The sequence below is a fragment of the Oncorhynchus mykiss genome, chromosome 7 (assembly GCF_013265735.2).
Source record: "Oncorhynchus mykiss isolate Arlee chromosome 7, USDA_OmykA_1.1, whole genome shotgun sequence".
Taxonomy (NCBI): domain Eukaryota; kingdom Metazoa; phylum Chordata; class Actinopteri; order Salmoniformes; family Salmonidae; genus Oncorhynchus; species Oncorhynchus mykiss.
Window position 1 is genome coordinate 25,981,800 of NC_048571.1, and position 55,190 is coordinate 26,036,989.

The following is a 55,190-nucleotide window of genomic DNA, read 5'->3' on the forward strand; positions in this document are numbered from 1 at the left end:
TCAGTTCTGCCCACACATTTTCTATAGGCTTAAGGTCAGGGCTTTGTGATGACCACTCCAATACCTTGACTTTGTTGTCCTTAAGCCATTTTGCCACAACTTTGGAAGTATGCTCGAGGTCATTGTCCATTTGGAAGACCCATTTACGACCAAGCTTTAACTTCCTGATTGATGTCTTGAGATGTTGCTTCAAGATATCCACATAATTCTCCCATCTCATGATGCCGTCTATTTTGTGAAGTGCACCAGTCCCTCCTGCAGCAAAGCACCCCCACAACATGATGCTGCCACCCCCGTGCTTCACAGTTGGGATGGTGTTCTTTGGCTTGCAAGCCTCCCCCTTTTTCCTCCAAACGTAACGATGGTCATTATGGCCAAACAGTTCTTTTTTTTTTTTTCATCAGACCAGAGGACATTTCTCCAAAAAGTACAATCTTTGTCCCCATGTGCAGTTGCAAACCGTAGTCTGGCTTTTTTATGGCGGTTTTGGAGCAGTGGCTTCTTCCTTGCTGAACGGCCTTTCAGGTTATGTCGATATAGGATTAGTTTTACTGTGGATATAAATACTTTTGTACCTGTTTTCTCCAGCATCTTTACAAGGTCTGTTGCTGTTGTTCTGGGATTGATTTGCACTTCTCGCACCAAAGTACATTCATCGCTAGGAGACAGAACACATCTTATTCCTGAGCGGTATGACGGCTGCGTGGTCCCATGATGTTTATACTTCCGTACTATTTTGAACAGATGAATGTGGTACCTTCAGGCATTTGGAAATTGCTCCCAAGGATTAACCAGACTTGTGGTCTATAATTCTTTTTCTGAGGTCTTGGCTGATTTATTTAGATTTTCCCATTATGTGAAGCAAAGAGGCACTGAGTTTGAAGGTAGGCCTTGAAATACGTCCACAGCTACACCTCCAATTGACTCAAATTATGTAAATTAGCCTATCAGAAGCTTCTAAAGCCATGACATCATTTTCTGGAATTTACCAAGCTGTTTAAAGGCAGTCAATTTAGTGTATGTCAACTTCTGACCCATTGGAATTGTGATACAGTGAATTATAATTGAAATAATCTGTTAGTAATTAATTGTTGGAAAAAGTAATTGTGTCATGCACAAAGTAGATGTCCTTACCAAAACTATAGTTTAAGACATTTCTGGAGTGGTTGAAAAACACATTTTAATGACTCCAACCTAAGTGTATGTAAACTTCCAACTTCAACTGTATATCTATCCTACCCTCCCTTTCTAAAGTCTTCGAAAGCCAAGTTAAAAACAGATCACCGACCATTTAGAATCCCACCATGCCTTCTCTGCTATGCAATCTGGTTTCCGAACTGGTCATGGGTGCACCTCAGCCGCGCTCAAGGTCCTAAACGATATCATCCCCATGTTCTTTATTATCTTGCTCCTTTGCACCCCAGTATCTCTACTTGCATATTCATCTTATGTCTATCACTCCAGTGTTTAATTGCTAAATTGTAATTATTTTGCCACTATGGCCTATTTATTGCCTTACCTCCCTACCTTACCTCCCTCGTACTACATCTGCACACACTGTATATAGAATTTTCTATTGTGTTATTGACTGTACGTTTGTTTATCCCATGTGTAGTTTGTGTCACACTGCTTTGCTTTATCTTGGCCAGGTCGCAGTTGTAAATGAGAACTTGTTCCCAACTGGCCTAACTGGTTAAATAAAAAGTGAAATAATATATATTTTTTAATGTATCATTAGAAAACAAAATCTAGATCAGGGAATCATTTGGTTCTGTGCTTAAAAGGAGGTATTGCATAATTCATAAAAACACACTACAGTGGTGAAAATATCCCCATCCCCCAAGACTTAGGAGCCATGACTCAGTGAGAGCTGTATGTACGTTCAAAACTTTATTTATGGAATACAGTGTAGAAAGCGTTTTTCCCAGTCAAAGCAAATGGCTTGCACAATTACACAGTGGAAATAAAGCCAGAGAAATAAAGAAAGAAACCCTGCTCTCTCTAACTCTATACTGCCTTATTCTGACTATGGTGAGGTAATGCATCCTCTGAAAACCCAAGCAAAGGACTGACCCACCTGCAGCAGTGTGTGATGCACACAGCTCTACACTCCACCACAACACTGCCTTAAGTCTAGTACTGTGTCGCAAAATGGCACCCTATCACAGGCCTATATTTTGCACTACTTCTCACCGAAACTGTAGTCCATCCAATTACCGGATGGCCCTGCTAACCCGCTGAAAGTTGTCTTCTAGGCCATGGTAGAGGTTGTCGTATGGCTGGCTCTAGACAAGTGCTTGAGAGAGGTGAGTCGCATGCCTGAAGCAGGGGGAAAGAGGGGAGGAGGGTGGTTGGAGATTCATTTTACAGACTGCCTGTCTGACTATCCATCTGGAACAGCTAGTAATTCCCTCTACCTCAATCCTTCCTTCCTTCTCTCAATCTTTCACATGCACCCTCCCCAGGCACCGACCCTGCTCTGTTTCTAGTCTCAGCAGAGAGAGAGAGAGAAAGAGAGAAGGATGAGCCGAAGCAAGAAAGGAACAGATTGGGAAGAATAAGTAAGCCCAAAATGGTATTGGATTGTTCTTATATATCACAAACAAATGTACAGAGGAGGAGAACGTTGTTTATTTCTAGCGGAAACATAGAACCGGAACAAGAATTCTAACTAGACTGGAGAACACAGAGTCATCCACCCCCGTCCCTCCATTCTCCCCCGGCTGGAACCGGCCTTCCCGCCACATCTTAAAAAAATAAAAAAAACACACGACAACATTGAATCAAAGAAAGAAATCAAAAATTAAATAGGGCTGATTCATAACGTCTGCAAAACGCAATAGGATGCCAACGCAATAAACTAAAGATAATCATAATTCATATGATAATATACAAATACGGATCAAGCCAGCCCCCCCGCAGTTTTAGGAACATAGCATGGTTGAAATAAAAAAGGAAGAAACTTAAATCCAAAAAGCACAGATCTCTCTTACAGTGTATTTAACATGATATCCAAGCAGAGAGAGCCCATTCACCGAGATTCATATATATGTTTTTATCCAATGTCATTTAAGTCACGTAATCACGAGAAAGATACTAAATGTACAATCCTGCTAGAATGATCATCTCGATGTGAGAACCTCTCTGGAGACACAGAAAGATATTTTATTATTCTCAATAATAACCCCATCGTAATTTGTCATCATGCACTAAATAGGACCGGCTACTTTGTTACATTACACGCAACTTAAAAAAAAAAGACCTCTTTACATATGATTTTTTTCTAATTTTAATTTCTTTTTTGAAAAACAAAACCGAAAACGATAGAATAACTAAAATAAAGAGCTCATTCAGAGTACATCATCATCATTATCATCATCATTTTAGCCTTGTGTGACCTAACACAGCACAGCTGTCATAAGAATGCACAGAGAAGGAAAGAAGGAGGAAGGAAGGATAGGAGGCTTCATTGACCCATAGACCTCACCTATTCCCCAGTGTATAGAGAATGCAGTAGTGTAGGGTTGGGGACAGTGTGGCTGGCACTACAGCCAGAGAATGCCCCCTTAAATAACACTGGTCTGGAGTCAGATCTCTCTGTCCAAATCCATTCCCCAACTCATTCCAAATCAAACTAAAAACAGACTCTGGACCAGTGTTGAAGGGGACAGTCTCCATCTACACCAGGAGTGATAGTGGTGCCTGGTTCCAACCTGCACTGCTTGAGGGTAGGGTTGGTTTGGAGTGGGGATAGTGTTAAGGGCATAGGGGTGTGGAGGGTTAGAGGGGTTGGGTAGTGGTCATAGGGGTTTGTCATTCCTCAGTTCTGCATCTGCTCGAAAAACTTGTAGGTGGGGTTCTCATAGCCGTTCTGCTGCATTTTGGACAGGTGGCGCTCCTCAGGGGTGACTGCTGCATCCACCTGCAGAAACAGAGAGATGTGTTACACACAAGATATGGTATTGTCCTCGTACACCAGGGGTTCATAGTCATTCCACGGAGGGCCTAGTGTCTGCAGGTTTTTGTTTTTTTCCTTTCAATTAAGACAACCAGGTGAGAAGAGTTCCTTACTAATTAGTGACCTTAATTCATCAATCAAGTACAAGGGTGGAGTGAAAACCCGCAGATAGTCGTCCCTCTGTGGAATGAGTTTGACATGTGTCATAAACAACAAAAAAGAACCAGCAATAGTGTAACGAGTGGGGGCTGTTCCCACTCCTTACATGTTTACTGATGCAGTAGGATAGATTCGTACCCATGCTGACACAGTACATGTGCACTGTTAACCTTCTACACAGACTTTCGATTAAAGTCTCAAACTCATAAACAGAAATAGAGACAAAGGAAATACTGAGCCAAAGTCCAGAACAGTACACGCATAGCATATATTTTACTATCCTTGTGGAGACCTAAAATTGATTTCCATTCAAAATCCTATTGTCCTAACCCCTAACCCTACCTCCTAACCTTCATCCTCGTGGGAGAATTCCCCTCGTTTCACTATCCTTGTGGGGACGTTTTGGGGATTTCCGGTACCCACTAGGATAGTAATACAAGTCCACACACACATCTCCTCTACCCCTCACCTCGATGACTCCGTGGTGGATGGACGTGTACTGCTTCTTCCTCAGCATCACCAGGGTGATGACGATGACGGTCGCTATGACGACGCCTCCCACCATCAGCCCGATGATGGCGCCCTTGTTAGAGCCGACATCCTCGGCGAAGAACACCTCAAGAGAGGAGAGAGAAAGAGAGGGACTGTAAAATCACACTGCACAACCAATCACAAATACTGACTGGATTTATGCAGACTGATCTGGGGTCAGGAGTTCAAGGCATTAAGGTGAAATTAAGGTCGGAGAGAGTAGGAATAATTTGGGGTTTGGATGGAATACAAAAAGACGATTTGTAATCTAACGTTAGGATTGCTGTTTAGGTGTTAAAAGAGGCCGCGGTAAAGTTGAGGGGGTTTGGGATTAAGGTTCAGAGTTACATTAGAGGGATTTTTAGAGGTAAGCTTAAAGTTATGTTATACAATATGACTGTTACATAATCAATTTTCTCCCTTATTTAATGAGGAAAATTACCAAAATGTATAAGAGATTTAAATTGGGCACGAAACGCCGCTTGTTTTTCTAAGTGTGAATGTATGCGTGTCGCTGTTTCAGATCTGCCCACCCTGTCCAACCTTTTAGAGTACCAGACGCACGCGCGACGAGTTGGAGATTCATGTGCTTAGACAAACATGATGGAGCACGCCTGGTTCAGTTTAGTCCTCTGAAAGGTATTTACAAAACATAAAGAAAAGATTCATACTGATAAGTACAGAACATATACAAGAAATATATGTTCTGGGGAATTAGCACAGATTGTCTGTATGTTTATTCCATTACATGTACAGTGTAGAATGGAGATGATGATCTATACATGTTTTTCTTAGCACATGCCCCCAAGTTTAGTCTCTACAAAACAGGGCCATCTCTCAAACAGGGACAATCAATAGGGCCAGCTCACAAGTATTGGCTTTTTTTTAGACATTGTGCCTAATCAACACTAAAAGCAAAATCATTTTGAAAACATAAAAACTAATGATATAAATGGATAAAATGTCAAAGCTAGTGCAAAGGCATTTTAGAAGCATTGCCTCTATAGCTAATACCAGACTCATTCATTCTTCATTGGGCAGTCTTCTAAACTCCCGAATCCATTTCATTCCAAGATGTTTATACTTATTTTTGATTATACTTTTGTAAGGATTTTTTTTGTGACGTGGATCATAATTACAGTCTCAGGTTGCGTGATCCTCGTAATGTTACGTGGAAAATACAACTTATTGTGTGTAGAATTAAATATACATCACACTGGCACAAACGCAACCAGTTGTTTTTCATATTCGCATTTCATTTGTCACTTGTAAATGCGAGAGCTAAATTGAAACAATTAGTGTTTACCTTTCCACAACGCAGTCGAAAAGGCATTTGTCCATGTGTTTACGTACAGCTGACAGTCAGCAAACTCAGCACCACAACAAACAGGAGGGGCAGACACGGGGTAGCTACGTCCAATAATTATGTATTCATCTCCATGTCTGTTGACACATGTCTGTGTGTTGCAGCTCAAGAATCGGGATGTTAGATTTACTTATTATTTTATTAAAATGTTTAAAAAATAAAAATCAGGCCCTATTCATTTCTGTGAACTTTTAACTCGGATCCCATACCTGCGTACATGGACAGAGAATTATGTAGTTGGTACGCAAAATGCGTGCATGTTGGCAGGTCTGCGTTTTCAATTTCAGACAGTGTTCATCTGAGGACATTTATAAATTAGCGCTGGTGTGAAACTAACATCCTGGCAACGCAGACGCCAGTTACTAACCCTGGTCATCTCGGCAGGCCTTGGTTACCATTCCAACGGTTAGCCAATTCATATGGCTAGACATACCCTTATGGGCATGGATATGTCTGGGATAACTCCGTGATGCTTGTATCTGGCCATTTATGAAAAGAGTGTAAATATACTAAATTAAGTGGTGTGTGTGTGTAGATACCAGTTTCTGGTGGTGCACTTCGAATCCGGTGCTGTGCCTCTCCTCTGCCTCCATCCTGAGCTCAGGGATCTCCTCTGGCTTCAGACCAGACACTGGTCGTGTTGGAAAGTCTCTATCAGGAATAGGGCGGGCATCCACAGGCTCAACTAGGGAGAGCGAGAGAAAGTGAAAAGGAAGGATGAGTATCTTGTTAATATAGTTTCACTTTGATCTCATCCCTGTCAAGACCCTGACATCGATCTACAATCAGTTATGGATTCGGTACATTTAATGTGTGGTTGTATGTAGAGTACACCTACCCTGGTTCGGTCTGTTCCCACCCTGACTCTGTGTGTATTGATCATAGCTTTAGGAACACCTACCCTGGTTATCGGTGTTGACCTGGTTGAAGCTCTCGGGGTGGATAAAGCCCAGTCCGTCCAGGCCCATGCCCAGGTCTTCTTCCTGGGGCAGCAGGTCCAGGGAGGCCCTGGTGCTGTCTGGAAGACTGTCAGGCATCAGGGCATCATTGCCGTAGCTCACCCGCACATCACTCTGCAGGTTGGACAGCTGCTGGGCCATATCTGCCTGCTCCTTCTGCAGCAACTCTGGAGAAAGAAGAACAATGGAAAAAGGGGAAGAGGGTGAAAGACAGCAGCAGAGAGGATTAAGAGAGAGAAGAATAGAAAGGAGAGGATGGAAGGTGTAAGAAACAAGGGTAGAGAGAAAAGGAGAGAAACCGTTAATGCTGTTGCAATAGAATGGTAAATGACTGTGTAATTGAACAATTACGATTATTTATTAGTACATACAAAGACAAGAAAATAGGATCACTAGAATATGGATGTCTCAAATGTCCACCATTTCCTATAAACAGTGAATTCGGGAAAGTATTCAGACCCCTTGACCTTTTCCACGTTTTGTTTACATTATAGCCTCATTCTAAAATGTATTAAATAATTGTTTTTCCGTCATCAATATAAAAAAAAAACTTTGACCCTTTGCTATGAGACTCGAAATTGAGCTCAGCTGCATCCTATTACCATTGATCATCCTTGAGATGTTTCTATAACTTGATTGGTAAATTCAATTGATTGGACATGATTTGGAAAGGCACACACCTGTCTATATAAAAGGTCCCACAGTTGACAGTGCAAAAATTAAGCCATGAGGTGGAAGGAATTGTCCGTACAGCTCCGAGACAGGATTGAGTCAAGGCACAGATCTGGGGAAGGTTTGAAGGTCCCCAAGAACACAGCGGACTCCATTCTTAAATGGAAGAAGTTGGGACCCACCAAGACTCTTCCTTGAGCTGACCGCCCGGATAAACGGAGCAATCGGGGGAGAAGGGCCTTGGATAGGGAGGTGACCAAGAACCCGATGGCCACTGACAGAGCTCCAGAGTTCCACTGTGGAGAGGAAAACCTTCCAGAAGGACAACCCTCTCTGCAGCCCTCCACAAATCAGGCCTTCATGATAGGACCTCAGACCCGGGGCGAAGGTTCACCTTCCAACAGGACAACGACCCTATGCACACAGCCAAGACACAAGCCTACCAGACAAGCTAAATACAGTGGGGCAAAAAAGTATTTAGTCAGCCACCAATTGTGCAAGTTCTCCCACTTAAAAAGACAAGAGGCCTGTAATTTTCATCATAGGTACACTTCAACTATGACAGACAAAATTTTAAAAAATTACAAAAAATCCAGAAAAATCACATTGTAGGATTTTTATTGAATTTATTAGCAAATTATGGTGGAAAATAAGAATTTGGTCAATAACAAAAGTTTCTCAATACTTTGTTATATACCCTTTGTTGGCAATGACAGAGGTCAAACGTTTTCTGTCACAAGGTTTTCACACACTTGCTGGTATTTTGGCCCATTCCTCCATGCAGATCTCCTCTAGAGCAGTGATGTTTTGGGGCTGTTGCTGGGCAACACGGACTTTCAACTCCCTCCAAAAATGTTCTATGGGGTTGAGATCTGGAGACTGTCTAGGCCACTCCAGGTCCTTGAAATGCTTCTTACGAAGCCACTTCTTCGTTGCCCGGGCGGTGTGTTTGGGATCATTGTCATGCTGAAAGACCAAGGCACGTTTCATCTTCAATGCCCTTGCTGATGGGAGGTTTCACTCAAAATCTCACGATACATGGCCCCATTCATTCTTTCCTTTACACGGATCAGTCGTCCTCCTGGTCCCTTTGCAGAAAAACAGCCCCAAAAGCATGATGTTTCCACCCCCATGCTTCACAGTAGGTATGGTGTTCTTTGGATGCAACTCAGCATTCTTTGTCCTCCAAACACGACGAGTTGAGTTTTTACCAAAAAGTTATATTTTGGTTTCATCTGACCATATGACATTCTCCCAATCTTCTTCTGGATCATCCAAATGTTCTCTAGCAAACTTCAGACAGGCCTGGACATGTACTGGCTTAAGCAGGGGGACACGTCTGGCACTGCAGGATGAGTCCCTGGCGGCGTAGTGTGTTACTGATGGTAGGCTTTGTTACTTTGGTCCCAGCTCTCTGCAGGTCATTCACTAGGTCCGCCATTGTGGTTCTGGGATTTTTGCTCACAGTTCTTGTGATCATTTTGACCCCACGGGGTGAGATCTTGCGTGGAGCCCCAGATTGAGGGAGATTATCAGTGGTCTTGTAGGTCTTCCATTTCCTAATAATTGCTCCCACAGTTGATTTCTTCAAACCAAGCTGCTTACCTATTGCAGATTCAGTCTTCCCAGCCTGGTGCAGGTCTACAATTTTGTTTGCGTCCTTTGACTGCTCTTTGGTCTTGGCCATAGTGGAGTTTGGAGTGTGACTGTTTGAGGTTGTGGACAGGTGCTTTTTATACTGATAACAAGTTCAAACAGGTGCCATTAATACAGGTAACGAGTGGAGGACAGAGGAGCCTCTTAAAGAAGTTACAGGTCTGAGAGCCAGAAATCTTGCTTGTTTGTAGGTGACCAAATACTTATTTTCCACAATAATTTGCAAATAAATTCATAAAAAATCCTACAATGTGATTCTCATTTTGTCTTTCATAGTTGAAGTGTACCTATGATGAAAATTACAGGCCTCATCTTTTTAAGTGGAAGAACTTGCACAATTGGTGGCTGACTAAATACATTTTTGCCCCACTGTAACTTATATGCTCGCTTCGAGGCAAGCAACACTGAAGCGTGCATGAGAGCATCAGCTGTTCCGGACGACTGTGTTATCACACTCCATAGCCGATGTGAGTAAACAGGTCAACATTCACAAGGCCGCAGGGCCAGACGGATTACCAGGATGTGTACTCCGAGCATACGCTGACCAACTGGCAGGTGTCTTCACTGACATTTTCAACCTGCTCCTGACCGAGTCTGTAATACCAACATGCTTCAAGCTAACCACTCCAGTCTCTGTGCCCAAGAACACCAAGGTAACCTACCTAGGCAGAGTTGAACAAAAAGCCATATCTCAGACTTGCCCATCTTAATCTTTTTATTATTGGCCAAAGAACAGACACTGGACAGAGGAACTCTGCCTAGAAGGTCAGCATCCCAGAGTCACCTCTTCATTGTTGACGTTGAGACTGGTGTTTTGCAGGTACTATGTAATGAAGCTACCAGTTGAGGACTTGTGAGGCATCTATTCCTAAAACTAGACACAAATGTACTTGTCCTCTTGCTCAGTTGTGCACCGGGGCCTCCCACTCCTCTTTCTATTCTGGTTAGAGCCAGTTCGAGCCCTTCTGTGAAGGGAGTAGTACACAGCGTTGTACGAGATCTCCAGTTTCTTGGCAATTTCTAGCATGGAATAGCCTTCATTTCTCAGAACAAGAATAGACTGACGAGTTGCAGATGAAAGTGCTTTGTTTCTGGTCATTTTGAGCCTGTAATCGAACCCACAAATGCTGATACTCCAGATACTCAACTAGTCCAAAGAAGGCCAGTTTAATTGCTTCTTTAAATCAGACCAACAGTTTTCAGCTGTGCTAAAGTAATTGCAAAAGGGTCTTCTAATGATCAATTAGCCTTTTAAAATGATAAACTTGGATTAGCTAACACAATGTGCCATTGGAACAGAGTGATGGTTGCTGATAATGGGCCTCTGTATGCCTATGTAGATTTTCCATTTAAAAATAATCTGCCGTTTCCAGCTACAATAGTCATTTACAATATTAACAATGTCTACACTATTTCTGATCAATTTGATGTTATTTTAATGGACAAAAAAATGTGCTCTTCACCTCTCGCTGTTTTTTTATTTTTGCTCCTTAGTTATTTTTCTATTGGTTTTATATGGATTCTTTTATACTTCAGTTTATTTAGATTGTTTTATGTATTGCATTGTTGGTTCAGGGCTTGTAAGTAACTATTTCACTGTAAGGTCTACACCCTTTGTATTTGTTGCATGTGACAAATTACATTTGATTTGAAGACAACGCAGCAGTGGCTTCGGGACAAGTCTCTGAATGTCCTTGAGTGGCCCAGCCAGAGCTCGGACTTGAACCCGATCGAACAGCTCTGGAGAGAGAACAGAAAAATAGCTGTGCAAAGACGCTCCCCATCCAACCTGACAGAGCTTGAAAAGATATGCAAAGAAGAATGGGAAAAACTCCAAATCCAGGTGTGCAAAGCTTGTAGCGTCATACCCAAGACTCAAGGCTGTTGTTGCTGCCTAAGGTGCTTCAACAAAGTAACGGGTCTGATTACTTGTTTAAATGTAATATAATTGTTTTATACATTTGTAAAAATGTATAAAAACCTGTTTTTGCTCTGTCATTATGGGGTATTGTGTATAGATTTATGATGGGGGAAAAAACTATTTAAATCAATTTTAGAATAAGGTTGTAACCTAACAGAATGTGTAAAAAGGTCAAGGGGTCTGAATACTTTCAGAATGCTCTGTAGGTACCCCATGGGCCCTGGTCAAAATCAGTGCACTATATAGGGAATGGGGTTCCATTTGGGACACACCCTTTAAGTCTTCCTCAGACACTTCACTTGAAACAAGGTCGCTCTCTGTTCTCATTTGTTTTAATGACAGGAGAAAACCAAACCAATGTCTGTGTTGCTGGGAGGCGGTGTGTGTGCGTGCAGAGGGCAGGGGAGCAGCCTGAGAGAAGGGGGAAACTAGACAGTCTGAGACGGACTCAGACGGCTCGGTGACGCACACAACTCAAGACCCAGACAAACACAGAGGGAGGGAGGGGGGGGAGCGGGAAGAAGTAGTTATAGATTTGACGGAGGTGTAGGTGAGAATTGAGAGATGTCATGTTATGATTATCTGTAGCATGAATGAAAAAGTGGATGAGGGTTTTGTGGATATAAACTATGGATAGTGGTTGGTGACAGTGTGGATGAGGGCAGGTTACTGGTTCATATCAGTTAATGCTTACACACAGACCTAGTCAACCTTTACCTGGTTAATGAAGGAGAAATGAGACTGAAAATAACACTCACCAACTTGGTCCTGGATATCGTCGGCCACTCCGGGCACCTTGTAAAGCAGGCCCAGGGACTGGTTCATCCTCTCCTCAATCACACGCAGGTGGGTCAGTACCTACAAGTACATTTGAATGCTATTTAATACAAGCCATCTTCTGTGAGCCATACATTGTACATGTCAGGAGGTTACCAAAATACCCTTCAGTGGTGTATAGGTGTTTGTGTGTGTGAGCACATTTGGCATTGGGGGTGGATGATGTTTCTAGGTTTATTATTTTATCCGGTATAAATGGAAAATATTTTGTTTCTGCACTGGAGAGGACTAGAAAGTGCTCAACCAACATGAGACGAGGTGCATACAAAAGTAATAAGGGCATCAATAAAAATCTTCGATTTGATTCAAGATCAAATCAAAATGTTTCAGCCTTCATGAGAATGACAACAAAATTACTGTCACCATGAAAAACACATTCAAATGTGAATTAAATTATCATTATAATTTTTAAAGGCCTTTAGTGGGCTTATTACCTGGGGTCGGATCTGTGCGGCCTTCTTGGGGTCGACCATGCGGACGTGCTCAAAGTGTTTAAGGGTGTGCTGTCTGTCCTTCTGCTCTGCACGGACATACTTCTTCAATAGGCTGAACACATGACGAGGCTAGAGAGAACGAGAAGGAGGGGAAAAAGGGAGAGAGACAGCGGGAGCGAGAGAGATATGAGTCAGAACGTCAGTCTGTGTGTGGGAGGATTAAGACAATGGGAGGATGATCCATATGTACTGTGTGTGTGTGTGTGTGTGTGTGTGTGTGTGTGTGTGTGTCCCTACCCTGGGTGGCTAGGCAGTTAGGTGGCTCTACAGGGCCAGGCAACACTGTGTGTGTGTTATACTGTTACTATGTACTCTCTACCTACCCTGGGTGGTTGGGCCTGCAGGGAGGTCAGGTAGCTCTCCAGGGCCAGGCGACGGCGGTCATTGAGCAGGGCCTCAACCCGGGCCATGTGGGTCTCAACCAGCTGCTGCCTCTCACTGGCTGCCTCCTGCTCCAGGGCCTCCACCTTCTCCTGGAAACGCTGTGTGATAGACACACACACACACACATTATTATACTGTACAACATGACATTTAATATACACACACATGTTTAACATAGATGATGGGTTCATGATAAGACACACATAGTATATGATACACACACAAATTAAAAAGTCACTACCACCTACCACACTATTATCAAATATTCAGACACGCACACAACAGCTATGACATTGACAGTCACTCAAACATATTCATAAATGCTCAATCAGTATCTTCTGTGTGTGTCTGACCTGGATGACAGCCTTCTTATCAGCACGAGGTAGACTCTTGGCCTCCCTCTCGGCCTCCTCCCACTCCCTCATCACCTACACACATACAGGAAGAAAGACACGTTACTGCTGTATCTAACTCCTTCCTTCCGGGTATAGTCATACATGATCTTTCACCACAACCGTGTCTTTGCTTCCTTCCCTTTCACCTCACCCATTCTCCATCCTCCCTCCCCGTTCCACTCTCAACGCCTCTTTATCGCCCCTTCCCTCCGTCTTTCCCACCCTCCACCCATACCCCTTCTCGCTCCCTCTATCCTACCTGGGACATCCTCTCGCGGTGTTTGGCCTCCAGGCTCTCCTTGGCCTTGGCAAAGTGGGCGTGTTCGTTGTCATCCCCGGGCGTCTCCAGATAACGGTCCACGGCGTCGGGAGGGCTGGGGGTGGCGGTGGGCACTGGGTGGTGGAGGGGTAAATGGACATGGAGGACAGGGGGTGCGGGTGCAATTGAGGAGAGAGAGAAGGGGATGAGATGGAGAGAAATTTAGAAAATGACTCTTACAATCTGGTCTTCAGGTATCCCCCATTCCCCATTGTTCCTTCACCTTCCCCGGGAATCTTTTCTTTCATTGCTTTCCTCTTCAAAATCCAGACCATCTTTTCCAGAGTGACTTACGATAAGTGCCTTCAGAGTATTTGACTCGACCGAAATAAGGATCCGGAGGCAGTAATATAATACCAAGTAAAAACACAGAAGTTCCAAACTACCAACACTATGTAGCAGCTCCATAATAGCAAACACTAAAGCTAGACGATTAATAATACAAGTGTTAGCAACAACAGGTTGGTTAGTGATTAATCGAGCGAGTGAACGAGAGTAAACAATACAGAGTGAAAAAGCAGAGAAGTGTGTGTTTGAAGGGTGGCTGGTGTGTGTGTGTGTGTGTCCTGGTTGGAGGATTCCAGATTTCCTGCTTGTTCCGGCCAGATTCCGGGAATATTCCAACCGTGATTTCTTTAATATATATATATATATATTTTTAAAACAAATCTCTTCCATTAATGTGACTGCTATAGACAGTCCAAGTCATTTAGACGTTTGATTAAAATCCTCTAGAAGAGTTACTTTAGCAATTTGCCCATTTATTTGACTACAGAAAAAGTGAGTAAAAAGCTGTTATGCCTTAAGGCTGGGATACCTTGCATGACCTGTGATCCATTTGACAGGAAAAAGTCAATTGTATAATATGTAATATCATTCCGAGAGGAACGACGTTGTAAAATATCCCCAGGCTAAAGTGTGTGTATTACATTACGTGACATACTGTACCTATCATTATCATCCTTGATTAAACATTGAACAGCATAAATATATAATACTTCTTACATGAATAAGGAAGCGCTGATTTGATACTTTGGAACCTGTGTGTGTGTGTCATGTGAAGCATGTTTTTTTTGTTTTAGGTTTGTCTCAGAGATAAGCACGACTTCCTTTCACAGACACTCAATAGTCCCAAAACAACCAAGAGCATTTTTTTGCGATCCGAACAAAGCAGAACCGTTAACACAATTTTCACTTGGAAGTCTAAATGTGAGGGTAGAGGATTGCTAGCTGGTGGAACCACAACACTGTCTTTCACACCTCCGATATGCTCAACCAAGTGGAAATCTCACACACGCGCGCACACACACAATTTCAGAGGCTGCTACAGAGGAGGTGAGATGGAGTGAAAGACAGGATTAGTGAGAGAAGGAGGGCGTGGGAGACATAAGATATACAGAAAGTAGGGGGAGGAGGAGGGCGAGAGTGATCCATCGCTGAATGGATCGTTCACACACTTGACTGTCAGGTCACTGCCTCACACAACACTCGAATCAGCGCGAGAGAAACTTTTTCCTTCCATCTGTCGCGCGCACTCTGTCCGCTCATACGGAATCAGTGGGGGGGGAAAAAAACAGGTGAAATCACTCGTGTTAGTGTCTTCTAAAACCCACAAACAGGTTAAAAGATGTGTGTGTGTGTGAATGTATTTGTCCATGTGTACAGTAAACTAGGGTTGGACCGTATCTAGATTTTCATACAGTCATACTGTTTCTGTACCATACAAGTGCATACAGTATTACCGAATGTGCACACAACGGCCGCTATTTAAATAAATAAATAAATATATAAATATATATATAAAAAAACTACGTAACAGGGATCTTGATCTAGGAGGGAATTGAATGTCTTTGCTGTAACCAACAAGCTTGATCTTTACATCTAGCCCCTTGGCTAGCAGTTAGCAAACCAGATAACATTTTGAATTAGTTTAAGGGGTGGATTTCTGGAAGCAAAGTCATTGTCTGTACCATTTCCCCAATATATGTTTTGGGTAACTATATCCACACACACAATAACACTTAAGCGTCTACCTTATACACATTTTACAGACAATCTATTTTACAATAGTTATATTTTGTTTGTTTTTAGTCCTTCCTCTATTTCTGATGTCCATCCAGTTTGATTTCTATTTGTAACTGTGCTATTTCACAAATTTCTGAACCTATAAACATTTTACAGACCCCGTATGTTTTACATTGGTTATCTTGTTATTAATCCCACCCTTCAGCTCCATTCAACCTCTCCCATCTATCTCTCAACACCATCCATTTTGGATTTCTATTTATCTGATAACATTTATTGGACATTTTAGATTTGTTATATTTATACTTAACTTGTGGTTATAAGCAGTGGCGTAGCGGCCCTAGCAGGGGGTGCCCCCACCCCAAAAAAGTCTACACACAAATTATTTTTAACGGTAATTGAAAATCATACCATCTGTATTTCGAAACACCCCAGTATATCACCCAAGTCTACAGTAAACACACAATGCGTGGTGGTTAGTGAGACATGGTTAGTGTAGTTAGCACTAAGGGGCCAGACGCTAACTAGACGGCTAACCAGAAACTAGCTAGCAGACGTGGACACTAACAGTGTAACACAGACAGACAGTTAGGCAGGGAGCTCCGCTGTCCGTGTGACTGACGATGCAGGCAGTACAACAAGATTTAGTTAAGTGAGACCACAGGTTAGCGAGAACTTGCATGGTTAACAGCTAGTCAGACAGTAACTAGCCAACATAGACACTACACGCAGACAGACAAGTAGTCTGTGTGACCGACTTACTAACAGTGCAGCAGACAGACAGACAGTACAAGTGGTGGTTCGTGAGACCAGAGGTTAGCATGTAACGTGAAGTAGTATTAGCGTGGTTAGCAGTTAGCTAGCCAGAGGGCTAATGACAGAGGCTAGCTTTCAGACGTGGACACGCAGACAGACAGGTAGACAGGGCGCTGTCTGTGTGACTGACTTACTGACGTTGCTGCATACAGACAGGCAGTACTCCTCCGACTCAAAGTTATTGCGGTTGCCCCCGCAGCCGCCATAGATGAACTGGGCACAGCGGCCCTCCTCGCGGTCAAAGTACCAGCGTGCAAGCATGGCACGGCATGGGCCCGTCTCCGCATTCGCCCAACACACCTCTGGTAGGGGGGCAATGAGCCGTCAGCACACACACACACAGGGTGAGTGCCAAATGGCACCCGGCCTATTCCCTACATTGGTCAAAATATGGGGATATATATAGGGATACTATATAGGGAATAGGGTGCCATTTGGAACACATTCTTATTATCGTACAGGCGTGTGCATGCCAATGGTGTGTGAACTTACACACCACTAATGTCAAACACTAGTGTGAAATATGGGTGGTGGAATGGGGATTTAGCTGAATTCCTAGTGGTGAGTTTCTAGATTTGCACCCCCCCCAATTCCACCCCTGCAAAACACTCACTCAACCTTTAAATAGACAAGAATAAATTATGTACACACACACAAGGCCCCTGGCCCTCCCAGTTCCTCACCTCTGACCACTTCCTCCACAGACTCTGTGGTAGTAGTAGTGGTGGTGGTAGTCATGGCGATGTTGGTGGTGGGCTCGCTATCGTCGCGCTCATCAATGACGTCATCGTCATCATCCTCCTCCTCCTCGTCGTCGTCGTCCTCGTCCCCGTCTCCATCCTGGTCGTTGTCCAGCACCTCCTGCCCCTCTTCCTCATCATCATCATCTTCTTCTTCCTCTACCATGGCAGGGGCGGTCTCCTCTGTCTCCTCCTCCTCCTGTTGCTGTTGGGGTGTGAACCCAGCTGGCTTTGCTGCCCCCCTTTCCATACTGTGAGAGGGATGATTGAGGAAGGTAGAAAGAGGGAGAGTGAGGATGTGTGTGAGTAACGTGGTTATGAGCGAGTGTACTGTGGGTGTGTGTGAGTGCTATAATAAGTATAATCTCATTCCCAGACACTTCTGCGCAAAAAGTCTGGTGGATCAGCGAGTCAAACTTCGCTGCTGTTAGCCACTACCGAAAGACCGGTAGAAACTCCAGGCACATAGGCATTGGCTTAATGTACCAATCAATCACCTCTCACAACACCTTCCCCCTACCCAGTGTGTCATGCACACTTCAGTTTACGGTCAGCCTCACAGCTGTGTGATTAGCTAAAATTAAATGACAAATACTTTACTCAGTAGGTCACTCCCATAGAATTCTATGGTCTCTCCCAATAAGGCCAACTTTGAATTGTTGATATCCCAGGCTGATATGCACTGTGCACAATAGCCTGGGGGCGAGGATAGTATAAGTATGAATGTAAGGGAGTACTGTATGAGCTCCTGTGTGTGTACCTGTTGTCAGTGTAGTCAGTCTCGGCTCCTCCCCACCACACATCCGAGTCGTCCTCGTCCTGCTCAGTGCTGTCGGTCTCCCTGTCTGACGGACAGCACACAAACTCCACCCCCCGGAAACGGTCGATGCCGCACGGCAACAGCATCCCGTAGTCGTGGAGATTCAAAGTGCGGTCTCCACAGGACTGGGTGAGAGAGGGATGGGGCTGTTAAAGCAAGGGCTGTGTGTACCAAGAGTAGGAGCACTGATCTAGGATCAGTTCCCCCCGTCCATGTCATTGTATTCAAGGTAATCTAAAAGACAAAATGGATCCTAAATCGGCACGTCTACTCTGAGATAATTGATTCATACGGCTCCAGGTTTTGTGAATCATACACTTGTTAAGGGAATTTTTATCAATGATGACTAATTATGTATACATTTCAATCAGGACTAACTAGTCCAAATGCTATTATGTACTGTACATATATGAATTTTCTCTCTTGCTCCCATTCCCAATTGTATATAATATAGTCAGGAGTTTAGTAACAATGACGGTCTGTTCCTTTGTACAAATGAATGAACTATCTCCAGATGGCAGGGACGGACTATCCCCAGACTGTCTAGAATGCTGATTTACAGTGACTGACCTTGGCTTTAGGAGAGGAGGGAAAGCTCGAGAACTATAGGGCCTCTCTACCGGTGTCATGAAGAGATAGAACATTTAGGAAACGCTGACGTCATTTTCAGTTTATAACCTGTGGTAAAATGTGTATGTACGGAGTACTCTCTTGAATTAAACGCTGTTACCTGACTTTTAAGACCGGGGCTCTGTCCATTTCTTATAAAAATATTGGGTCTTACAATCCCAAAGAATGCATTGACAGAGTAATTCATTCTGATTGGGAAATAATACAGAGGAATTTAGAATTCCACTAACAACACTACATGCCCAAAAGTAGGTGGACACCTGCTTGACAAACATCTCATTCCAAAATCATGGGTATTAATATGGAGTTGGACCCTCTTTGCTGCTATAAAAGCCTCCACTCTTCTGGGAAGGCTTGCCACTAGATGTTGGAACATTACTGCGGAGACTTGCTTCCAATCAGCCACAAGAGCATTAGTGAGGTCAGGCACTGACGTTGGTCGATTAGGCCTGGCTCGCAATCAGCGTTGTATGCATGTACGTGTGCGCGCGTGATCTCACCTCTTTGGCCACAGTGTGCCAGTGCAGGTGGCTCTCACACATGTCCATGCGCTCCTGGTGCAGGAACTTGCACTTATCAGGAACCAGCAGGGCATCGCTGACAAACTCTCCCACTGCACCATACACAAACAGAACCAATTAATATACAGACATAACAACAAAAAAAAAACATCTGCCAACAACAAAATAACCACTTTTTATTAAGGGATGGAATTCAAATAGTACAAACGCACACATTAATCTATTTCTCCCTCCCCCCCTCACATACACGCAACACATATTTCCCCCCTACACACAGCGAACCCCACCCACACACTCAAGCCTCCCCCACACAGTGCATTTGTACCTAGGCATCGGTAGGGCACCACGATGTGCAGGTGACTGCGGCACTGCTTGCGGCCCTTCTTGCACCAGTTCTGGACGCTGACTGGCTGGTTGGCCTCCACCACGTTGGTGATCTGCAGCTCAGGGTATACCTGGGAGAGAAAAAACACAGAGTCTGTCTATCATCATCTCCTTTCACACCCCCCCATCCCATTTTCTATCTACGATTTTTCTCTTCCTCCGCCTCTGTCCCACCATCCGTTCACAGGGCAGTGAGCACTCTTTTCCGCTCTCTCCCAATCACCGTTCGTCCACATCCTCCCATCCGTCCCTACCATCCGGTCAAAGCCCTCTTTTTTTACTCCCCCGTCTCTCCATATCCCCCTCTCCCTCTTAATTGTTCTCAGTTCTCCTCTAATCCACCTCTCCAAGTATTACTCCTGTTTTGCTCCTCTCATCCAATTACTTGACTAACTCACTCCACCCCTCCTTTCCTACCTTTCAATTGGTTTATCATTTATCCACCATTTCCCTGACCCAATTCTTCTCAATCTCCATTTTAACAGCACTACACTCCAACTCCTCTCTATGCACATGCCTTTCGGTTGTTTATTTCTCTCCCTCCCTTTAGTTTATCATCACAAAATTCAGAGTTCAACTGCATTGTGCCATGTAAATGAAACACATTTATTGACCTTGAACTCTTTCTCCCCCCCCCCCAAGCTCCTTGCAATATGTAGCTCTTGATTCACATCTCTCCTCCCCATCTATCCCCCCTTCCTCTCCCACCTCCGGGCAGTCCTGGTTGATGTGAAATATGAAAATGTATGCACTCACTATTGTAAGTCGCTCTGGATAGTCTGCTAAATTACGTAAATGTGTATTTAGTACGGTGACCTAACAAAATGACATTTCCATGTTGATGGACATTATAGTAGGTCCTCAGTAGCTTAGTCGGTAGAGCATAATGCTTGCAACGCCAGAATACTACTACTACTAATAATAATAATATAAATAATGTGGGTGCTTTCATTTTTCCTATTTCATACATCTGCACGTGTGTATTATACGCACATGTGAATTGAAAATGAGTTATGCATATCCCACTCCCCGGGACACACTTGGAGAATAAGCCATTGCTGATGGCGACCCCGGAGCAATTAGGGTTACGTGCTTTGCTCAAGGGCACGTTAGATTTTTCACAAAGTCGGCTCAGGGATTCGAAGTAGCGACCTTTTAGGTTACTGGCCCAGCACTCTTAAAATGGACACTTCGGGATTTTGCCAACGAGGCCACTTTACTTCTCCAGAGTCAGATGAACTCGTGAATAACACGTCGTCTCTGTGTCCAGTATACAGGAAGTTAGAGGTAGTTTCGCAAGCTAATGCTGACTAGCATGTAGCGCAATGAATGGAAGTCTATGGGTATGTGCTAAGATGACTAGGTCACCTTTGGATAAAAGTGTCTGCTAAATGGAATACATTATTATTATTATACACTACCGATCAAGGTGTTTTAAAACACCTACTCATTCAAGGGTTTTTCTGTATTTAAAAAAAAAGATTTTCTACATTGTAGAATAATAGTGAAGACATCAAAACTATGAAATAATAAATGGAATCAGGTAGTAACCAAAAAAACAATAATCCCTACTCTTTGCCTTGCACACTCTTGGCATTCTCGCAACCAGCTTCATGAGGTAGTCACCTGGAATGCATTTCAATTAACAGGTGTGCCTTGTTGAATTAATTTGTGGAATTTCTTTCCTTCTTCATGCGTTTGAGCCAATCAGTTGTGTTATTACAAGGGGTGTGGGGGTATACAGAAGATATTTGACCAAATAGGGCCAAGTCCATATTTTGGGAAGAACAGCTCAGATAAGCAAAGAGAAACGACAGTCCATCATTACTTTAAGACAGGAAGGTCACTCTATACGGAAAATGTGAGTTGCAAAAACCATCGAGTGCTATGATGAAACTGGCTCTCAGGAGGACCACCACAGGAATGTAAGACCCAGAGTTACCTCTGCTGTAGAGGATAAGTTCATTAGAGTTACCAGCGTCAGAAATGGGCAATTAACTGAACCTCAGATTGCAACCCAAATAAATGCTTCACAGAGTTCAAGTAACAGACACATCAACTGTTCAGAGGAGACTGCATGAATCAGGTCTTGCTGCAAAGAAACCACAACTAAAGGACACCAATAAGAAGAGCCTTGCTTGGGCCAAGAAACAAGAGCAATGGACATTAGACCGGTGGAAATTTGTCCTTTGGTCTGGAGTCCAAATGGGAGATTTTTGGTTCCTGCAGCAATCCCACATTGTTTGGGCTTAGTGGGACTATCATTTGTTTATCAACAGGACAAATTACCCAACACACCTCTAGGCTGTGTACGGGCTATTTTACCAAGAAGAAGAGTGAAGAACCTCAAATATATTTACATTTTTTTGGTAACTACATGATTTCATGTGTTATTTCATTGTTTTGATGTCTTCACTATTATTCTACAATTTGGAATAAAGAAAAAAAGATAAAGGAAAACACTTGAATGAGTAGGTGTTCTAAAACTTGACCGGGAGTGTATATTAAGTTATTGTATCGTATCATATCCGACCCCAATCTCCATACCTCCTGACAGTACTGCAGGATGCCCTCCTTGGTGCCGATACAGCTCTTGGTGCCGGAGGGGTCTGACTCCCATTTGCCGCTCTGGACATCCACATGCATGTTGAGCTTCCCACAGAACATGGCCACCTGGGGCTCCGCCAGCAGGCCCATCCCACCATCTGTCGGCACCTTGAGAGGGAGGGAGGGAGAAGTGGAGGGATGGAGACACAAAAAGAGAATTGTTCATTTACTCTCGTTCCGTGGTATTCGGTAGGCATGTGCGAGAAGTGAGAAATCCAAATGGTCAGCAGAAAATATTTGATACAACATTTTACGAAATTAGGTTCCTTTCATTTAGCTTTTATTTATACAGTTTGCTGTCATTGTTGTTTGCCAGGGAGACTTGTTCAAGATGGCAGAAGTTTCTAAAACATGCCCCACAAAGAATTGGCAATACATGACACAGAACAATATATTACAAAGAATGTTTAAAAATACATTTTTCATAAATGGCAGAATGATGTGGAGAAGGAATGGATGGAGGGAATAGAGGAATGGAGTGATGGAAGATTGGAGAAAAACTGAAAATGTGTAAAAAAGGGAGAGAACAGGGTAATGATTCAAGAAAAAAAAAGTGGGAGGCAGGAATAAGAGGAGAACAAAGAGGTGTAAGCGGGGGAAAAGATATAGACCCTTTATTCGTAAACTACTTTTGACCAGTGCCCAATATATGGGATAGATGCACAGATTAGAGTTTGGGTGGCATTTCAGTCATTGACGTGTTACATCAATGAGGCTCCGGTGTGAGGTTTCCCCTCAGTACAGGTCTAGGATCAGCTTCCCCTCCCACAATCGTAACCTTTAAGATTTGTGTGGGAAATACAAAACTGACCCAAGATCAGCATCCTAGGGGCAAATTCACACTACACCCATGGCAAAAAGAGAGGCTTTCTTTGACGGTGAGAGAAAATAATTGCTACTGTCGACTTTCCTACCGAATTGTGATTGAAAAACCCACAGCACCATTGCAGTCTCTTATGAAACCTCCAACCTAAAGCTTTTACACATACAGGCACATTGGACTGCGTACACCACGCACGTATCCTCGATATCCTACAGGTGGCAGCACTGAGAAAGAACATGTACTGTAGTTTGCCAGCCTGCCAAGGGGTATGCATGCTTGGCTTGGCTCACGTGTGTGCGCGCCCCTTTGTTGTCCATCCAATGCCTATTCACGGGTACTAATTATATTATGCAACTCCATTGATGTGTGTACATCTATCTCTGCGAGTATGTTTGTGTGAGCACGTATGTGTGTCCATTGCTACTGCGTAAGGAGGTCTTGTAATGAGAATCCTGTAAGGAGGGAGGTGGGGACAAACAGACTGAAAGACAGCATTGTACTAGGGAACGAGGGAGAAGAGAGAGAACGAGAGGAGAGAAAGAGACTGATTGCATTGTGTTTTTCTATAATCTTGTTAGTGGTTTGGCAGTAAAACAAATGTTTGTGAAGTAGAGGATGACATACTGTGAATGGACTTGATTCTTTTCTGAGCTAATGCACAATGTAATCCTTATCCACACACACAGACAGTGCACGCACATTCAGACACACCCATGCCCATTCAGACACGCGCACACGCCCATTCATATGCACGCGCACACGCCCATTCATATGCACGCGCACACGCCCATTCATATGCACGCGCACACGCCCATTCATATGCACGCGCACACGCCCATTCATATGCACGCGCACACGCCCATTCGTGCACTGTGCATGCATGCACACATTCTGGCATGCACGTGTACACACAAACACACTCAGACAGATCAGATTGCAGTGTAGTTCTGAGGGACGGATGTGTCGCCTAAAGAAGTTCATGTCCTTCAAGCAAACCTGTTAGGCCACATGCCCTAGCGCATGCCCAAGCAAATCTGTAAATCCCTCACGCACATACAGACAGTGGAAAAACAGGTGAAATCACTTGTGTTAGTGTCAATCAAATGTATTTATAAAGCCCTTCTTACATCCGTAGAGGTCAAAGTGCCATACAGAAACACAGCCGAAAACCTCAAACAGCAAGCAATGCAAATGTAGAAGCACAGTGGCTAGGAAAAACTCTAGAAAAGGCTGGAACCTAGGAAGAAACCAGACTCTGAAGGGTGGCCAGTCCTCTTCTGGTTGTGCCGGGTGGAGATTCTAACAGTACACGGCCATTTAAGGCCAGATTGTTATAAAACCCACAAACAGGTTAAAAGAAGTATGTGTGTGTGAGAGAATGTATTCATCCGTGTGTACAGTAAACTAGGGTTGTGCGGTATCTAGATTTCCAGTCATACCATTTCTGTACCATACCAGTGCATACAGCATTACCAATGGGCATACAAGTGGCGCTATAAAAATAAATACAAAAATGCAACCCACAAACCCATTTAGGTAACAGGGACCTCTCTCCAGGAGGGGATTGAATGTCTGCCGTAACCAAGAAGCTTGATCTTGACATCTATCCCCTTAGCTATCAAATCTGGATAACATTTGACACATCTTTGATTTATTGTATTTATACTTAACTTGTAGTGACATAGCACGCACCCCCGCGAAACCAGGGTAATAATTGAAGTTAGCATATCACTAGCTTAGGGCAATTGCTAGACGTCCCCTGGTACAATAGCCAGTGCCTCTCAAAAGTAAGGAAATAGACCTTCCAACTACTCCAAAACAGGGTGGTTGGCCTCCACCTTTTGCAACGGAAAACGACAATGAGTGTTTTACTGGACAACTTCAAGAAGTCATTCTGTGTTTGTCAATTTTCGGTTTGGTGCAAAATCATCATGACCCTAGTCAGCTTTGTGTTGACATGTTCCAGATGGCATGACCCCAGGTGGTGAAGGTAGGCAACTACACCTCCACAAGGGTGCATGCTCAGCCCCCTCCTGTACCTCCTGTACCCCCTGTTCACCCATGACTACATGGCAATGCACATCTCCCAACTTAATCATCAAGTTTGCAGACAAAAGTGGCAGGCCTGATTACCAAAATGGACAAGACAGCCTACAGGGAGGAGAGGGCCCTGGGGGAGTGGTGCCAGGAAAATACCCTCTCCCTCAACAAAATGAAGGAGCTGATTGTGAGCAGCAGAGAGAGCACACCCCATCCAAAACCACTGGTCTGCAGTAGAGAAGGTGAAAAGCTTTAAGTTCCTTGGCGTGCACGTCACTGACAAGCTGAAATGGTCCATTCACAGACAATGTGGTGAAAAAGGAGCAAGTGCCTCTTCAACCACAAACTTCTACAGATGCACCATTGAGAGTATCCGATCAGGCTGTATCACCACCTGGTATAGCAATTGCACTGTCTGCAACCACAGGGCTCTCCAGAGGGTAGTGTGTTCAGCCCAACGCATCCCCGGGGCCCCACTGCCTGCCCTCCAGGACATCTACAGCACCCGGTGTCACAGGAAGGCCAAGAAGATCAGCAAGGAGTCAGGACCTCAGCTACATGTCACTTAGGCTTCCGCCCAGTACTCTACCCTGAGCTTTAGTCACTGTTACTAGCCGGCTACCACCCGGTACTCAACATTGCACCTTAGAGACTGCTACTCTATATAGTCATTGAACACGGTAGGACTGACCCCAATTAGTCAACTGGTCAATTGTTTGGCCGATAGGCTGTCAGTCAACCAAGATGTTATTTTGTTGAGGAGTAGAAAAAAAAAGAAAAAAAAAAATATATATATCTTTTAAATACATATTTACACAGTACCAGTCAAAAGTTGACACTTACTCATTCAAGGGCTTTTCTTAAATTTACTGTTTTATAATAGTGAAATAATACATATGGAATCATGTTGTATTCAAAAAACAAACCAAAAATGACAAACTCAAAATATATTTTACATTTGAGATTCTTCAAAGTAGCCGCCCTTTGCCTTGACAGCTTTGCACACATGGCTCTCTCTCAAATCACACACACACACTCAGCAAATAAAGAAACGTCTCTTTTTTGGACCCTGTCTTTTAAAGATAATTTGTAAAAATCCAAATAACTTCAGATCTTTTAAATACTGTTTCCCATGCTTGTTTATCCAGTATTGGAAACAGTTTATTCAGTCTTAAATTGTATTGATTATTTACATTGGTTGAGGTTGGTTTAGGAACGTTGTTTGAAATGTTTGGACCAAGTTAGCAATATATATATTATTAGATACTTTGTAGGCATGTTGGGCGAGTTGAAACCGGTGTATTTCTGAATCAAACGCGCCAAATAAAATGGACATTTTTGGGACATATAGAAGGACATTATCGAAGGACCCTTTGTGATGTTTGTGGGACATTTTGGAGTGTCAACAGAAGATCTTCAAAGGTAAGGCATGAATTATATCGCTATTTCTGACTTTTGTGGCGCACCTGCCTGGTTGAAATATGATTTTTATGTGTTTGTATGCGGGGCGCTGCCCTAAGATAATTGCATGGTTTGCTTTCGCCGTAAAGCCTTTTTGAAATCTGACACAGCGGCTGGATTAACAAGAAGTTGAGTTTCATTTTTATGTATAACACATATTTTCAAGAATGTTAAATATTTGAATTTGGTACTTTGAATTTCACCGGATGTTCACCGGATGTTGGCCAGGTGGGACGCTACCGTCCCACCTGCCCATAAAAACTTAATCAATGTGGTTCCATGTCATTTCAACCAGAAAATGTGACGACTTCGAATTAACATGGAAAACTGATTAAATTTGCAAAAAGTCATCAACGTAAAAGATTTTGGGGAAATTGTTGTCTTCACTCAACTTTAAAACTAAAACCATTTTCATGGTTAACATTTCTGCAGATTTCACATTGAATTTGATCAAAAGTAATTCAAAACTAGCCGTTGAACTGATGTCTTTCCCCAGTGGGTAGATCTGCAGTTAGCTGAAACATCTGCTTGTCATTCATGTCATTTTCCTCTGTATATTTACACTAGTGGAAAGGTACACCTCCCTTGTGATGTGTGTGCAAGATCAGAGTCTTAGTTCTGCTCTACAAGAAATCAATGATGTAGAACAGGGTTCTCCAACTTTTGATCCAGCCCTGCAGTTACTGACAAACCTGATTCAGCTAATTCTGGTAGTTTAATATTTGAATAATGTGCATTACTGCAGGGCTGGATCAAAAGTCTGCACGCCAAATGATTGGAGTTGGAGAACCCTGTAGATCGGGTCAGATAACACATGATGCTCCTATACCCACATTATCATCTCAACCCAAACCATATTGCTTGGATATTTTCTTTTCACGTTGCTAGGTCCAGTCACTAAAAGCGAGCTGAACTGGCCCCTTAACATATCCGTTTCCAGCCCAAAGTGAATATAGGCATAGTTAGCTTGCCATGCCCCACTCAAACCATGCTGGCAAGAAGCAGTTCGTAACAAAAGCAGGCTGGCCATCGTCCCAGTCAGTACTCACTGGAAAGCGAGCCAAAAGAGCACAGTTCAGGTTGACAATAGTGTGAAAAAGGTTATTGTTATAGAAAGACCACGATGACCCAATTCCACTTTGTGACAACTGCTGATGTATAAAGGCCTTTAGAATGTGTTTGAAATTTGACCCAGTTCCATGTCGCCCCCCCCCATCACTTAGATGTTAAGTGTCTTAAAATGTGAAGAAATTGAAACAGGGGCCTAGGTGGAGGAATCCCTATATTGCTTTTAGACCTACCCGCTACTCTGATGTGTGAACACTCTCCCTCACGCTCTCTCTAAACCACTTTTCCAGTATTCAAAATCACCTCATCTGTTTTTGCCTTGTAAATCATGTCCTTCCTCTATTCTCCGTCCTTCCTCTATTCTCCATCCCTCTGCAAACAGTTGGGGGGGGGGGGGGGGGGGGGTGGCCTGGGGAGCAGCCAAATCCCACTGCAGTCTTATAAATCAGACTGTTTGGAATGGAAAGGTTAGAAAGAGCGAGAGAAAGCAACAAAGCGAGACAAAAGAGGGAGGGATTTAAATGGACAATGAGGCTTTGTGCGTATGAGGTTCAAGTAAGGTGATGTACGTAAGGTGCATAAACTTTGAGCACCAATGGAGTAGGGTGAAGTTGCCCTTAGACCCTGATCTTATTGCAAGAGATACAAAGCTGACCCAAAAGTTTAAGGTTAGGATTGGGGGAGGGAAAGCAGATCCTAGATATGTACCTTGGGAAAACTTCACCCTGGATCACAAACCAGTCGGGAGAGGTAGAACAGTAATGGTTAACGTTTTTTTCCTAGCTGCAGGGTTCAAAACATGAGCGAGAGAAAGACGGGAGGGAGAAAGCGAATAATAGAACAGGAGTAGTGGACATGAGGAGACAGGGCTTTCCCTGAGCCACCTGCTCCATCGCTTGCCTCTGCCCACTCATCCATCGGCAGCATTGCAATCTCATCTATCGGCTTGCCAGCCTGCCGGCAGTAAGCTGGGTGGGGGATTACGCTGAGCTGCCTGGCCCGAGATATCCCACAGAGGGCCCAATCCACACTGATACCACCCATGGTACCCTCCTGCTGCTGTCACAAGACACCGTTGTCTCACTACCGCACACTCGAAATAGATATTGCATGTAAAGTACCCCATCAAAGACCATATTGGAGGTAACACAGACCTATGTACTGTTGTCGTAAGCACACATCAAAAAGGCTAATACAGTTGATTTAAGCTTCATTTAGGGAAATGCAGGAATAACAGTCCCAGCTCGCAACATCAAGAGTTTTCCCCCCAAACGGCAAACAAACAATTTATACCTGTGCAATTAATGGTCAACCGCGGCACACCAAATGTAAAGTGATAGCACATCGGGCAATTCTCTGGGAGAATCGGGAAGAAAGGCATTCGACCAGACTTCTCCTAAGTCTAATTCACATATAAATGACAGTAGTCCAAAGTAAATCTACCTTAATACAATGCTTGGTACTGCTGGTACTAGCACAGCACATGGGAGACTGCTCTCATCAATCACGCCTTTGGCGCTGGTGCACTGCATTGGTTAGTGATCCCAGTTGCACATCTCCACCGGCAAAAAGTTGAAGCCATGGAAACTAGAACACGCATTACAATAGAGCCAGCCACCGCCTGAAAACACAGGGAAGATTTGCCTCATGCTGAAAGTGGGCCATGAAACAGACAGTGTCCGTTTCTGAAAATAAAGTCAGACAATCCTATACCCACGCATAATCTTTGGACTGCGCCTAGCCAGCTGGTTGCTGGTACTAGTAGGAACGTACGGTTGACATACTTACACAGAGACAAGAAGCCACGTTGATTGTTTTTCTATGATAGTGTGTAAGGGAAGCAGATCTGGGTATATTGCATTAACAGAAATTACGGTAACCAAACAAACATTGACGATTAGAAATGGGAATTCATGGTAAATGTACTACTCATGTGCAATCCCCGCGGCCTCCGCAATGGATTAGTCCACTGAGAAAGGTGTCAAAGACGTGCAATAAATATATATTTTTTAAACTCAAGAGTAAAAACAGTATCGGTCAACCAACAGCCTACCAACCAAACAATCCACCAGTCGACTAAAAATGGGGTTAGCCCTACACAGGACAAAAAGTTATTTGAATTGAATCATGACCTCATTTCAGTCAGGTGACCTCATTCAGTGACCTATACTGAAACCAGACAAAACATACCAGGTCTATCACACATCTTTAAGCACACGTTATCTTTGCTCCATATTGTATCTAAGAGCCACAGTCATTGCGTCAGTATTGACTCGTTTGGTTAAACAGAAAACCTTGCTGGTACCTATTGTCCAGTGAGAATGTGTCAATGTGCTATTATTGGTGGGTCACTGACCATTCCTCTAGCTCGACCAATGGGTATAGGGTGCTTCCCATTGGTTTGCATGGGGATCTCGTGGGTTTTGACCAGGGGTTATAATTCTTCCAGCTGATCCATCCTCTGCTTTGTCATTTTATTAGAATGAAAAGGCACATGCACACCCGCACGTGTTGTGGCGTACATAAACGCAAACACACACCGAAGAACAAGTGTATAATATCATCAAACACACATTGATTTAATCCTCCCGGGCCCTGTTCTGTGAACCAGTCCCACAATCCCGGGGCGGCATTAATTGTGGCTCTGTTGCGGTGGTGTTATCGGAGTGTCCCAGGCCTGCCACTGGGATCTGGGATCAGCTTCAGACCTAGGGAGACCCTCTGGCGGAGCGAGTGTCATCCGAGATCAGCTATTATGTCTTGAGAGTGTACGGACCCGGGAGTCTGGAGAGTGTCCTCTGCCTGTCTCTACCCACCAGAGACACCGGGTGCGTCCGAAATGGCACCCTATTCCCCATGTAGTGCACTACTAGTACAACACTGTGGTCTGTCTAGGTCCCTGGCTGTGTTTGAAATGTGCTCTGGTTAACAGTTGTGCACTCTAAAGGAAATAGGATGCCGTTTTAGATGCAGCCAGGCCGTAGAGAGACCATAAACAGATCGATAAGAATGACAGATACTGAGTAGACAGGCACATCAACAATGACTGGGGAGGAAAGAGAAATAGCCAGAGGGGATGTATAAAAAAAATAGTCAGTCTGACATACAAACAAATAAAAATACTACTTAAGTAGTTCTTGGATATATATGTATATACACATTTCTTTTTTTGACTACTTTTAATATACTCCACTACATTCCTAAAGAAAATATGTATTTAACACCCATTTTGCCAGACACCCAAAAGAACTCGGTACATTTCAAATGCTCAGGCACAAGAGCAATATGGTCCAATTCAGGCACCCATCATCCCTACTGCCTCCGATCTGGTGGATACTAAACACATATTGCGTATGTAAATTGTGTCTGAATGTTGAGTGTGCCCCTGGCTGTCCTTAAATCAAAAGGATTTAAAAAAAAAAAAAAATTTTTTTAATTGTGCCATCTGGTTTGCACAATATAAGAAATTGATGAATAGCGTTTACTTTTACTCAAGTCTGACAATTGTACCTTTTCCAACACTTTTCTTAAGTACCTATGGGAAAATGGTGCATGTGCTTGGTCTTTGGGGTGTGTGTGTGTTTGTTTGTAATGCTATCGGTGCTAGGTTCTGGGACCGGATCCCCGGGTAGGTTGGCTGTGGGAGTGTGTTACAGTGATTAGAGGGCAGTCAGCCCTTCGTTTCCCTCACACCCTGCCTGCCAACATTCCAATTACACCCTGCACCCGGAACGGAAGACTGGTTGCCGTGGCCATGACGATGATGTCTTTTCCCATCTGGTCGAGATGTGCTACTGTGTCCCTATGATGACAGTTGACAACCTCATTGTCAAGCAATAAGACTGGCTGTAACATAACAAAATGTGGAAAAAGTCAGGGGTCTGAATACTTTCCGAATGCACTGTATTTTTTTTAAAACTAGGCAAGTCAGTTAAGAACAAATTCTTACTCTATTAGTGTGTGTATATATATTAATAACAGTCAAAGGTTTGGAGACACCTACTCATTCAAGGTTCCTTTATTTTTACAATTTTATACAATGTAGAATAGTGAAGACATCAAAACAATGAAAAAAACATGGAAATCCTGTAGTAACCAAAAAAGTCCTAAAATCAAAATACATTTTACATTTGATATTCTTCAAAGTAGCCACCCTTTGCACACGCTTGGCATTCTCTCAACCAACTTCGTGAGGTAGTCACCTGGAATGCATTTCAATTAACAGGTGTGCCTTGGTAGAAATTTGTGCACAGCTATTTTCAGGTCTCTCTAGAGATGATCGTTCAGATTCAAGTCTGGGGTCTGGTTGGGCCATTCAAGAACATTCTGAGACTTGGCCCAAAGCCACTCCTGCGTTGTCTTGGCTGTGTACGTAGGGTCATTGTCCTGTTGGAAGGTGAACCTTCGCCCCAGTCTGAGGTCCTGAGCAGATCCGGAAAACTCTCCCAGTCCTCGATGCTGAAAAACATCCCCACAACATGATGCTTCCACCACAATGCTTCACTGTAGGGATGGTGTTAGGTTTCCTCCTGACGTGACACACTGCATTCAGGCCAAACCATCTTGGTTTCATCAGACCAGAGAATCTTGTTTCTCATGGTCTGAGTCTCTAGGTGCCTTTTGGCAAATTGCAAGCGCGCTGTCATGTGCCTTTTACTGAGGAGTGGCTTCCGTCTGGCCACTACACCATAAAGGCCTGATTGGTGGAGTGATGCAGAGATGGGAGAACATTCCAGAAGGACAACCATCTCCACAAAGGAATATTTACTGTTTATATGTAGATGCAGTAGCTCCACAAGAGGAATAGAAGCTCAAGCAGTAGAACATCTGAGGTGTCTGTACTCCTGCCCAAGTCAAGGACTGCTCCTTAACCCTTGCCAAATAGCCTACAACTGTGTCTGTCCAGAGCTCACTGGTGTGGGAAACAGAGCCCAGAATATTTTATACAATGTTGCAAGTCAAGCTTCGGGCTGGATCCAAGTTAATAGTTGATAAGTTTCAAGTTAGTTGCAGTCGGGCCATGCGTAGCCAATGTGATTCATAGGATATTTATTTTGATCAGGATATTTTCTAACTGCAGGTTGCAATATTTTCATTTGTTGGCTTTATGCTATTTTTACATATAGAAGTTAATACATTTTTTAAAAGAGTATATTAAAGTATATTAAAGCATCAGACAAGCTCAATGAATATATTTGATTTTATTAAAACCCATACGGTTCTCTATCACTGTAAAAAATAAAAAAATTATATTCGAAAGAACAGATGACGGAAATCGACCAAACATTTTTCCTGTCGGGAACAGCCCTAGTGTGTGAATGCCCATATGTGTTTGTGCACATTCGAGTGAATGTGCATGCGTACAAGCTAGGCTTGAGCGGTATACCGTATATTGGGGTATTTGAAAAAAGCCACGGGATGGTTTCTCCCAATACAGTCAAAACTATTTTGTTAACATTTTTTTTATAAATATTTGTAGCTACTTTACGTACCTGCAGTGAACTTTTGTAATATGCTACGAGATGAAGAACATTGCAGAACACAGTCATTTGAGAAACCAAGGCTGTTGAGTCTGCTGTTAGGAATGCCGTGATTGACAGAGTCGAATGCCTTGGCCAGGTAGATGAATACGGTTGCACAGTATTGTCTTTTATCTATGGCGGTTATGATATCGTTTAGGACCTTAGAGCGTGGCTGAGGTGCACCCGTAACCAGCTCAGAAACCAGATTGCGAAGTGGAGAAGGTACGGTGGGATTCAAAATGGTTGATGATGTGTTTGTCAACTTGGCTTTAAAAGATTTTAGAAAGGCAGGGTAGTTCGGGTCTAGAGTGTCACCCCCTTTCAAGGGGGGGGGGGGGGGGGGGGGGGGAGAGATTGTCTAGCCCAGCTGATTTGTAGGGTTCCAGGTTTTGCATCGCTTTCAGAGCTTCAGCTATCTGGATTTGGGTGAAGGAGAAATGGGGAGGCTTGGGCAAGTTGCTGTGGGGGGTGCAGAGATCAGAGCTGTTGACCAGGTAGAGGTAGCCAGGAGGAAGCATGGCCAGCCGTAGAAAAATTATTATTGAAATTCTCGATTATCGTAGATTACCGGTGCTGACAGGGTTTCCTAGCTTCAGTGCAGTGGGCAGTAGGGAGGAGGTGCTCTTATTCTCCATGGACTTTAGTGTCCCAGATATTTTGGGGAGATTGTGCTACAGGATGCAAATTTCTGTTAGGAAAGCAAAGAAAAAGCTAGCCTAACTGCCTGTGTATATTGGTTCCTAACTTTCCTGAAAAGTTGCATATCGCGGGGGCTATTCGATGCTAATGCAATACACCACATGATATTTTTGGGCATTAAGGTCTGGAGTGAACCAAGGGCTATATCTGTTCTTAGTTCTACATTTTTTGAATGGGGCATGCTTATTTAAGATAGTGAGGAAAGCACTTAAATAATAACCAGGTAGTCGCTACTGACGGAATGAGGTCAATATCCTTCCAGGATACCCGGGCCAGGTCGATTAGAAAGGCCTGCTCGCTGAAGTGTTTTTTTGTGGTCGTTTGACTGCGGACCCATTACGGACGCAGGCAATGATCGCTGAGATCCTGGTTGAAGACAGCAGAGATGTATTTAGAGGGCAGGTTGGTCAGGATGATATCTATGAGGGTGTCCGTGTTTACGGATTTAAATTTGTACCTGGTAGGTTCCATGATAATTTGTGAGAGATTGAGGGCATCTAGCTTAAAATTGTAGGACGGCTGGGTTGTTAAGCATATCCCAGTTCAGGTCAACTAACAGTACATACTCTGAAGATAAACAGGGGGGCAATTATTTCACATATGGTGTCAGGGGCACAGCTGGGGGCTGAGGGGGTCTATAACAAGCGGCAACAGTGAGAGACTTATTTCTGGAAAGGTGGATTGTTAAAAGTAGAAGCTTGAACTGTTTGGGCATAGACCTGGATAGCAATGACAGAACTCTGCACGCTAACTCCACCCCCTTTGGCAGTTCTATCTTGGCGGAAAATGTAGTTGGGGATGGAAATTTCTGAATTTGTGGTGGCCTTCCTAAGCCAGGATTTAGACATTGCAAGGACATCGCAGAGTGTGCTAAAGCAGTGAATAAAACAAACTTAGGGAAGAGGCTTCTGATGTTAACATGCATGAAACAAAGGCTTTTACAGTTACAGCAGTCAACAAATGATAGAGCCTGGGGATTAGGAGTGGAACAAGAGGCTACTGGGCCTGGGTTAACCTCTACATCACCAGAGGAGGAGGATAAGGGTACGGCTAAAGGCTACAAGAGCTGGTCGTCTAGTGCGTTGGGGATAGAGAATAAAAGGAGCAGATTTCTGGGAATAGAATAGATAGAATAGATTAGAATAGATTCAAGGCATAATGTACAGACAAGGGTATGGTAGGATGTGAGTAAAGTGGAGAAACCTAGGCGTTGAGTGACGATGAGAGGTTTCGTCTCTGGAGGGACAAGTTAAGCCAGGTGAGGTGGCCGCATCTGTGTGGGACGAAAAAGCTATCTAAGGCATTTTGAGCGGGACTGAAGGTTCTACAGAAATAGGTGAGTCAGGGTGCTGTTCGGTAGTCACTACTACGCTAGGCAAGCAGGGGGCACAGCGTTCAGAAAAGCTAACGGATCGGGGCTAGTAGCTGGTTCTTTGGCAACATCATAACAGAATAGCCTGTTGAGACCACATCGGGCGATCACGTCGGCAGTCCAGTCGTGATCGATCGGCAGGGCTCCATGTCGACAATAAAGGGTCCAGACCAATTGGCAAAGGAGGTATTGTAGCCCTAGAATTAGCTGGTATCTGGGCCTAGCTCAAGGCTAGCTGGTGCTTGCTTCTGGACAGAGGAGTTAGCAGCTAGCTGCGATGATCCGGAGTAATGACCCGGTGTAATGATCCAGAGCGGCAGGAATCCGGTGATGTGGTAGAGAGAAGAAGTCCGATATGCTCTGGGTTGATATCGTGTTGTGCACACTGGCAGGTGTTGTCCGAGCTAAGATTGGCTGATGACTGGGGGGGGGGGGGGGGGGGGGGGGGGGGGGGAGCAAGAACCGCTAGCCGTGGCTAACAAAGACTAGTAGCTAGTTCGCTGGCTAGCTCCTGATGGAAGTTCCAGTTACAAGGATTATAAATTAGCAGCTCCGTACTAGAGGTCGACCGATTATGATTTTAACGCCGATACCGATTATTGGAGGACCCAAAAAAGCCGATACCGATTAAATCTGACGTTTTTTTTTGTTTGTAATAATGACAATTACAACAATACTGAAAGAACACTTATTTTAACTTAATATAATACATCAATACAATCAATTTAGCCTCAAATAAATAATGAAACATGTTCAACTTGGTTTAAATAATGCAAACAAAGTGTTGAAGTAAAAGTACAATATGTGCCATGTAAAAAAGCTAACATTTAAATTCCTTGCTCAGAACATATGAAAGCTGGTGGTTCCTTTTAACATGAGTCTTCAATATTCCCAGGGAAGAAGTTTTAGGTTGTTGTTATTATAGGACTATTTCTCTCTATGCCATTTGTATTTCCTTTGACTATTGGATGTTCTTATAGGCACTTTAGTATTGCCAGTGTAACAGTATAGCTTTCCATCCCTCTCCTCGCCCCTACCCGGGCTCAAACCAGGAACACAACGACAACAGCCACCCTCAAAGCAGCGTTACCCATGCAGAGCAAGGGGAACAACCACTCCAAGTCTTAGAGCGAGTGAAGTTTGAAACGCTATTAGCCTACCGTAGCTCAGTCAGACTGCTCTGTCAAATCATATACTTAGTTATAACATGATAACACACAGAAATACGAGCCTTAGGTCATTAATATGGTCGAATCCGGAAACTATCATCTCGAAAACAAGACGTTTATTCTCAGTGAAATACGGAGCCGTTCCATATTTTATCGAACAGGTGGCATCCATAACTCTAAATATTCCTGTTACATTGCACAACCTTCAATGTTAGGTCATAATTACGTAAAATTCTGGCAAATTAGGCGGCCCAAACTGTTGCATAAACACTGCGTGCAATGAACGCAAGAGAAGTGACACAATTTCACCTGGTTAATATTGCCTGCTAACCTGGATTTATTTTTAGCTCAATATGCAGGTTTAAAAATATATACTTCTGTGTATTGATTTTAAGAAAGGCATTGATGTTTATGGTTAGGTACACGTTGGAGCAACGATATGCACCGCTTCGATTATATGCAATGCAGGACACGCTAGATAAACTAGAAATATCATCAACCATTTGTAGTTAACTAGTGATTATGATTGATTGTTTTTTTTAAAGATAAGTTTAATGCTAGCTAGCAACTTACCTTGGCTTACTGCATTCGTGTAACAGGCAGTCTCCTCGTGGAGTGCAATGTGGTTAGAGCGTTGGACTAGTTAACCGTAAGGTTGCAAGATTGAATCCAGAGCTGACAAGGTAAAAATCGTTCTGCCCCCTGAACAAGGCAGTTAACCCACCGTTCCTAGGCCGTCATTGAAAATAAGAATGTGTTCTTAACCGACTTGCCTGGTTAAAACAATTAAATAAAAAAGGTGTCAAAATATATTTTTTAACTATTATATATATATATATATATATATATATATATATATATAGATATTTTTTTTAAATTATTAAAAAAAAAACAAATATTATTATTTATTTTAATCGGCCAAATCCGTGTCCAAAAGTATAGATTTGATTGTTATGAAAACGTCCCTAATTAATCAGCATTCCGATTAATCGGTCGACCTCTACTCCGTACGACATTGGGTGAGGTGGGTTGCAGGAAAGTATACTTAGATAGAAAGTGAGATTAAGATATATACGAAAAAGACTGGCTATTTACATAGGAAAAGACAAAAGACCGAGACAGATACATGTCCTACTGCAGTGCCAACTGAGAAAAAAATTCAGATAAAATGTCTAAAATGTGCTAAATGCTTTGCAGTTATGCATTTGGTTTGCTGATTTAGTAGCTAGTTAGCTATCTAGTGGTTAGCTTCTTCCAACAAGAATTCGCTTTTATTTTGATTAAACTAGGCAAGTCAGTTAAGAACAAATTCTTATTTACAATGACGGACTACCCTGGCCAAACCCTCTCCTAACCCGGACAATGCTAGGCAGAATGTGCGCCGCCCTGTGGGCCTCCCGATCACGGCAGGTTGTGTTACAGCCTGGGATCGAACCAGGGTCTGTAGTGACGCCTCTAGCACTGAGATGCAGTGCCTTAGACCGCCGCGCCACTCGGGAGGCTTGGTAACAGAGAAATCCCTCCTGTATCAAGAGCCTTGCTGGCTAATATTTGTTTTGTGCGTGCAGCAAACTGAGTAGCATTTTTAAGTCATGTATAGTTTAGGTCGGAAACTGTACAAAATGTTCGCAATGCGACCGTTAGCATTTTCTATGTGATTTTACAGGTACTTGTTAGCATTGCTAACCTTTGGATTACAGAGTATCAGTGGGGTTTGAAAACGGCACCCCTTGTGTTCAGTGACGGTGTTACCAATTATGCCAGTATGGCACTAGGTCGGAATGAAAGTATAACATTCTGGATACCACCCAAGCCTAGTACAAGCACTACCAACTGAGCCACAATGGAACAAGTCTACTATGTGAAGTCAATGTATGATACATGTTTGCATGTTTCCAAGAACTAGCTCCCCATACTGAGAAATAAGGTAATTTATGGAGTCAGCAGCATACCCGTGCAGTGATGCAATGCTTACCCGTCCCACATGTTTTAGTGGGGCACTGAACACACACAATTAATCAAGTGAGATTAAAATGCACACACACGGGAGAGATGTACAAAACGAATCGAGTGCAAGACAAACACACCCGTACACACAAACTCAAAAATGTACACACAGAGCCATGTTCCTTTACTGTCACATTCACACAGTAAGCTATAAATCTCCTCCTGCATCACACAAATGCAGGAAACCAACCCTAGGTAATGGTGGGGACAAGGAAACAGGAACTGGGAATAGCAGGGCACTGCCAAGAATATCCCAGTCCTTCTTGACACCACACACACGCCATGCTACTCACAGTTCAGCTAAGTTATTTAGTTCATGAAACAAAGAGGACCTTTTAGAGATATTAGATACTTCAAAACTGCAAACTATAATCAACAACGCAATTTTGAGCAAGCGGATTAAATCGAAGCCCAAATCAACATTTAGACCAGCACTGATTAAATTCTCCAAATGTCAGGTCATAGTTGATTGAAACTGTTGTAAAGCAATACGCATATAATAACTCCCTTCACAGTGCACGTAGCAATAAATATACTTAAGGCCAATATACAGAGGGACACTGTCGAGGGTCGAGCGAGGGAAGCGTTGGCCTGTCTTGGAGAAAAAGGCAGTAAAAAGAAAGATGAGGGAATGAAAGGGAGGAATGGGAGCAAGAGAAGATATTGAATGAGGGAAGACTTAGGCCTGTTGCTTCTGAAGAAAGAGGCAGTGAAAAAAAAAAACTTGAATAAGAAGGGAGGAACGAAAGGAAGAAAGCGTGAGAGAGCAGAGACAGGAATATCTCTGGGAGGCGGCGCTCTAATTATAGCACGGGTGCCAGGCGACCGGGGAGGGCACTGCCACCACCAAAACACAGGAGGAGGAGGGAAGAGGGGGATAAGGAGGAAGGAGAGGAGGTGGTCAAGGCGGGTTGCTCAATCATTTCAAAAAGAGACCCAACATGGGAGAAGGGATAATTGATGAGGTGAGGAATAATTGCTCAACTCCAAATCAACCCCTAGCCCCCTACTCACTCCTGTCGATCTGAGAGGATTGGATGGTTAGATCGGTGGAATCAATATGGCTATATTTACACCCTAGCTAAATGAAAAGGTAAAAGTAAGCCATTACCAATACCTGCCAAATTCTTTCAGAAACAGTCAGCTCTATAGGAGTGTATAGGCGTGTAGCCTGTACACGGTAGGGGCTAGGGGTTGATTTGGAATTCAGAAAATACATGTTTTAGAGTATTTATTTGATGGCTTTGGGAGACATTTGGTCAATCAAGAACAAAGGAGGCTGACTGAAGAAGAAGGAGTGGCCATTTTGTAGTCAGAGGTACTAGTGTGTAGCATAATTCCTAAGACACATGCTGCTGTGTTTGTGTGATTATGTATTGGCGTTGTGTAGAGTGAGCGTGCATGTGTCTGTCTGTGTATGTCAGGAGCATGTTGCCATCGGACATATTATTAATTAATATATCCACGTGGGCTCAGTCAAATGGTCACACAGATCACTGCCCCATACATCGATGTACATCACATTGACCTTACTGCCCTCCCTCTTTTCATCGCGCTCTTACTCTATGCAGCTATATGTTAACGGTGGACTATGTCTACATCCCAAATGGCATGGTACTCCTTATGTAGTGCGCTACTTTTAACCAGAGCCCTATTGGAAAGGCGACATAAGGAATATGGTGCCATTTTGGACTAATTCTATAAAACTAAGCCACAATGAGTCAGCCCCCTAAAAACTGAAATCATCACGAACGACCTCCACCAGGCTCTTTGACTGCGCTTGGTTGCTCAGATGATCAAGTTCCAGGTTTGTATGTGGGGACGTGAAGGTCACACACACGACTCGCCACGGGCCACGGCAGTCACGCAGCATCCATGACGGTGACACTGACAGTTAAGACGTGATCCACTGGCCTGTGCAGGGCAGCGGTGGGGTTGCCATAGCAGCAGGGCTATAGGGCACGTCCCAGGTGCCACTTTATTATGATAGAGTAGTCTTTTGGGATGTGCAGCATGACTGCAAAAAGACAACCTGGAACACACCCATTCTCTCCTGGTTGGAGGTGGGGAGCATTGGAATGGAGCAGCACTTGCACAGAACCACTGATCTGTATAGATGGATTGTGAAGAGTGGGGCCGGAGTCGCTTCACAATCGAGCCCATCCTGATGTTGTGAGAGCCTCTAAAATGTGGTTCGTACCAGACACTGCTGCACATTTCATATAAGATGATACTGTTATATCATGATATGTAAAGCTCTTCATGGTAGTGTTCATTAGGACACACCGCCGCAAAATGTTTTGCAACAGAATGTGAAAACTAACATCTCTCATTGGACAAGTTCAGGTAGTCACTCACTGTTTCACTCCATTTCATGCCAACTGAACAGAGCCCATGGCCAGCAAGATAGAGATAGCATCCATGGCTGGTTATCTGAAAGGCCAGGTTACAGCGCAAAAGCCAGCCTTACACCACCATGCCAGGTGTTTTCACTGATCAGCTCTCCTGAAAACCTGCCATGCCATTAAAGGGATAGGTGACATGACCTTTTCAGACAAACATTAAAAAGGTGAGGATGTCCAGTGTGGCTACATGGGAGAGAAAGAGGGTACAAAATACAACAAATCCTGAAAGGGGAGGAACATCCCAACATGGTGAGAACATCATAACAAACGTACCATGACAATGCCATAAAGGGCCAGGAATTTATGTCTGGCAGGCAGAAAGAGGCACCGTCACCAAAACATAAAAAGGGGCTTAAAATGGAGGATGGTTGGCATGACTTGAGAAACATCCCAAAACAAAGACAATGATTGGCACACAACAAAACATTACAAGGGTAGGTATTGTAGAGACTGTAACGGAGCTAATTGTCCCTTTAAAGCATCATTGGAAACTGGTGCTTTAAATGGATGGATGGATGAAGCTGCAACAGGAGCTGTGGATGCCAAAGGGAGACAATGGGTATAATGTACGCTAATGGGTGTGAGGCTGTGTTGCCCTGGGCTTGAATGACTGCAGTGCATTGACAGACTGCCTGGGTTGCTCTTCGACCAATTTTTCAAGGATGGGAAAGTGAAATTCTGATCCTACACTACACAGTCTGTATAGAGGTCGGATTAACAAGAGAGCCCTGCCCTCTGTGTCCTTAGACTGTTCAATTTGTGGCTTATACATGTGTATGCCAATAAATAAAGCATTAAACTACATCAGCTTTCTTTTCCCATCAAAAATGTAAGGAATTAATTGTCAATTATTGACAACCCACAATATGGGATATAACTATGAACGTCTGTATTGGGAGGTTTGAAAATCAACTTTATAGCCTATTTGGAATTTAATTGACTGAAATGATCTTAATATGTAGAAATATCACCAACACCCTTTGGCTATATTGAACTAAGATTAAGAACTGATACATAGTCAGAAACATTAGGGGTAATGCATTTAACAACTAGCTATGTTATAGGTGTATGGATGTGAGAAGGCCTAGTAAAACCTGAGTGACATTGAAATATTGAACTTGAGGTGTGTGAAGAGTAATGTTTATTGTGTGGGTAGCCTAGCTAGCCCACAGACCCGCATCGACCTGTTACAAGTATCACCCATATCAAATGTATCCGCTTTCTGCCTGGTATCATTTGTTCAAATCCAAACCTCGGTACCCACACACAGGCATACCAAATGTAGCAACTCAGCCGCAATTGCAGTGTAGCGTGTGTGTTACACTGTAACACAATACGAACGTCGTGAAAGCGCAATTGTCGTCTCTCTCTTGACAAGGCCACAGTCACACCGACATGGCATAGCGCCTGAGAGAGAGATGATCGGTGATTGTGTGCAACATCTCCACACCGGGGCCAATTCCAGACAACTCGTGACTGTCACAGACATTTTAGCACGGTATTTTCTTGAAACGGTTAAGTCGTGATAAATCAAATAAAAACAGGTAGCCAGCCTATCCGTTGAAATGTTAACCTAATGGTTCCCGCGAGAGACCGTGTCCCTGCGTCCCCGAGCCTCTGGGTTCATGGAATGCTGCAGTGCACCGCCGCCATCTTACTTCTGTCTCACTACATTATCTTGATTCTCAGGCTTAACATGAAACAGGTTGACGTAGGGAAAACATAGGCGGTTTTACACTTATCCATGGCCGCAATGTGCAGAATTAAATGGGTCGTAGGTCTACTCGTTGGCTCTTTTTTTTAGGGAGTAGCCTGTGTTTTTAGGCTACAGAAAGCTAAATCTAAGGGAAAGAATAACTCACTATAAATCGTTAGATGTTTACTTTCACGCCCACCACCAAAATATATCATCGAGCCATGATTAAAAACACTACACAAGTGGCTACAAAATTGTGATCATATTACCCATAATATCCGGATACAACAATCAATAGTGCCACTACAGAGACCTGTCTAGACTAGGCTGTGTTTTGAAGTGCAATTATACACAGAAACCAAAAAAATATCACGTTCGTTTACATAGGTTACACAGGAATCTCAGCCGTAGCCTAGATACGAAGACCTGACGAAGCATTCCATTCTGTGCAAAACAAATGTAATTATTTCTCATCTTGAATTATGAAAAATAAAAAACTTATCCATAGGCTATAAAACTAGATTTCAATTCAAGCGATGGCAGAAATATAGCAGTTTATAACAAAACTGGGCAAAGGGGGATCTAAACACTGGCTAATCTACTTCTATGATTTCGAGTCAGACTAAATTCGATAAAAAAGCTGTCCAACATGTATTCAGGCGTGGAATATGATCACAGCCTTGCTGAATGTCTGGTTTCATTTGGTTCTATTCATGCGTAATTAGCCCCCATGGTTTGGAATCACCCGGCTGCTCGCTCCCGCAATAGCAGCGGAAGAGAAGAATAACCATGGAGCTCAGCCTTGTCCCGACTCCCGTCTTTCTTTCCCCAGTTTCTTACCTCAACTGCTAACGCCGAGGTCGCAACAACCAGCAGCAACAGAGCCATACGGTCCCCCATGCCGTATTATTGTCACAACGCGTCCTATGTATGGTGTATTGGGGTTTATTCTATGTTCCGTCGGTATGTATTCAGAGCTCGTCTCCGTGGCAGTGCCGCTGACGGTGTTTGTTTAATGGAGAACGATACCGAGGCTGCTCGAGCGCCAAGTCACCTGACCGGACAACGAATGAAAGGAATTATAGGGAGGTGCCCTAAAAAAAATCTGAGGATAGCTCTGGGTGTGGTCCGGATGAGGGCTAAACACTGAATTTAGCATTTTTCAAACACCTGAAACAGATTTTGTCCTGCAATCTAGTGCCATAATAATTATGCTATGTAATATATTAATATACAGTACAGGTCAAAAGTTTCGACACATCGACTTATTCTAGGGTTTTTTTTTTTGACTATTTTCTACATTGTAGAATAGTGAATAGTGAAGACATCACAACTATGAAATAACAAATATGGGATCATGTAGTAACCAAAACAGTGTTAAATAAATCAAAATAGATTTTAGATGTTAGATTCGTGAACGTAGCCACCCTTTGCCTTAATTACAGCTTCGCACACGCTTGGCATTCTCTCAACCAGCTTCAGGAGGTAGTCACCTGGAATGTATTTCAATTAACAGGTGTGCTTTGTTAAAAATCAATTTGTGGAATTTATTTTCTTGTTAATGTGTTTGAGCCAATCAGTTGTGTTGTGACAAGGTAGGGGTGGTATACAAAAGATAGCCCTATTTGGTAAAAGACTGTCCATATTATGGCAAGAACAGCTCAAATAAGCAAAGAGAAATGACAGTCCATCATTACTTTAAGACATGAAGGTCAAGCAATGCAAGAACTTTGAAAGTTTCTTCAAGTGCAGTTGCAAAAACCATCAAACGCTATGATGAAACTGGCTCTCATGAGGACCGCAACAGGAAAGGAAAACCCAGAGTTACCTCTGCTGCAGAGGATAAGTTCATTAGAGTTACCAGCCTCAGAAATCGGCAATTAACTGCACCTCAGATTGCAACCCAAATAAATGCTTCACAGAGTTCAAGTAACAGGCACATCTCAAAATCAACTGTTCAGAGGAGACTGCATGAATCAGGCCTTCATGGTCGAATTGCTGCAAACAACTACTACTAAAGGACACCAATAATAATAATAAGAGTCTTGCTTGGCCCAATAAACACGAGCAATGGACATTAGACCGGTGGATATCTGTTCTTTGGTCTGAAGAGTCCAAATTGGAGATTTTTGGTTCCAACCTCCGTGTCTTTGTGAGACGCAGAGTAGGTGAACGGATGATCTCCGCATGTGTTGTTTCCACCGTGAACCAAGGAGCAGGAATATGATAGTGTGGGGATGCTTTGCTGGTGACACTGTCTGGGATTTATTTAGAATTCAAGGCACACTTAACCAGCATGGCTACCACAGCATTCTGCAACGATACGGCATCCCATCTGGTTTTCCCTTAGTGGGACTGTCATTTGACAATGACACAACACACCTCCAGGCTGTGTAAGGGCTATGTGACCAAGAAGGGGAGTGATGGAGTGATGCATCAGATGACCTGGCCTCCACAATCACCCGACCTCAACTCAATTGAGATGGTTTGGGATGAGTTGGACTGCAGAGTAAAGGAAAAGCAGCCAACAAGTGCTCCTCATATGTGGGAACTCCTTCAAGACTGTTGGAAAAGCATTCCAGGTGAAGCTGGTTGAGAGAATGCCAAGTGCTTTTGGGAGAGCAAAACATTAAATATTCTATTGCAAGTATTGAACCCGGCCAAATAATTACTAGTCAGATGCACTAACCTCAACCCTAGCATACATGTATTTTGAAATAGCTTAATATCTTAATACAGTGCAATACAGTGTTCTGCATCCAATAAATATTGGATGCAGCTATGGCGTTAAAAACTAACTCATGTCTGAGTACAACAGTGTGCTAACTGGCAGCAACAAACTGAAACCAACTCAGGGCCACAGCAAAACATGTCACACGCCATACGCATAGTTGCATAGTGTAACGGTGTCACCGGCCTAAATCTAATCCAATCTCGAGCCAGTCAGTCTTCATCTGTAAAGCATAGAATTAGCTTCCAAATGAGATGATTTCTCTAGCTTTATTTAGAATTGAAGGATGATGACAATTGTTTACCCTGTTTTTCTGTTAGACAAAGTGTATAATTGGGTGCCAGACTTCTACATTTTTATTTTATTTAACTAGGCAAGTAAGTTAAGAACAAATTCTTATTTACAATGACGACCTACCCAAGCCAAACCCTAACGACGCTGGGCCAATTATTCTCCGCCATCAGTATCATGCAGACATGCCCTCGCTGTGAGCATTCCTATGAATGGAACAGTCAGCCACTTTATGGCAAGTATCCGACAGGCAACCTTCGGCAACAGCTTTCACGGGCTCATCAATTGTACGAATACAAAAGGTAACCCACTTCATTACTTTGATACATTTGATAAACCAATTGTGAAAAATAATTTATGTGAAGGGCATTATTTGTTGTTTATTCTCTAATTCTTGGGTGAATATAATGTCCTGGACATAATCTAGCCCGGCGGAACAAGCCTGTCACCACTCTATTTCACTTCACATTTTATGAAATCTGAAGTGAAATAGAAAGGTGAACACAGCGATCAGGTTGGTTCCACCAGGATGATCATAACCAACATTGATAATGTAATCAGTGCTCTGTGTTTGTGTATGTGTGACCGACCATTATCTTTGATGAGGGGCCAGGTATCAGGATAAAGGTAAGACCCAGATGCAGACCGTGTCGAAGTAACAATGTTTATTTCAGCAACAGGGGCAAAAGTACAGGACGGCAGGCAGGCTCAGGGTCAGGCAGAGGTTGGTAATCCAGAGGTGGGGCAAAGGTACAGGACAGCGGGCGGGGACAATAACACTGCCATGGGGGCCTGCAGAGAGCTGGACGGAATAATCCACTCAAAGTGGGTGAGCGATGGGGATGTAGCGACCAGGATGGGGCCACTTGATGACCCAGGTCGACCAGGAGAGAGGAAACGGTGGATGGAGACGACTACAAGAATGGCCGTGGCTGCTAGCTAGAATGTATTGGAGACCTTTATGTTCAAGGTGATTTTGTTGTTTGTTTTGAGTAAATATGGGGGGGTTTATATATTTTTTTATTGTTTTTGCTAACCGGTGTGTGAAACATAATATTGCACGTGTGTCATTTTGCAGTGTTTTCACTCACTAGTGTGAGGAAACACTCATTTTAAAGTGGGTGAGAATGTCACAGGTGTCACTACTTTCCATGTGTAACAATCAAGCATTCCTATTGCATGGTTAACGTATCATGTGATTCATGTGATGAATTGTGTCCTTTAATCACCCTGTTTTCGTCTTCCAGGCAGCCACCCACAGGAAGGGGTGTAGTCCAGAGGCATGGTGGATCCTTGTTGCAACAAAGCTTATGACGTGCCACTGGCATTAAACAAAGCCTGTGTGTACATGCATGTATGCTGTATGCTGATGATTCAACCATATACGTGTCAGCACCCACAGCTAATGAAGTCACTGAAACTCTTAACAATGAGTTGCAGCCAGTTTTGGAATGGGTGGCCAGAAATAAACTGGCCCTGAGAATCTCTAAATCTAAGAGCATTGTATTTGGTACAAATCATTCCCTAAGCTCTAGACCTCAACTGAATCTGGTAATGAATGGTGTGGCTGTTGAACAAGTTAAGGAGACTAAATTACTTGGTGTTACCTGAGATTGTAAACTGTCATGGTCAAAACATAGATTTAATGGTTGTAAAGATTGGGATAGGCTAGAGTCCTGCAGGCTCTAGTTTTGGCTTATCTTGATTATTGTCCAGTAGTGTGGTCAAGTGCTGCAAATAAATACCTAGTTAAGCTGCAGCTGGCCCAGAAAAGAGTGGCATGGTTATTTTATTTAAGTAAGCAAGTCAGTAAGAACAAATTCTTATTTACAATGACGGCCTACCGGGGAACAGTGGGTTAACTGCCTTGTTCAGGGGCAGAACAACAGAATTGTACCTTGTGTCATGTTCGTCGTAAGAATTATCGGACCAAGGTGCAGCGTGATATGGTTTCCACATGTTTATTAACTGTAACGCACAAAAACAATAAAGAATGAACGAAACGTGAAGACAATGGAGTACTCACAGGCAACTACACATAAACAAGATCCCACAAACACAGGTGGGAAAATAACTACTTAAATATGATCCCCAATTAGAGACAACGATTACCAGCTGACTCTAATTGGGAATCATACAAAAGACCAACATAGAAAAAGAAACTAGAACACAACATAGACATAGATATACATAGATAGACATATCACCCCCTAGTCACGCAGAGGAAGGCTCCTGTCAAGGAGCGGGACTGCACGACGTGTCTAGAAGCTCCGAACCGTCGACCGTTGCTGGAGGTTCCGAACCGTGGACCATCGTAGGAGGTTCCGGACTGTGGACCGTCGTCGGAGGTTCCAGACTGTGGACCGTCGCCGGAAGCTCTGGAATGGAAACCGTCGCCGGAAGCTCTGGACTGGGACCCATCGCCGGAAGCTCTGGACTGGGACCCATCGCCGGAAGCTCTGGACTGTGAACCGTCGCCAGAAGCGCTGGACTGTGAATACGCAATGGAGGCCTAGTGCGTGGAGCCGGTACAGGTGGCACCGGACTGGTGACACACACTTCAGGGCGAGTGCGTGGAGCTGGCACAGGATGTACCGGACTGGAGAGGCGCACTGGAGGCCTGATGCGTGGAGCCGGCACAGGTGGTACCGGACTGGTGACGCGCACTTCAGAGAAGGAAGAGAGAAGGAAGGACAGCGACGACGCCGGGGTTCGCGGGCACAAAGAAAGTCCAAAAAACAGCCCGAAAATATTTTGGGGGGGAGGCACAAGGGGTGGTCGGAGGAGCCGAGGAGTGAACCAGAGCCAGTCTGGGAGAAGAGGGGGAAACTGGAGGAGAGTGAACGGAGAGAGTCAGAGACCGTCAGTGAGTTGAGGGAGAATTTAGAGGAGAGAGAAATGGGAGAGTTGTTGAGTTGGTGGAAGATGCACGACATTTGCCCTAAGGAACGTGTTATCAGTTTAATGCCACCTGAGTCAGCTCTCCATACTCATCCTGAGGAGTGTGCTATCAGTCTGGTCAAATCTGTGCCGGCTCTATGCACCAGGTCTCCAGTGCGCCTCCACAGCCCAGTACGTCCTGTGCCAGCTCACCGTGAGATGTCTCTTTCCGGAACAACTGATGCTGGCTCTAGCACCAGGTCTCCAGTGCGCCTTCACAGTCAAAGGTATCTTCCGAAAATAATTTAGGATTAGGCCTAGTCCAAAAACCTCTCTTCTGTGAGGAATAGCCTATGTTCTGTTTAGTTTGAGGAGAGCACGGAGATGAAATAGCTTTAATAGCTTGCTACCACTATAATTGAATTTATAAGATATGTTTCTTGCATATTATGTATTTATTAGAGTTGTTGACCTCACAATAAGCCAGATTTGAGTAACTTACATTGTGGTGCTGAACCTTGAAACAGCAGACCCAGCACAATCAGTCGGAAATAGACAGCTCATGGTGCAAATTTGAGTAGGCACATTTAATTTCAATCACAATTAATTTCAATTTGAGTATTATAGAAATGGTCCTCAAGATTAAAGAAATGTGCTCAAACTTACTTTCAATTTCATAGCCATGTGACACATTTTTGACATGAAGCACATGTCAAAAACCACCAATGGTCAATACCAGCTCCGATGACCTTAGGTTTGTGTCTCAAATGGCACTCTATAGTGCACTACTTATGACCTCAATAACCAGAAGTAGCCTACCTGTTGTGATTCGAGGCACCAATCGAGCTGCCTGCATGAATACTATGTGTATGGTGAAGCTGCTCCTAGGCCCGGACACTGATCTTGGATAATGTCCCCCCCCAGACTAATGGCGAAGGTTAGGATTTGGGGAGGGAAAGCTGATCCTAGATCTGTACCTAGGGGGAAACTTCACCCCTTGAGCTGAATAATATGGCAGAGGTAGAATATTTTTCAGTTGGAAATACAAATTGGATTAATCTTCAATATGAGCCATTTTGAAGGAGTGGGAAAATTGCCTTGCACGACCCCTTATTGAATAAAAGGGTTGATTTGCTTAGCAATTTCACTGCAGCGAAGTGCTGGCTGTCTTCCTCCTTTGTGTGAGCAGAATGACCATCTCAAATAGCCCTTATGCAGAGGCTTACTTTTACTTGAATCTGGAGCACAAATTACGTCTAGGCTGGACTTGTTGTTGTGCTCTCTCCCTTCTACATCCTCCCTGGTATACTCACTGATATGGTATAGACTCATTCACACTTACCGATTCACACACACGCGGGTACGTGCTCGTGCATGCACACACACGGCCATTGACTGGTGTACTGAGTTTAGAGGTTTTCTTGGGTATTTATTAAGGCAGAGTAGACAATCTGATTTGGAAACTTTAATTGAACTTTCATCCTGAACATGTTCATAGCGACAACATGTAAACAACACTGAAAGATTGTTGAGAAACATCACCATCATAGGATTAATTTCATCGTTCCTCAGTCCTCCGAGAGCAGGCCCAGACCCGTCTTCACTGTGCACATGCAGCAGCCCTGCTCAGAGTAGGGTGAAGTTGCCCCTAGACGCTGATCTGGACAATGGCGCCGGAGGGGATGGCTGGCGCTTTACGGGCTCCTAACCAAATGTTTGTTTTTTAACGTTGTTTGTAACTTATTTTAGAACTTGTAGATTTTGTAGATAATGTTGCTGCTACCATCTCTCATGACCATAAATAACTTCTGGACATCAAAACAGCGATTACTCACCTCGAACTGGACAAAGATTTTTTCTTTAATGAGTCCGACAAGAAGGATATACTGCCTTTTCAGAACCAAGCCCAAATCCTAGTCATTTGCGTGAAGAAAAGACAGAGAAAAAAGGGGCGGAGTTCGGGATGCCTTCTGAGAATTCGTAGGCGAGTGAGTAAACCTCCACTACCATCCGTTCTATTGGCCAACGTGCAATCATTGGAAAACAAAATGGATGATATATGATCAATGGGACATTAAAAACTGTAATATCTTATGTTTCTCTGAGTTGTTGATGAACGAGGACACGAATAATATAAAGCTGGCGGGATTTTCCATGCATCGGCAGGACAGAGAAGCAATGTCTAGTAAGACGAGGGGTGGGGGTGTGTGTCTATTTGTCAATAAGAGCTGGTGCCCGATGTCTAATATTAAAGAAGTCTTGAGGTATTGCTTGCCTGAGGTAGAGTACCTTATGATAAGTTCTAGACTAGAGGTCGATCGATTAATCGGAATGGCTGATTAATTAGGGCCGATTTCAAGTTTTCATAATAATCGGAAATCGGTATTTTTGGATACCGTTTTTTTTTTTACACCTTTATTTAACTAGGCAAGTCAGTTAAGAACACATTCTTATTTTCAATGACAGCCTAGGAACGGTGGGTTAACTGCAACAGTTTGGGCCACCTGGCTCGTTGCGAACTATTTTGCCAGAATTTTACGTAATTATGACATAACATTGAACGTTTTGCAATGTAACAGGAATATTTAGACTTATGGATGCCACCCGTTAGATAAAATACAGAACGATTTCGTATTTCACTGAAAGAATAAACGTTTCGTTTTAGAAATGATAGTTTCTGGATTTGACCATTTTAATGACCAAAGGCTCCTATTTCTGTGTTATTATGTTATAATTAAGTCTATGATTTGATATTTGATAGTCTGACTGAGCGATGGTATTCATTCAAACAGCACTTTTGTGCGTTTTGCCAGCAGCTCTTCACAATGCTTCAAGCATTGAGCTGTTTATGACTTCAAGCCTATCAACTCCCGAGATTAGGCTGGTGTAACCGATGTGAAATGGCTAGCTAGTTAGCGGGGTGCGCGCTAATAGCGTTTCAATTGGTGACGTCACTCGCTCTGAGACTTGGAGTAGTTGTTCCCCTTGCTCTGCAAGGGCCGCGGCTTTTGTGGAGCGATGGGTAATGATGCTTCGAGGGTGGCTGTTGTCGATGTGTTCCTGGTTCGAGCCCAGGTAGGGGCGAGGAGAGGGACGGAATCTATACTGTTACACTGGCAATAGTAAAGTGCCTATAAGAACATCCAGTCAAAGGTATTTGAAATACAAATGTTAGAGAGAAATAGTCCTATAATTCCTATAATAACTACAACCTAAAACTTCTTACCTGGGAATAGGAACCACCAGTTTTCAAATGTTCTCATGTTCTGAGCAAGGAACTTAAACGTTAGCTTTTTTACATGGCACATATTGCACTTTTACTTTCTTCTCCAACACTTTGTTTTTGCATTATTTAAACCAAATTGAACATGTTTCATTATTTATTTGAGGCTAAATTGATTTTATTGATGTATTATATTAAGTTAAAATAAGTGTTCATTCAGTATTGTTGTAATTGTCATTATTAGAAATAAATAAATAAAAATCGTCCGATTAATCGGTATCAGCTTTTTTTGGTCCTCCAATAATCGGTATCGGTGTTAAAAACATCATAATCGGTCGACCTCTACTCTAGACCACACTATCTACCAAGAGAGTTCTCATTTATATTATTCGTAGCTGTCTATTTACCACTACAAACCGATGCTGGCACTAAGACTGCACTCAATGAGCTGTATAAAACCATAAGTGAACAAGAAAATGCTTATCTAGAAGCGATGCGCCCAGTGGCTGGGAACTTTAATGCAGGCAAACTTAAATCCGTTTTACCTCCTGTCTACCAGCATGTCAAATGTGCAACAAGAGAGAAAAAACCTCTAGACCACCTTTACGCCACACACAGAGAAGCATACAAAGCTCTCCCTTGCCCTCCATTTGACAAATCTGACCATTTTATCCTCCTGATTCCTGCTTACAAGCAAAAACTAAGTCAGGAAGTACCATTGACCCGCTCAATACAGAAGTGGTCAGATGACAGACTGGAATATGTTCTGGGATTCATCCGCAGTCATCGGCTTCATAAGTAAGTGCATCAATGACGTCGTCCCCACTGTGACCGTACGTACATATCCCAACCAGAAGTCATGGATTACAAGTAACATCCGCATCGAGCTAAAGACTAGAGCTGCCGCTTTCAAAGAGCGGGACACTAATCAGGACGCTTATAAGAAATCCAGCTACGCCCTCAGACGAACCATCAAACAGGCAAAGTGTCAATACAGGATTAAGATTGAATCCTACTACACCGGCTCTGATGCTCGTCGGATGTGGCAGGGCTTGAAACCTATTACGGACTACAAAGGGAAACCTAGCCGCGAGCTGCCCAGTGACACGAGCCTACCAGACGAGCTAAATGCTTTTTATGCTTGCTTTGAGGCAAGCAACACTGAAGCATGCATGAGAGAACCAGCTGTTCTGGACGACTGTGTGATAATGCTCTCGGTAGCCGATGTGAGCAAGACCTTTAAACAGGCCAACATTCACACATCTGTCTTGCCGGGGCCAGACAGATTACCAGGACGTGTACGCAAAGCATGCGCGGACCAACTGGCAAGTGTCTTCACTAACATTTTCAACCTCTCTCTGACCGAGTCTGTAATACCTACATGTTTCAAGCAGACCACTATAATCCCCGTGCCCAAAGAAACGAAGGTAACCTGCCTAAATGATTGCCGCCTGTAGCATTCATGTCGGTAGCCATGAAGTGGCCTTGAAATGCTGGTCATGGCTCACATCAACAGCATCATCCCGGATACCCTAGACCCACTCCAATTCGCATACCGCCCCAAAAGATTCAGAGATGACGCAATCTCAATCACAGTCCACACTGCCCTTTCCCACCTGGACAAAAGGAACACCTATGTGAGAATACTGTTCATTGATTACAGCTCAGCGTTCAATACCATAGTGCTCACAAAGCTCATCACTAAGCTAAGGACCCTGGGACTAAACACCTCCCTCTGCAACTGGATCCTGGACTTCCTGATGGGCCGCCCCCAGGTAGTAAGGGTAGGCAACAACACGTCTGCCACGCTGATCCTCAACACTGGGGCCCCTCAGGGGTGTGTATTTAATCCCCTCCTGTACTCCCTGTTCACCCATGACTGCGTGGCCAAACACGACTCCAACACCATCATTAAGTTTGCCAATGACACAACAGTGTATGCCTGATTACCGACAATGATGAGACAGCCTATAGGAGACCTGGCGGTGCCAGGACAATAACCTCTCCCTCAATGTCAGCAAGAAAGGAGCTGATCGTGGACTACAGGGAAATGCGGGTGGAACAGGCCCCCATTAACATCGACTGGCTGTAGTGAAGCGGGTCGAGAGTTTCAAGTTCCTTGGTGTCCACATCACCAACGAATTATCATGGTCCAAACACACCAAGACAGTTGTGAAGAGGGCACGACAACACCTTTTCCCCCTCAGGACACTGAAAAGATTTGGCAATGGTCCTCAGATCCTCAAAAATGTATACAGCTGCATCACCAAGAGCATCCTGACCGGTTGCATCAACGCCTGCTGTGGCAGCTGCTCGGCATCTGACCGTAAGTAAGCATTTCACAGTAAGGTCTGTTGTATTCAGCGCATGTGACAAATAAAGTTTGATTTATATGTTAGATCTTGGGTCAGGTTTGTAGTATCTCCACTAATAGTTAAGGTTGGGATTGGGAGAAGGGGAAGCTGATACTAGATCTGTACCTAGGGGAAACTTCATGTTTACCATCCTTTTTCTACGGTACAATTCATAGTTTTACACAGTTTTCATTGACTGGTCCCAGATTTGTTTGTGCTGTTTCGCCATGTCCTCAGGTCATTGCCACATAAAGGAATTGGCAATAGAGCACAAACATATCTAGGACTAGGCTACAGTTTTCTCTCCTTTGCCTTGTTGAAATAAGATAGGGAAGAGCATTGGCCTAAAGGAAAGCCAGCTAACAGACATCTCTACCAGAGAAATGGTACAACAAAGATCCACATCTTCAAATAAAGTTACGTACTTTGTCCCCTCACTCATATTCATTGACAAAGAATATGAGTCAAATACTACTAGTGGTTTTCACCCCCGACAAGCTGATCAGTTGGATTGACCCCCACCCCCACATCAAATGTTCAAAAGTGGATCAGTCCACACAGTCATTTTGAGTGATTCAGAGGTTTTCACCCCCCCCCCCCCCACACACACACACACACACAAAACACCAATCAGTTTAATTGACCCAGTCACACGCACAAGAAAAGGTCAAAGTGGTCCAGTCCACATGCAGTTATTTTGTGTGATCCAGAGGTTCGAAAGGATATGCGTACAGTCTCATCTTTCCCTGCTAATACACTGCATAAGCTTAATCCATGATGTGCTCCTTCAGAAAGGCAAGTAGCCTGGTCAGGACTCTCCATTTTGTCTTCAAGTCATTTACGATTACAGCCCGGATACGGAGGGGGAGGGGAGTAGCTATCTGTCCTAGGTGGGGTGGGGGTGTAGGGAGGGGGGCGCATGGCCGAAGGGTACATCTCATAGTCATAGGTGTAGGGAGGTGGGGGTCCTGGAGAAAGAGAGAGAGACAGACAGACACAGAGAGAGAAAAGTGCATGTTTGTTATCAGTAGTTGATGGATAAATAAAGATTGCCAATACACACATACTACACACATACAACATACAAGTACAACAGACCCTGCTATGTCATTGTATCTGTTTTGCTGGGGCTGTAGAAACCAGTGGAGATTGCTGAGATGACGGCTCATAGTAATGGCTGGAATGGAGTCAATCAGAGGAGGCTGTTGGGAGCAGCTATAGGAGGACAGGCTCATATCAAACACATATAAAAACA

The 55,190-nt window shown here is 43.6% G+C and overlaps 2 protein-coding genes across 5 annotated transcripts in view; both read right to left on the reverse strand.

Annotated features, from left to right (window-relative positions):
* Nucleotides 1-1,869: 1,869 nt before the first annotated feature.
* On the reverse strand, nt 1,870-43,517 carry appa (amyloid beta (A4) precursor protein a). 3 transcript variants are annotated; one of them, XM_021608964.2, is made up of 16 exons: nt 43,297-43,516; nt 22,135-22,302; nt 19,529-19,658; nt 19,183-19,295; nt 17,993-18,177; nt 17,176-17,483; nt 16,627-16,794; nt 13,592-13,725; nt 13,291-13,365; nt 12,877-13,026; nt 12,494-12,622; nt 11,981-12,080; nt 6,916-7,140; nt 6,554-6,699; nt 4,587-4,733; nt 1,870-3,922 (listed from the first exon to the last, which is right to left on the reverse strand). In XM_021608964.2, exons 1-16 carry the CDS (start codon nt 43,354-43,356, stop codon nt 3,821-3,823), a joined length of 2,340 nt encoding a protein of 779 aa, XP_021464639.2. In that variant the 5' UTR covers nt 43,357-43,516; the 3' UTR covers nt 1,870-3,820. The 3 variants fall into 3 exon arrangements, with proteins under 3 accessions (XP_021464639.2, XP_021464638.2, XP_021464640.2); XM_021608963.2 differs by having other exon boundaries at nt 12,877-13,035; XM_021608965.2 differs by lacking the exon at nt 16,627-16,794 and having other exon boundaries at nt 12,877-13,035; nt 43,297-43,517.
* A 10,330-nt stretch (nt 43,518-53,847) lies between these two features.
* The window catches only part of cyyr1 (cysteine/tyrosine-rich 1), a 9,812-nt gene continuing 8,469 nt past the window's right edge, over nt 53,848-55,190 (reverse strand). For both annotated transcript variants that reach the window (XM_036983085.1, XM_036983084.1), the window contains exon 4: nt 53,848-54,903. In XM_036983085.1, coding sequence (XP_036838980.1) covers nt 54,770-54,903 — 134 coding nt within the window. In that variant the 3' untranslated portion in view covers nt 53,848-54,769. The remainder of the gene's footprint in view (nt 54,904-55,190) is intronic.

Coding starts and splice junctions, on each gene's coding strand:
- appa (XM_021608963.2), bottom strand. CDS start 43,356: ATGGGGGACCGTATGGCTCTGTTGCTGCTGGTTGTTGCGACCTCGGCG. Junction 12,623..12,876: donor TGCAGGCCCAACCACCCAGG/GTAGGTAGAGAG, acceptor CGTTCTCTCTAG/CCTCGTCATGTGTTCAGCCT. Junction 3,923..4,586: donor TCCACCACGGAGTCATCGAG/GTGAGGGGTAGA, acceptor CTGTTTCTGCAG/GTGGATGCAGCAGTCACCCC.